Source organism: Ipomoea nil, unplaced genomic scaffold (genome assembly GCF_001879475.1).
Source record: "Ipomoea nil cultivar Tokyo-kokei standard unplaced genomic scaffold, Asagao_1.1 scaffold2279, whole genome shotgun sequence".
Taxonomy (NCBI): domain Eukaryota; kingdom Viridiplantae; phylum Streptophyta; class Magnoliopsida; order Solanales; family Convolvulaceae; genus Ipomoea; species Ipomoea nil.
In genome coordinates this window covers 1,070,001-1,131,101 of record NW_017618707.1, presented here as the reverse complement: position 1 = coordinate 1,131,101, position 61,101 = coordinate 1,070,001, and the positions used below count along the sequence as shown (strand labels likewise).

Sequence of the window (61,101 nt, the reverse complement as noted above, 5' to 3'; positions counted from 1 at the left end):
TAATAACCCTATGGTAAAATAGTTAGCCTATAGGTCAATTTTGACTTATTTGATCACTATTAGATATTTGATTTGGTTAAAAAAAAAAATCAATATAAGTGTTTGGTTAATTAGATTTTTGTAACTTCAAAAATGCTAAAATTCAAAAAACTGGTCAAAGCAACTTATTCAATTAGCTTGTTGAGAAAAAAAATTATACCAAACAGCTATTTGCTAACAACTAATTTACCAAGCACTTTTCTACAATCAGCTAATGTTATCAACTAATTATACTTTCTAATTAACCCAATCAGCTAACAACCATTTACCAAACAGGGCCAATATCACTTTGAGATACACAACATCATTTTGAAAATCCACAAAAGTTTAAATAAAAAATCTTCTTTCTTTTTTGGAGAAAAATGACACTTAGGAGAAAAACAATATCGTTTTGGTGAAAAATAATATCACTTTAAGGTAACAACATCATTTTGGAAAATCCACAAAAGTTTAAATGAAAAAGGGTTTGCATCATTTATGGGGAAATAATATCTTTTCGGTGAAAAAAAAAAAAAAAAAAAAAAAAAAAAACATCACGTTGAAGTAAAACGCTACACTAAAATAGTAAAATATCAATAGGTTTAATATTGAATTAAATAATGACTACAACTTAATTACTTATAGATTCTAGTGTTTTACCTATGGAAATTCGTTGGTAAATTAAATACTTATGAATTTCAATAAAAATGAATTTACATGGTAGACCATGATCTATGATATAATGATTGTATTTGCTTAAATGGATTCCCCTCTAGCCAAGCACAAGCCCACCCTTACTTGCCTAAATGGAATCCTCTTTCCTAAGCATTGTGGTATAGCACTCTGTACTTTACGGCTTACCACACTTTGACCTCCAAACTTTATCCCCTTCTTCACTTTACACTCCATCATAACTTCAGTCTTTGTACTTTGGCCCCCAACTTTATTTCTCGACCCAATTTAGGATCATAAAACAATGCCCCTAATCTGCTCCAATTATTTTCAGATTTAATTAACCATCGAGTCTCCCCTCCCTAACCCTATTGACATTGGACCCATGCCTCATGACTCTATCAATTACAATATCTAAAATAGGAAAAGTAACCAAATTACCTTTACATGCATAATATTAAAATCAGATGTGTTAGTAATGACATATGTATTGTGAATTATCTCATAATTTAATTACCAAAATGAGTTATTATATAACACAATCATGTTCATAGATTAGTTTAGTTATTTTATATATCTTGAACCAAATGTCCCATTAAAACATATGACTAAAATATAAGATTTTTTTTTTTTGAATGCTACTAGCTCTATTACATTGTAGTATCTGTTCATATACTTTCTCAACCTACTGAAACACAGAGAGCTAATAACACCTCCACTGAGGCTCGAACTTACAACCTTCCAAATGCAAGTCTAACCCGGATACCATTAGACCACATAGTCCTGGTGACTAAAATATAAGATTATTTGTTTTATTGTGTTAGAGTTTTTAGAATAGTTTGTCAATAATAATATAATATATTCCATCAGTGTCTATAAAAATGACTTTTTCCTCTTTGTTTGGTATTGTTAAATTGGGAGTTCATCAATTTCAGTGAAAAACATTGGCTTTGACCAGCCGCCGACTTTACATATGAACCATGAGAAAAAATCTGGAAGGAAACATTAATGAGGCTTTGATCAGATCAGTTCGAACTTGGAATCAAATTAGAAATTTGTTTCTAGTATGAATTTGAAATTAAAAAGTGTGATGTTTCAGTCAGATAATAATTAATAGGAAAAATGATCAAATATGTTATTAACCTTTACCCAAAAAAGTCAATTAGTCTTCTAAACTTTTAAAAGTACAATTAGGGGTGTTAACGAACAGAGTTTTTGATAAACTACTCGTGTTCGTGTTCGGTAAGTGTTCGTTTATGTTCGTTTATTAAGATAAACGAACATTAACAAACAAAATTTAGAGCTCGCTTTATAAACAAACAGAGTCTGAACAGTTGTAAGCTCGTTTGCTAAGAGATCGTGAACAAGATCGTTTGTGTTCGTTTAATAATGTTCACGAACAAGCTTGTTTATTGTTCGTTTAATAATGTTCGTGAACAAGCTCGTTTGTGTTTGTTTAATATTTGTTTGTATTCTCTTTGTAATTGTGTTACTTGTTTAGTTATTTTTTATGAACACATATTATTTCTTGTTCACGAACGAATTGTGATCATGAACTTGTTCATATGGTTGGTTATTAAGCATTCACAAACGTGTTTATGGACGTGAACAAACATGTTTGTGAACGTGTTCGCGAACGTTAATAAACACTAACGAACGCTTAACAAACGAACACGAACAGAATTTTTGAAAACCTTAACAAACGAACACAAACATGAACACGAACACAAACACTCCAAAAACCTTAACAAACGAACACGAACAAACTCCGTTCGTTTATGTTTGGTTCGTTAAGAATCCTAAGTACAATTACACTATTTAACATGTTACTTAAATAGTTAAATTTGAGCTAATTTTGCACGTCTTTCCCTACATTTTTGTGTAGTACGGTTTCGTCAAATAAATGTTGATTTCCATTTAAAAGATGTCTCCATTTACTGCATTTAAAAAGCCAAAAAAAAAAAAAAAAAAAAAAAACACGCAAGTCTAAATTGAAACCAAATATTTTAATTACATAAAAATTAAGGCTTTGATTAATAGAGCTTATAGTTTATTTTAAATTAAAAATAAATTATAAATTTTGTTTGATCAAATATGGAGAATTTAATTTTTGCTATAAAAAAAATGAAAAATTTAAAATAATAGTTTATTTTGGAACGCTAATTTAAGTAGCATTTCAAAATAAACTATTGACTTTTAATTTAAGTTCTTTTTTCTTTTTTTTTTTTCTTTATTAATTTATAAAAATGACACCATTTACTTTTCATTAATTAAAGTACTAATATCTCAGTTTGTCATTTTATGTTTTTCTCACTTATCAGTGTATTCAACATCTAAATTTGTCAATTAACTTGTTAGTTATTAGTTTTTTCAACTTTTAGCATTTAACTAGCTTTTCAGCTACGTGTGCCAAATAGAGCCTAACTCTCAAAAACTTTAATTATTGTTCTCTTGGGATGACTTTTATTTTTTTTTTATTTTAAAATTTATCAAAAGTAATTGCAATAGAAGTCTTAAATTTATTTGTAGCTTGTTTTGTGTTTACGTTGTAAACTATGCCAAAAGAAAAAAAAAAAAAAAAAAAAAAAGAGTTTCTGATTTTGATCGATTTTTAAATAAATAACGAGAGTTTAAAAAATTAATTGTGTCAATATTTTTACAAAATTAAAATATATGGACTAAATTGTATAAAATTATATAATATAGGAGTATGGTAGCTAGTCACTTTTAATTAAAAATTAAAGTCTTGTTTTTGTCCTTTCTTGTATGCTCATTTATATATAGGGTGTTGCTATTTACACCCCCTTTGACTAAAATGAGGTATAAAGCACATTGAAAATGTAAAAAGGTAGTAAATTATAATAAATATATGGGTGGTGCAAATAGCCTAATGGGTGGTCAAAATGCTATTTGCACCACCCTATTAAATCTACATTTATGAGGTCAAAATTTAATTATTATTAAAAAAAAAAAAAAAAAAAAAAAAACGAAGCAGCACCATAGCCTTCTCCGGTGAGAAGGCGACGGACTGCCTTCTCACCGGAGAAGACAACCCATTTGCCTTCTCCGGTGAGAAGGCAGTCCATCGCCTTCTCACCGGAGAAGGTGACGGGGTGAAGGTTTTTTTTTTTTTTTTTTTTTTTTTTTTTTTTTTTAATTAAAAAAAAAAAGGAAAAATAAATAATAATTTTTGACCATATTTAATGCTGGCATTTACACCACCTATAAAACTATTTGACCTACTAAGTAGGTGGTGCAAATAGTAAAATAGGTGGTGTAAATAGAATAACCCTATATATATTGTTTTATTTGATTAATGTGCTTGGATTAGCAAATGTGTGCCGCGTGTATATATGGTACCATTTGAATTTATATTGGTTGCATGGTCTTAATTGGTTGGTTGTTAGGTAAAGCGATTTCCATGGCGGACACATACATTTTAGTGTTAGGGGGAAGATTGAGACTTGGTATTAATTAAGGACGACACTTGCATTATATTGATTTGTCAATCTTTTGAATTGAATTGGTTGTTTCATATTGAGCCAATGAACCTGACCCTACATGCAGGTTTTAATGTGATAGAAATTGTGCCCTACAAAGTTCATTTAGCCGGCCATAGATTTCGACATGTTCCTTTTCGATACATATAAGGAGGATCGCGTCAATCACATGCATTGACGTTTTTTTAACCTTTGTTGACAATTTTTTAAAACACGGTGTGAGGTCAATCATGATCTTCTTGGACCAGTCATTGGATCCAGGGGTTCATGCTGGTGATCACGACATAACTGCCAGCGTGACTCCCAGGATCTGCGACCTGGTCTAGCACCTCACGGTGGAGGTCACGGCGTGACTTCCATCGTGAGTGCTAGGCCCAAGTTTGGATCTCCTCATGTTGATGGTCACGACGTAACTATCAGCGTGACTCCAAGAATCAGGGACCTGTACCACGATGTCATGGTGGGACTCATGCCATGAATCCCATCGTGACCACCCCCAGAAAGCTTTAATTTTTGGACTCTGTCTTCGCTTGTTTGATCTCTGTGATGCTCTCCTGTCTCCGTTTTGTGAGCATCCCTTCTCAAAATAAAAGATAATTGGGGTGTTTGGTAAATAACTGTTAGCTGATTGAGTTAGTAGGTTTGACTAGTTGATAACATTAGCTGATTGTAGAAAAGTGTTTAGTAAATTAGCTGTTAGCGGATAGCTGATTACATGTAAAATGACTTTCTCAAAAAGCTTATCGAAAAAGCTGTTTTGAGCAACTTTTTGAATTTTAGCATTTTGGAGCAATAAACTGTTACAAAAACTTAATTAGTCAAATACTCATATTGATTGTTTAACCAAGTCAAACAGTTAATAGTTATCAAATAAGTCAAAATTGACTGATAGATTAACTATGTTACTGGCCTATATAACAACACATGGATTGGTAGAGCAATGCATATAAGTTAACTTCATTGAAGGTGATGAACCAGCATCCAAGACTAAAACCATTTGTATTGCAATGGTTTATATATTGCGGTAAATGTGGAAAGAATGGCACAATTGTGAATTATAAAGTTAGCTAATTAATTAAGAAAAATTACCCTTCTTCAAGGCTTAGCTTTCAAATTCAAGGGTTGCTTTGTCTGTCAGTTTCTATCTCACCAAGAACATCACCAACCTCAATTTGCCGGAGAAAATAAATGAACAAAGGAATTGAAGACATTTCAGGTAGTTGAAAGCTAAGCATCTAAATAAATAGGAGATTGACTAGCCTCCAACTATCTTGCACCAGCCTAATCCCCTTCCTAGCTGCTAAAGTACATTTCCTTTCAACCACATTCAACATATAAAACTACATTTCAACCACTTCTTTAGCATTTCTCATATGCTGTGAGTTAACGTACTAAAGCCAATACAAACAAGTATCCCTAGCTTTTTTATCCTAAAAATACATTATTGTGTATAGATTTGATTTTGAAGGGATAAATGTCTACCAAGAAAATATGGCAGTATAGGGAGGTAGGGGATTAATGGAAAAATATTCACATAAGAAAATAAATCAAAGAAGGATATGGTGGGCATACTGTGACAGTCGCTGGAACTGATAGTGTCGATGTTGCACAATTCCTCACCGTCTTCTTGTTAGATGCTGCCGTTGCTCAAGTCGTCATCATAGACTAGAGGGAGAGGATTGTTAGACTGGTCCTGATGGGTTAGGGGTACAAGTCTAGAGGAGAGGTGAATAGACTTGTAAGATTTTAAAAATCTTTTTTAAAACTCTTAAACTCAAGTGAACTTGAACTTGAACTTAGTTTTAGGTTTGAGTATGCAGCAGAAAATATATGTTACCCCTTTTACTTGTGTTGCACGTATTTGATCTTATTAAAAATTAAGTATGATTGTTTAAATACTGGAATGTAAGTGCGCCAAGTAAAATAGAGAGAATTTTTTTTTTTTTAAAAGTGGTTCAGTTAAAACTCAGCCTACGTTCACTCTTCTCCTAAACTATAGGAGGATTGTACTAAACCCTTAGTACAATGAAGAGCAATTGTGCCTTGATCACAGAGCCGGTCACAATTCTCAAGGTTTTTCACAATTAAACACTTGTTAGTCCGCCCATTTCTACTAATCCTAGTAGAGATAGATCGATTAAATAACAGGTTTGTTCACAATCTCCAACTACAAGACTCGGCTTGATGATTTCTCGTTGATCGTTGTAGTTCTTTGGGCTTGATCTAAAAATTCAGCTTTAGCTCTCTCTTGACTAGTCTACTAGAGGGAATAATACTTGTTCGCTTACAATGAACTTAATCTCTTGTATGCAGAAAATGACTAGCACTTCACTATGACTTGAGTGGAAGAATTTATAGACCCTTTTGAAAATTTATCTGTTGGAAGAAAACAAATTTCAAACGTCTATTAACTTTTGTGTAAAGATCAATGGCTAATGTAGTAGGTTACTTTTGTCAGATTTCTAGTCGTTGGAAGTACCTTTTTGCGTCTACTCCTTGTTTTCTAAGATGTGCAAAATGTTTAGCCATTTTTAGAAAATCTACCGTGGGATGTGTACCTAGGACACCTTATTTCTTGGTAACATTCTTCTTGCAACTTGAGCATTTGAGGATGCATGTTTACTATTCGTTGAGAGAATGTCCGAACAGTAAATGCGAAAAGATAACATTGACTTCTTGTGGTTAACCTTTCAAATTTCTTCCACAATAACCTCACGGATTTAACTTTCCTAAGTTAATCATTTCCAGTAAAGGTTGTTCCTTCCACTTTTCGACTTTAGAAACTTCTAGTCTAGATCTTGAACTTTTCGACTCTTCAATTTGAATCTCAACTCTTCACAGCTTCTTCGGTCTTTAACCTTTTGAGTCTTCAACTCTTTGTCTCATTGACTTCTTTAAGATTACTGTTCTAGATTGACTTCTCAAAGATAACTTATCATGACTTCTCGAAGATTACTTCTCGAATTTATTTACTTCCCAATTAGTAAGGTTCATTCTTAAAGTGACATATCGGAGTTGAAAATATCCTAGGACTACTTTTCAATTCAAATTTGCTTACTTTCTGGTTAGATTAACTTTCCGGTTAGTAAAGTACATTCTCTAAAATACATTTTGACCCTATTTCTAAAAATAAAAATGGGAACTAAAATTCTTTTCGTATTATATCTTAAAATACTTGTTCCTTGTTTCTAGGTGCCGTCGACAACTGTACGTTTTAGTGTGTTAGAAGAATCTAAGTGAGAAATCAAATTGGGGGCATATTTTGTTGTAATCGATTGACAAAGGTTTATTTTTAGTAACACATTCAATGGGCGTCTGTTGCGCAAACAACATACGCCTATTGTAACCAACATTTAAAAAAAAAAAAAAAATATTCGGGCACAAGTCTTGTATGTTTATTTTAGAACATATATAAAAATGCCCGTTGTTTTTAAATTAGACTTTTTACGTCTGTGTTAATACAACATGTGTTGAATGTTATTTACAAAATTATAAGAATGTCATCGAACGTATTTTAGCATCTCATTTTCAAAAAATAAAGGTTAATAGTCGTCTATTTTTATTTTTATTTTTGTCAAATAATATGTACTAGTGAAAGTACATATGTCGTTGGTTTTGTTTTGGTTTTTTTCTTTTTTTCAATTTTTTTTCTTTAATTGTAGTGTGTATATGTATAAAAGAGTTTAGTTTGCATGTTTCATCATTTTGTGTCAATGGTATAAGTTGGTATTGTATTCTTATGTGGTAAGTGTATATTGGAATTTAAAAAAAAAAAATTGAAAAAGGTTAAACGAATCATATGTCTGTAATAACTTTCTTGATAATTTAATCTTAACTATAATAAAATGGGAAGTAATTAATGTTACAATTAGAGAAAAATTACACTTTTGGTCCTATGACTATAGGGGAGGTGGTAATTTCAGTTCGTGACTTTTAAAACTAACAGATTTAGTCCTTTTAGAATGCTTTTTTTTACACATTAAGTCTTTCCGGCTAATTTGCCGGTAGATTTTCGCCGGAATTTCAATTTCAATTCTTTATTAATTTTTTTTGGGGGGGGGGGGGGGGGGGGGGGGGGTGATAAAAGCGTCACATTTGGTTTGAGAAAAAGGGGGAAAAATGGCTTCCCATTTCCCACCTTAATTACTAAACGGAACTTACCCAGAGGCTTCTGGCCAAGAATTCGAGGGAAAACACGTTGAGCTTTCTACAAAACCCAAATAAATTCACTAACTTTGTTTCACACTTTCACATAGATTAATTAGTTAGATATAGGCTGGTGTTTGGTAACAAACTATCCAAGAACAGAACAGAGCATCAATAGTATGTACATCCCCTTTCCAAGCATTGAGATCTGTGTGGCATATTGAAGAGAAAAGGATCTTGATTCGCACCTCTAGCTTCTGAGGCGGATCCACCAGCACATCTTCGATGATCAAGGGCTGGCCAGGACTGTACGCCACGGCAGCTTTGCAGGTAATGATCTTGCCAGCAGTATCAGCCGGAATGGAGAAGCCATGAACAGAGTGGTTATCCAGACAGTTTTGAGGATGTTTATTTTTTTTTAATGGATTCCAACGACTATATATGTTTTAAAAGCAGGGAAGACTCTTCTCTGCATGCTGTACGTATAATAAACGTGGCGAAAACATCTCGTGAAACCTTGGACACCATGGCAGCTCCCCTGCTAGATGAAGAAAGAGGAACAACAACAAAAGCATTATATTGGGTTTTCGATCTTCTTCAATTTCTCCATCACAATTGATACTCGTGATGAAGAGCTCTTGGATTTCTCGAGTTTCTTCTTTCCCCCCAGCTTCTGCTTTGAATTCCCAGAAACGCCTTCAAATATCCAGAATCATGGTTGCTTCCTCGTCTCAAATAACCTTAGCCCATAATTCTTCGACTTTTTCTTGTTCTTTTTTAGAGCTTCTTGTATGCTACGCTGCTTCCATGGAGTTTCTTCCCCTCACCCTTCAGGCAGTGAGGTAGTCCGGCGGAGAAGCAGAGTCAGAGTCGCAAACCAATCATCCAAGAGGCTGGTACGCGAGGAAGAAGGAAGCAAATAACTTACCCCTTTTTTAAAAGTTAAATTTACCATTTTGCCCCCACTTATATTTAATTTAAAATGGGTAAAGTTTTTCCGGCGAATTTTCTCCGGTGATTTGGCCGGGAGGACCAAATGTGCTAAAAATTGCATAGCTACAGGACTAAATCTGTTAATTTTAAAAGTCACGAACTGAAATTACCATCTCCCCTATAGTCATAGGACCAAAAGTGTAATTTTCTCGTTACAATTATTATGTTGGTGAGTAATTATTGTTACAATTATTATCTCTATCCTTATTATTATTATAAAATAGCCACAACATCCTTTACTATATATATTAAAAAAAAAAAAAAAGCATAACATTTTGAAAAATAAAATAGCTATTTTTTTCTCCCCCATAACAAAGGATTACATTTATTTTAAATTTACTCATACAAAATTTGAAATTTGCTTTCTAAATGTAATTATCTTAGTTATTGTGAAAATTATAATATAGATGAAATACAATTAAAGACTCCATTGTGTTTTAATTCAAATGATCCTCTAAAACGGTGAGAAGTTTAGTACTATCTACTCTATTACAATATGTAATATGTGTTTTATACCTTTTTTTTATCTGTTACAAATCAGCGAGCTAATATTTGATTATCAGATTTGATCATGTATCCATCCCTCAAAGAGAGTCACATATGTATTTTCTGAGACCACAAGGTGCTTGGCTCAGGGTTATCATATTTAATTTGAGACACTTGATACTTAAATCAAATTAGATTAAAATTAATTAAAGAAATCGATAATTTCTTAAAGAAATTACCGGTGAAACACTAGAATAATGTAATAAGTTACAGAATTCATCACTGGCTTTGCCTTATTAATCAAAATAAAAAGCAATGCAGAACTTATAATTGGTTGATCCAGAATAGCTATATTATTTCCTGCAAACAATGCCATTGCCGCTGCTTGATCTCCCTGAGCAATCCAAGGCGCCGCCGTAGTTTTTCACGGTCGGATATTCATTCAAAACTCCGGCAGCCGGAGAGAAAATGCAGAGTTTACACTCCGGCGACAAAAGCGACGCCGTCCAGTACTTGTCTTCTCCTCCGACAACGGGCATCGCAACGCCCGGTTTGGCCGGGTTTTCAAAATCCGGCCGGTACGTCCGCCCCAGCACGCCGTCCACCGCATCCGACAGCCCGAAGAATCTGAACTGAACTTCCAGATGGGCAAAGCAGTCGTCGGACGGAATCTGGTAGTTGTGCACTCTGTCGTCTTCCTTAGTCACGGGTACAACGTTGACCGAAATCTCGGCGGTTTCCCGGAGCGTGATGAGGGCGCTGTTCTCCGCCGACGTTCTTTCAACCTTAATGCTTCTGTCCGAGGATTCCCACGATGATGGGTAATCTTGGGGGATGGATAGTTCGAAGCCGTGGTGAGAAAAGGTGAGGTGATCGATTTGGTGGTCCCATTTTGTGGCCTTTGTGGCCTCGACGGAGAAGGAGTGGCCGTTAAAGAGGATTCCCAGGGCCTGAATCCATGTGTAGTCTCGCGGCCGGGCGGCGGGTCTTAGGCCGATGAAATGGGCGTTGATTTGGAGGTTATAGTCTGAAACCAAGGTGAAATGTTGGTTTCTCTTGCCGTGGAAGTAGAAGACGATTCCATCGCCGCCGATGAAACGCGGGTCCAAGCATGCTGCTCCCGGGCCATTGCAATTCGGCTTCCTGTCTGCACAATTAAAAATCAAATCAAACCAATGGCTTAAAATCCAGTGTTATACTATAGAATATTGTCCATATTGCATTGTGAATCATGCTCTAAATATATTACAGTTAACATATTATATAGTTTTAACTAATAAATTATATGACTACTATAATTATTAAGTGTCTGTAGTTAATAAATTATATATCAATTATTAACATATTATCTGTTTTAAATTTATTCTAAATGCAAATCTAGAGTGGAGGCAGTTGCCCCCATCCCTCATTCCATCTCTTATATATAGGGCCTCTTGTGTGTGTATATATATATATATATATATATATATATATATATATATATAGAGAGAGAGAGAGAGAGAGAGAGAGTAAATGTTTACATATAACCATGATTGCAGTAGGCGCTAGACGTTAGTCGGGCGTCCGGACAGCGCCTAACGCCTAGGCGGAATCTAGGCGGCGCTAGACGGGCGCCAAAAAAACAGTGATAGACTTGCAATTTGACAATTTTAATGAGGTTATTTTCAACATTTAATCAAATAACACATCCAAAAAAATGAATTAATGATAATTCATAAGTCATAACATCAAAACAATGATTTTCAAAAAAAAAAAAAGACATTAAAACAATATTAAAAATTAAAAATACTCAAATATGAAATACTCAAATACTTCAATCATCAAAAGATTCAAAGCATTAAACTAGTCTATGAGTGAATATATGTCATATTATATATATGTATGCGCGCGCACGCGCGCACACACATATATATATAATAAAAAAATAGGCCGAGCCGATCGGGTTAACTCGACTGAAATGGACGAGTTAACTCGACTAACTTAGATGCTAGGCGGCCAAATCAGCCGAATTAGGCGCTAGGCGAACGCCTAGGCGGCCGGTAACCTAGGCGGGCGCCTAGGAGGGAAATCGCCACGGTCTATAGGCACCTAGCGCCTAGGCGGGTGCCTAGACCGATTTTTACAACCCTGCATATAACTAAGTAATATAGATAGATATGAAAATTTTTGACTCCATCGCTGGTTATAAGTATGCAATATGTTAATGCAAGCAAATAAGGAAAATACTTGGTGTACTCCCATTTTAAACTTTCAACTTGTACTCTCTCTCACATGCTTTTGATGTAGACACTTTTCAGTGGACCCATGATGAAAATAACCAATCCTGATTTGCCACCTCAGGGAGTATAAATGAGGGAATAGAATTTTGAGAGTCTATCTAGTACAACTCAGCAAATAATGACTATCATTTTGAATCATACAGGATCCACATACAGTGCAAGGTGAACTTTGGTCAATTGTATAACTTGCCCATAAATCATTTCAAGGAATCTAACAAAGTATTCATCAAAACTACCTTGGTCGGCTTGAGTGGTCGTACAATCTTATTCCTTAAAAGATGTGGAGAGTTCAAAATCTCCCTCAGTTCGTATGAAAAAACTAATATGACTAACTTACACTTTGCCCCTTAATTGAGCCAGACGAGTGTGAACGAAAATTGATATGAGTATGATCGATACGGCCATATGGGCTTATGACCAGCATTTTGCCCCTTAATTGTATCTACGCAAAACACATCGTAGTCTAACTCAAAAAAAAAAAAAAAAAACATGAGCATAGATAAATGCAAAAAGCCTTACTCCGACACTGAGGTTGGCAGAGGGGAGAATTGCAGTCGAGGTAACAAAGTTTTGATAGAGAGGTAGAGGGTGTTTTGGAAGGGCATTCGGCGGGGCAATAGCGGCGCTTCAGAAAGCAAGGGCTCTTCCGGCTAGGGCAGGTTATAAACTCTCCATTTATGCTACTTACTGCTAAAATTACGACTACCACACTACATACCAACATCCTATTATTGCTTCTTATTCTCATCATCTTCTCTCAGCTTAAATTTCTTTGATGATGGCAATATATACACTGTAACGCACTCCTATATATATACACTTTGTTTGACCAGATCCAAGCTTATGAGTTAAACCAAGACTTTTGTGACAAATTAACCTTACTTGGGAGTTGGGAAGTACATACCTTAAAAAAACATTTTTTAAGTCTTATTGCTCCATTTGACTTGGCTATAAAGCCTTCCGCCTGTAGATTCTCTATCTCTTGTTTCCATGCTATTTTTCAACTCAGATTTGTAGCATTCAATAGTTAGCATCAACTTCAGATCCATTCTTAAATGTTTTTCTTTAAATCACTTTTTTTATCCGAAGGCGGATCTAAAAAATTTTCACATGGGTAGGTTCAATGATTTTTTTTTTTTTTTGAATGCTACCGACTATATTACATTGTAGTATTTCAAATATGCTTTTTCAACCTAATGAAACACAAAAAGTCAACAATACCTCTACTAAGGTTTGATCTCATAACCTAAAATAAAAACTAAATTTAATGACGGGGCTTAATCTCATAACATATTATCAAATTTTAAGAACAATAAAGTAACCTACCTAAACATCTAATATTTTATATATACATTTATTTTTATATAAAAATTACTACTATATATGTATATATGCGCGCGCGCGCACACACACATATATATATAAAAGGGGCGGAGAGGGGTGAAGGAGGCAATTGCCCCCATTTCCCCCCTCCGGATCCGCCTTTCAAATTAGTGCACCGGGTATTAAAATCTAGTCAATCATTATTATTTTTTTAAACTTATTAGGTGATTCCTACCTGTTCAGTGGAGGTAAATCGCGAGTCGCGCAATCAGCTAACAATCCAATTACTACTCTTCATATGCGTGCATCCTTGGGTTATTTTTCCCATACACGTTTTTAGTGGGACGCCACACTGCCACATTCTATTATGACCTTTAAGTCAGACGACGAACCAACTACTATACGTTAAGCGTCGAGGGATTGATGTTATATTAGGTTGTAAATTTAATATCTTATCTAATATGTGTCCAATTTCATTTGGAAGTAAGATTTTATGAGCATATAATTGAAAGATATGTTCTATCTCAACTAAAACACTAAGTCACAGTGAAAACTCTAGATATACTTAAAAAAACTAAAACCCTAAGTTGATAATTGAATTATACATTTATTATTTATATGTATGATACTCCGCACACATTTTTGTAACTTTGGAACTCTTCTCTATTTTTTTTTTCTCTATTTTCTATTTTCTATCACTGCAACCCAAAATCCTAATTTGATATATCAGAATAATACCAAAAGCAACCATACATTAAATGTGTTTAGAAAGTTAAAAAATATTAAAAATTAGGGTTCTTAAACCAAACTGAATACTGAATCAAATTAATACCGAATCGAAATCAAATTATTTCAAACCAAACTAAAACTAAAATTAAACTGAATCAAATCTCGAAACTCAAATCTCTACTTTGAACGTCTACCTATAACTATGGAATTTTACTTTGCTCAACTTGTTTATTAAAAGTGACACATACAACTGATGTGGTTGGAATATAATGCGATGAACCGACAATAAGTCACAAATATCGATATGACAAGCGAGAACTTAACAATGCGATGGAATTCCAAGATGAAACATATATGATTATAGTCTCCACTACGTAACAGGATTCTTGCCTATGTTTCCGGCCCAAACGTATCACATTGTCGTTTAACAATAGCATGTGATTCAATTGATTAACGATCACTGCACGACCTGGAATTCATTAATAATGCTCATTAACTCCTTCTCTCTCTTTTTTCTTGAGAAAAACTTATAGTAAGTGTGACTGCATGGAGGTAAACTAGCTTAGATTATATATAGTTGATCGACTTAAATCAAATTAAGAAGGCTAATAGACCACTCTTGTTGAGAATCAAATTTATAACATTGTGGTTGTGAAGTCAACAGTTTGATCAACGTTTGCTCCTTTAATTAAATTTCTGTTGTTAGATACGATTAAATTAATTAATGAAATTATGACTTTTAATTAAACATCCTTTGTTAGATACGATTAAATTAATTAATGAAATTATGACTTTCCTATTCCATCTACAATTTCCGTGACTAATGAATACAAATCGAAATGTTTTTTTTTTTTTTTTTTTTTTTTTTTTTTAATGTCAAGTGAGGAACTCTTGCGAATAAAGATGGAAGGCACCTCCGATCTCTTATAATTTTGTTTTAAAATGAAAAACAATTAAAAGGATAATATTTTCGTGATACATTGATCAAGTCATCAAACTCGATCACTAGGGTCTAGGATACTCAAAAAAAAAAAAAAAAAAAATAGTGCAAAAGCTTAAAAGTGTTTATATATTAGTGGTTGAAACAGACAGATAGGAAGGAGCATTAAGACAAAAATATCCCTATACTATTTTTATCCTCCAACACCCCCGTAAGCTGAGCGTGTAGATCCTACATGCCCAGCTTAGACTTCTACTGCAGCTCTACACTCATTCTGTTGCTCAATTTTACAGAACTGATGTCTACCCTGCAAGTCAAGTAAACATTCTCATTGAGTTCACCAAGGATGGTGGACCTTTCTGAACCATCTTTCATAACTCTTTTGAGGATCGGAACCGGCAATATCTGCTGAGCAGTAGAGACAAGAGTTTCCAGGAAAATAATGACCTCAATTTGCTTAGGCATCTGTGGATGACTCATGTCTTTGTCAACAACAATGCCATAAATCAGCTCTGTGTCCTCTAGCTTTCCACCAACTTTTCCCTCTACTTTGATTAAGTCCAGGTTAACATCCTTCCTCTCTAAATCTGCAACAGCGAGAACTGCTTTGACAGAAATCTCAGCTAAGTTACGCTTGCATCTATTCACAATCTTAGATGACAAGGTAGTCATGCAAGTTTGAACCAAAGGCTCAATGTCATTCACACCAAATTCAAATTTATGTGCAATGCGCTCCAGATGTCCAACTGCAATCCTGGATGCCATTTCATATCCCTCAGCAATTCGAATTGGATGAATACCACGTTCTAACAACTTTTCAGCTTGTTCAACAAGTGCTCCAGCCAGGACAACAACTCCAGTTGTTCCATCACCAATCTCATAATCCTGACTTCGGGACAATTCTACCATAAGCTTTGCAATTTGATTGTCAACATCCATCTGCTCCAAGATGGTTGCACCATCATTTGTGATGGTGACGTCGCCATCAGGGCTCTGAAGCATCTTGTCCATGCCTTTGGGGGCGAGAGAGGTGCGGAGCGAACATGCGGCCACCGCGGCACATATTCCCGAAAGCACCTTGCCCTGCTCGGTGCGTACCACCTCCCGGCACACGAGGGATACGAGAAACAGCGCGACTGCCTTTCCCGCAGAAATGTTAGACTTCTGAGCATCGAGGCCTCTGAGCCTCATCTTTTGCTCCTGCTCCTTGATTATTATGAACGACTTTCCGAACTCATCGAAAGCCAAGGCCATTGCTACTCGATCTCGATCGGATTCACAACTTCTCTTCAAGTTTTGCCATAAAAGCTTCTGAACCAGTTCCTCTTCTCTTTGCCTTGCTGCGGAGGCTTGTCCGATGGCTATCTGGACTAAATTCCGACTAACACCTTGGATCTCAACAAGCCAATCCCCAATCAACGGGATCCGCTTCTCCAGCATTCTGCGGAGCGTAGATGACGGTGTTTGATCCAGAAACTCTCGCTCAATTGAGTCCACGTGCTTCAAAACCATGGCTCTCTGAACGTATTTCAGATGGAGATATACAACCGCTGCGGCTGATTGCTCCAAACTCGGAATCCTCTGCGGATTGATCGGAATCGACGAAGCTCCTCCCTTCCGCTGCGGAACGGCTACGGAATTTTGCTTCTCCGAACTCAGATTCCTCTGTGGAATCGTTGCTATTGCTGATCGGATTGGAGATCCAGCCACGGCATTGTTGTTACTCTGCGTAACAACGATCCTTTGCGGATTGCTAGGCGATGCGCGAATACGGTTGATCGAGTTCCTCTGCGGAACTAACTCTGGAACAACACCAGTAAGGAATCGCATGAATAGAGATTGTGCGGCTGGAGATTGTGCGATCGGAGTGGTAGCCAGCGTCTCCTGCTTCACGCCGGCGACGGTAGAGACGGCGGCGGCGGTGGTATAGGAACGCGGCTCTGATACCATGTTGGAATAGGGACTACATGATGAAGCTATGAAGAGGAAGAGGAAGCAGATTGAAGAAGAAGAAGAAGATTGTTATTATGATGAAGTCTACAATTACAGAGAAGACAATAAGAGTTTATATAAGAAGCCGGTTGAAACAGACAGATAGGAAGGAGCATTAAGACAAAAATATCCCTATGCTATTTTTATCCTCCAACATGGTATCAGAGCTTCACCGGAGCTACGCCGCAGCAGTTGTGATGGAGCCGGCCGGTGATAGAAACCACAACCAGACAGAACAGGCAGGAGCTTCTGCAAGCCAAATTCCATCGAACCAGCACAATGATGAATTTGAAGATCCCCTCTACTTACACGCTACTGAGAACCCTAATCTCAGTCTTGTGTCACCTCCCCTAACCGAGATCAATTACAACTCCTGGAGTAGATCGATGCGCATCGCACTGGAGGTGAAGAACAAATTCGGTTTTGTCAGTGGAACCGTTCCAGTTCCAGAAGCCAATGATCCGAGATTGACGACTTGGAGAAGATGCAACCGCATTGTATGTTCTTGGATTTTGAGGTCTGTTAATCCAAGCATAGCAGAGAGCGTTATGTACTATGACAAGGCCATAGACATCTGGAATGCCCTACAGAAGAGGTATTCTCAATCTGATCCTCATAGAATTTCTGAAATTCAGACTGAAATCTTTAGGAATGTGCAAGGACAAATGACTGTGAATGAATATTTCACAAAAAGTAATGCCCTATGGCAACAGATGAGTGCATTGAGGCCTCTACTCCTATGCGAGTGTGTGCCAAGATGTTCATGCACTCTATTGAATAGAATGCAGAAACAGAGGGAAGAGGACCAAGTGATCCGATTCTTGGAAGGGTTAAATGATGAATATGAAGCAATTAAATCTGGGGTGCTTGTTATGGACCCTATTCCAGAAATGGAGAAAGTGTTGAATATGACTTTGAAGGTTGAAAGAAAGCTTAAAGGTTCAAACACCCAAAGATGCAGTGATTATGCTCAATCCAATGCTGTTCATGAAAGTCAAATCCAAATTGGGGAAGAACAGTCTATGGTAGCAGCTGCAACCTACAACAATAACAGAAAGAAATTTTCAAATAATGGGGGTAAGAATGTGCCCAAGTGCACTTATTGTAACATGCTTGGTCATACTGTTGATAAATGTTACAAGAAACATGGATTTCCACCTGGGTGGGTAGCAGGATACAAATCCAAGAATAAACAATCACAAGAAATGCAACAACCCTCAAGTTCAGCAGTTAGTCAGTTGAATGACACAGGCCTTTCAGTTGATCAATTCCAGAAACTGGTATCTCTCCTTCAGAATCAAAATCATGGTGGTCAAGTGTTGAGTAATGCAGCTGTGACAGTGAACACTTCTGGAATCAAATCTGATTTCAAGAATTCTCTGGAGGGACAAAATGAAGGTAATTCTGTACCTAGAATTCATGTTAATGCTGTCCTTAATACACATTTAATATGGATATTGGACTCAGGAGCCACAGACCACATTGTGTGCTCATTACAATTTCTTGATAAATATCACAAGATTGAGGGATTATCTGTGAAGTTGCCTAATGGTGATATGGTCAGTGTTACTCACTTAGGAGAAATCAAGCTTGATGAAAACATTTTGCTGACAAATGTGCTGTATATCCCCTCTTTTGCCTTTAACATCATATCTGCTAGTAAATTAACTAAGCAATCTGGATGCAAGATTGTGATAGATGCTGGTTCTTGTACTGTCCAGGGTCCACTTGGAACCAAGGTTGGTTTTGCTAGAGAAAAGGATGGCCTATATCTGATCAACAGTCCCCCTATTAAGAAGAATGTTCAACAAGTTGTTATAGATAACCCTCAATGTAATAGTGTAGCAATGGGATTGTGGCATAATAGATTGGGACACTATCCTATTAATAAGATTTCCCTCTTGAATGGAATAAAAGTTACTCCCTTACAACAGCAATGTGAATTTGTATGTGATGCTTGCAATTTTGCTAAACATAAGAAGTCTATTTTTCCAGTCAGCAATTCTAAAACTGAAAACTGCTTTGATCTCATACACATGGATGTGTGGGGACCCTTCTCTGTGGCTTCTCTCAAAGGTGAACACTATTTTTTAACCATAGTTGAAGATTGTAGCAGATTTACTTGGTTACATATGATGAAAAGTAAATCTGAAGTCAAAAGCATATTTCAAAATTTCTGCAATTATGTGTTCACTCAGTTCTCTGCTAAGATTAAGGTGATAAGAACAGATAATGGGACAGAATTCTTGATGAATGATTTCTATGCTGAGAGAGGCATAGTCCATCAGAAAACATGTGTGTATACCCCCCAGCAAAATGGAGTTGTAGAAAGGAAGCATCAACACATTTTAAATGTTGCTAGATCCTTGAGGTTTCAATCTGGATTACCATTAGAATTTTGGGGACACTGTGTGTTACATGCCTCTTATATCATCAACAGGTTACCTACTCATGTTCTTGGTGGAAACACTCCTCTTAAACTGTTAACAGGAAAAGATACTGGCTATGAACATTTTAAAAGCTTTGGATGCCTTTGCTTTGGGGCCACTATTTCCCAGGGGAGAAACAAAATGCAACCAAGAGCAAGGAAGTGTGTTTTTCTGGGGTATCCAGCAAATGTGAAAGGTTATATACTCTATGATCTTATTGACAAAGTAACTTTCATTTCCAGAGATGTCAGGTTTTATGAGCTCACATATCCATTCAGAAAAACAGAAGATCAAAGCTCAGATGAATGTGATGTTGATAGTCCCTCACTTCCTCTAATTCCCATTTCAACTGAAATTCCACTCCCAGAGGCTTCATCTGATTCAGGAGTTCTAGAACTTGATGAAAGGACTCCCACTTATAGAGCCATCTCAGAACTTGGTAATGGAAACAGTCCCAGAGATATAAGCCATCACAGCAGCAGTTCTAATGACAGTACTGCCAATGTTGATATGAGCACTGAGAGGTCTAGTGCAACAAATGATCACAGTACACAGCCTAGAAGATCAACTAGATTAAGGGTGGCTCCTCATAAGCTAAATGATTACTACTGCCACTCTATGTCTACTATAGGATCTTCTCCTCATCCTATACAGAAATTCTGTGTATCCTCTATAACCACACCTATGGAACCACATTCATACCAAGAGGCTGTAAAACATGATGAGTGGAGAAGGGCCATGGAGACTGAGATTGATGCATTAGTTCAGACCAACACATGGATTTTGACGGACTTACCCACAGGAAAACTTCCCATTGGATGTAGGTGGGTATACAAAATCAAACATAAGTCTGATGGTACCATAGAAAGATTTAAAGCAAGGTTGGTGGCTAAGGGATACACTCAACAAATGGGAGTGGACTACACAGAGACATTCTCTCCTGTTGCAAGGATGACCACTATCAAAACCTTCTTGGCAGTGGCAATTGCAAATAATTGGGATATTCAGCAACTTGACATAAATAATGCCTTTCTACATGGTGACCTAGATGAAGAAGTATACATGGTCTTACCTCCAGGTTTCAAGAGTGACAAGCCCAACCAAGTCTGCAAATTGCTTAGATCTCTATATGGGTTGAAACAAGCTAGCAGACAATGGAATGCCAAGCTAACAAAGTCATTATTAGCTTATGGCTTCCAGCAATCATCATCAGATCCTTCTTTGTTCACTACGTCATCAAATAACTCTTTCCTTGCCTTACTTGTGTATGTAGATGACATACTTGTTGCAGGAACAAACTCTTATCAGATCAAACAGCTGAAGCATATGCTAGATTCAGCTTTTAGAATCAAGGATCTTGGGCAGCTTAACTATTTCCTAGGCCTGGAAGCAGTCAGAACAAGTACAGGATTGAACCTTTGTCAAAAGAAGTATGCATTGGAAATCCTAGATGAAAATGGATTTTTAAATGCCAAGCCTGCCAAGACACCTTGCACTCCAGGAACTAGGCTTAACAACACTGAAGGCATACTTCTTGACAATCCTGAAATGTTCAGAAGATTGGTTGGCAAACTACTCTATTTAACCAACACTAGGCCTGACATCTCATATTCTGTGCAGCAATTAAGTCAATTTGTTGATAAACCAAGAAGCACACATTTGGTTGCAGCTCATAGGGTACTAAGATACATCAAGGCCTCACCTGGAAAAGGACTTTTCTATGCTTCCAACTCTGAACTTAAGCTACAAGCCTTTTCAGATTCAGACTGGGCTACATGCACAGAAACCAGAAAGTCTATAACAGGTTTTTGCATCTATCTTGGGAAGTCTCTCATCTCTTGGAAGACCAAGAAACAAGCTACCATCAGTAGATCATCATCTGAAGCTGAATACAGAGCTTTAGCTTCTACAGTGTGTGAAATCCAGTGGCTTTTATATCTTCTGGCAGATCTACAAGCAAACAGCTGCACAGCCAGCCCCATTTCCTTGTTTTGTGATAACAAGTCTGCTATAGCCATAAGTGAGAACCATGTTTTTCATGAACGCACCAAACACATAGAGATTGACTGTCATGTGGTCAGACAAAAGGTGCAAGAAGGAATAATCAGGCTGATGAGCATTCCATCCCACAAACAGATAGCAGATGGATTCACCAAGGCATTGCCTATTCCCTTGTTTGATTCTTTTCATACTAAGCTGGGACTTCAAGACCTTCATTCTCCAGCTTAAGGGGGGGTGATGAAGATAATGCAGCTAGATGATGAAGCCATGAAGCCATCAGTAGATCATAGCAGATAACAGCAAGCTCAGCTCTATTCCTTTTATAAGCCAAGGGCTCTTTTGTCTTTTCCTAGAGTTAGTTTTGTTAGTTGAGTTAGTTTTGTTAGTTATAACTACTATAGGGCTTAAGTAGCCGAATAATGCTTCTTCCTTCTAAAAACTTTCACTCTGTACAATTCCCAGCTCTTATGAGCTCTCTTTGATTGTAATGAATACACACCTTTTTTCCTGAATCCAAGTTCTCCAACAGTTAAATAAAAATTAGTTATATTTAATTTATACCAATACTGTTTATTAAAAAAAATAATGAAAATACATGTAAAATATTTTATGTTAACTTTTAGCTAGGATGTAAATACTTTTAGTGAGGGTAATGTGGAATTAGGTTTGGCTAATAAAATGTTAATTTGTCTCTCTGGGTCTTAGCAAAGTATAAGCATAGAAGGAAGGGGTTGAATATACCTTTAATACTTTTTAACTTAAAGAATATTATTAAAGTTCATGCAAGGGAGGCTTGAACTTGTTAAGTTTTGTTTTGTAGCTTACTTTAATGCTTGTATGATCATGCATGTGCGGTTTGAATCGATTAAGGATAGAGGAAATGAGAAAGAGATTTTTATAGTTATTTGGAAAATTCTCTATTCCATTCTTCTTATTAAATCCCTAATGAAGATTCGTTATGTTATGGATACAAGTGTATTGAATTACAGTCCTTCACACAATTTGAACGCGAAACTGTTGTGCTAGCTACTTGCTATTTCCTTGGATAATCCTATCCTTCAAACTAGCTTGACCACCAGTAGCAGGATCTTCCACAAAGTTGCCTTGGGTGGTTCTAACATTTGTTCCACAAAGAAGTGTTTGTTTTTAAAAAGATAGTTGTCAGTCTTTCGGGATAACATTTGTCAGTATGCATGAATGATCTCTAACAATGTTGAACTCCTATTGACACCTTTTTTTGACTTGTTAGTCTGCTTATTTTAATGCAGCCAATACAAGTCAAGAAACCAGTAACGTCTAAAGTTCAAAGTATCACATCCTTAACTAATCTCTTAATTTATTCAAGAGAAATATGTCATAATCTCTTATGCCACAACATTGAAGAATTAACACTTATATCATTTAGTGTCAGCTTGAACATGTAAGGAATTGTATATTGCATTATTTTGTAAATTAAGATGACACAAACCGTTAGACAGTGTACCATTTAACACAAGTAGAATTATAAAACAATTGAAAATACTTGTCTGAAAATTTAAATTAGAATCCGAACAGTATAAGTCTTGAATCTGAAACCAAATTTTACGAAAAACTAGGTACATAAACTGTCTTTTCCAACTTCAACACAAAATGACTTTCTAAAACTAAAGTGCAAGTCTCTACAGCTTCAATTGTTCCGAAATAAGATGATCCGCTCACTTGTTATTGGTTGTCTCGTTTCTTGCATATCACGCAAAGAATTTGCAATGTAGATATTTGAACAAGAATCAATCCACCAAGTGTTAGTATTAACATCTAACATATTAAATTCAAAACGAACAAAGGAGGAGATCAGACATCCGGCCACCTTTTAAACTTAGCATAGTCTTTCTTCATGTGCCCTTTCTTTTTACCGAAGAAGCATTTTTTAGCCTTCTTGATGTCAGCTTGACAGCTTGTGGGGTTAGTTTCCCTTTCCCCTTAGTTGCACGGGATCCCTTTCCAAATTTGCAATTAAGCCTTGTTGTAGGTAGCATAGCACGCACACTCCCTTCAGTCCCTTGCTCCATATAATAATAAGTCGTTATTACTTTTGCACTAAACACTCTCTCAACAAGCCTTGTTGTTGCTAGCATAACACACTCCCTTGTGTGTGTTATAGGAAACCTTAAAAGAGTTATATTATTGAGAGAGAGTGTTTAGCGCAAAGTGCACGACAAATGAATTTGGAAGTGTTATCCCCAACTTAAGAAGTCAAGTCGAAATGTCCCTTAACTGCATGATATGTTGGCGCACACCTTTGCCGGTGAAAATTGCATAATCAAAGTGTTTGTCAAAGCTTTGTTTGAACTGGCGAATTAATCATTAATGACTTTAATGTAGTCTTGGACTTTGACAATGTGATCAATCGTACCATGAATGTCACTAGGAAGCCAAGACTTAATGAACAATAATATGCCAAGGTGATCATTATTAGATTTCTCCACACTCATTATCACAATCTACAACTAAGAGATTAAAAACAACCATAAGAGATTAAAATTCAAAACAAACCACACTCATTATCACAATCTACAACTAATGAGAGCTCGAAGGAGAATGCATGGTTCCTAGTAAACAAAATGCTAAACTGTCTTATGCCATTCAACGGGATAGTCTAAGCAAGTTATGCAATAGCAATGAGGTTTTATATCTCATCATGCAAACCTGTGACTCTAGGTAGAAGATTGGATTTTCCAACGAAACTGTTGATTTGGATGGAAAGTATTGATATGATCAACGTGACTACTGAATTTGTCATCCAATTTTATTTCCTTTGCTTTGAAAAACTGTACTAGCCGTTATTGGACCATTGAACTCTATATAAGCATGATTTTCACCAGAAGTCCAGAACCTGTATATATATATATAATAATGCCATTCTCAAACCTTTCAAGCTTCATTTTTAACACTTTTTAAAAAGAAACAATGATCTTCATCTTTACTCATCTAACAAAGATTTTCTTTTTCAATACTTGAAGTTATGTTTTTTGTATCCTTCAAAAGCTTCTTGTATTTACACTTATAAGTTTAGATTAAGATTCTTAATTGAGTTCCAAATGTAATATTCATATTCTCAATCTTATAGATTTCAAAATGTATACACAATTTGTCTTTTTAGAGACATTGAGATAGTGTAGGTAAAATATTACCATCTTTTAAATTGTGTAAACATTTGAGTGAGAAAGAGGTGAGTTTTATCAATACCAAGTGTGACTATGGTTTAAAGGGACAACTTTGACAAAAAAAAAAAAAAAAAAAAAGGCCGAATTTGTTATACTCTATGCTATGAGTGGGTAAAGGTCATATAAAGTGTATGGGAAGATGATGCACAAGAGGAAACAATTTGTCTTGTTCGACTCGATACTACAAAGGGTTGAGAACTTGATATTAGTGAAAATGATATCATCAAGGTGAAGAGTGCAAACTGGCTTATGATGGGTGTTTGTCGAGGACAATTATATTGTAATATCTATCAAGGTTTTAAAGTAGTCTGAATGGTGGAGTTACAAACCCTAAAGGATCGAATGTGCCCTTAAATAAGAGGTTCAACATGCATCTAGAATTTTAGATCAAAAGTTTCAATGACAGTATAGTACAGACAATTGGGGTGTTTGGTAAATAGCTATTGGCTGAGCTCTTAGCTGATTGGGTTAATGAATTTCATTAGTTGGTAGTATTAACCGATTGTAGAAAGATGTTTAGTAAATTAGTTGTCAGCTGATAGGTGATTATATGCAAAATGAATTTCTCAAAAAACTAATTGAAAAAGTTGGTTTGAACAACTTTTTGAATTTTAGCATTTTGAATCAATAAACTGTTATAAAAAGCTAATTAATCAAACACTGATTATTTAACTAAGTCAAACAACTAATAATTGACAAACAAGTCAAAATTAGTTGATAGGCTAACTATTTTACAATGATTATATGGTAAGATACAAACTTATACATAAAACACATATGCAGAGATAGAATTTGAATTACCAAAACTTGGCGGCAGACGTTATTGATAACCTAGAGCTTCGCTTCATTTGCAGACGGCAGACCTTACTCACCTTAGGGTGTTCATCGTTCTCAGACGGCAGATCTCTGCCCACAAACCTGATACTCATGGAGCTGCAAAACACCATAATTCAAAACCCTAATTTCATCAACCAAATATATAAATTTTACTCAATTTCTGCTAAATCGGAGTACGTACTGTGTAAACTACCAACCATGATGTCTTTCTCTCTGTCGATCGCCAGAGTGTGCTGTGTAAGGTTGTGGAGAGACGTCTAGAAGAGGGTAAGGGTTTATGTATGGGGAGGCAGGTAAAACCCTAGTTAAATTGGGCGGATTAAATTTATCGACCCGACCCGAAAAGAGCCGCCCCGAGAGCGAGGATAAGTTCCAAATTTGAATCGATACATTGAATCGGTTCAGTTCCCACTAAAACCACTTTCGTAATGAAATGATAATTCCCTCCAATAAAATGGTTTCTAATTCGCCGAGTTAACTCACCGTGCCGTACCGACAAGCCGCTTTGGAGTGATCATCAATCCAGAAAAATAAAGCCCTAAAAGCCACAACAGTTTCTCCAAAATCCAAGTCCGGCACCGAGTTTAAACCCAACGGTACGTAACCCACTTCTCAAGTTCTTTCGAAACCTTGTTCGAGTTAAAATTTTGCCCCGTTTTGATCTCTGTATAGAGTTGAATTATCGAAAACTTACTGGAAAATCACTTCAATTTGTACGTTTCATGTTTTATCGTTACTGAAATAAACCCTTTTTGAGCCCAGGTTGATAAATTCCGTGAAATTAAACTTGGGTTTGGACTTTTCTGCCGAAGACTTGGGTGCTTAGTAGTGGTGTACATTGGAAACGGTTAAGAGAAGCGAAGATTTATTTGGTTCTTTTGGGTTTCATTTGGTTATAACGTTTTTGAAGAAGATATAGATTTTGAATTTTGTTAAGTCTGAATAGAATTTGGAAGTAGCTTTTTCGGGTCCTGAATTTGAATTAACAAGTGTGAAGAATGGAGACCCCGGTTTCAGTTTCAGATGGAAAGGTTTCAAGGAGGTCAATGAGAAGGAACGTGAATACAAAGAATTACAGTGAGAATTTGATGGATGAACTGATAGAGGGGCATTTGGGTAGTTCCAAGAAGAAGAGGATTAGAACAAGGGAGCAATTGGAGAGAGAGACTGAAAAAGAGGCCATGATAGCACTTTCTTTGGGCTTCCCCATTGATGCTTTGCTTGAGGAGGAAATTAAAGCTGGGGTTGTAACAGAATTGGATGGCAAAGAGCAAAATGATTATATTGTTGTGAGGAACCACATACTTACTAGGTGGAGGCATAATGTTCGGACATGGATTTCCAAAGGGCAGATAAGGGAAACTGTGAGCAATGAGTATGAGCATATAATGTCTGCTGCATATGACTTCCTTTTGTACCATGGATATATAAACTTTGGGGTTTCTCCTTCTATAGTGTCTCAGATTCCTGAGGAGGCCACGGAAGGGTCTGTCATTATTGTTGGTGCTGGACTTGCTGGATTAGCAGCAGCAAGGCAGCTGATGTCATTTGGTTTCAAGGTGGTGGTCCTTGAAGGTCGGAGCCGACCTGGGGGCAGAGTTTATACACAGAAAATGGGGCAAAATGGTAACTATGCTGCAGTTGATCTTGGTGGCAGTGTAATAACTGGTATAGATGCCAATCCTCTGGGGGTTTTGGCAAGACAACTTTCCATTCCTCTTCACAAAGTTAGAGATAGGTGCCCTTTGTACCAGCCTGATGGAGCACCTGTCGACGAGACTGTTGATTCTAAAGTTGAACTTATTTTTAACAAGCTGCTTGACAAAGTCACAGAGTTGAGAAAAATAATGGGAGGATTTGCTAATGATATTTCTCTAGGTTCAGTCCTGGAAACACTTAGACAACTATATGCTGTGGCTAGAACTGCAGAGGAGAGACAACTTCTTGACTGGCATTTTGCAAACTTGGAATATGCAAATGCTGGATGCCTTTCAAACCTTTCAGCTTCTCACTGGGATCAAGATGATCCTTATGAAATGGGTGGAGACCATTGCTTGCTTGCTGGTGGAAATTGGAGACTAATCAAAGCATTATGCAAAGGAGTTCCAATTTTTTATGGTAAAACTGTTCAGACAATAAGGTACGGAAATGGAGTTGAAGTCATAGCTGCTGGTGGTCAAGTTTTTCAAGCAGACATGATACTTTGTACTGTTCCTCTTGGGGTTTTAAAGAGAAAATCAATAAGATTTGAACCAGAGCTACCTGATAAGAAGCTTGCAGCAATAGAAAGACTGGGATTTGGATTGTTGAACAAGGTTGCAATGGTATTCCCTTTTGTTTTTTGGGGAGAAGATCTGGATACATTTGGCCGTCTCAACCAGTATAGCCATAGGCGTGGAGAATTCTTTTTATTTTACAGCTACCATACTGTTTCTGGAGGTCCAGTACTTGTTGCTCTTGTTGCTGGTGATGCTGCACAATTTTTTGAATCTACAGAGCCATCAACCTTGGTCCATCATGTTATGAGTATTCTTAAAGGTATTATTATAAATCTTTGATTAGCAGATTATATTGTTACACAACGATTTCTTAAGTTTGGTAAGAATCATTGGATTTCCATTTTTCTTAATTTCTTTTTGTTTGTTCAATTGGGGTAAACTATAACTTGGCCATTGTTAATAATGTATGCTTTTCAAACGTTATCTGTATTGTGAATGTGTGATGCCTTTTTGCCACTTGTAATTCCACATAATATAGGTAGGGAGGGCAAAGTGAATCATCCCCTTCCCCATACTCAGATTGTTAAAGCTTCTACAACCATTATAAGATTAAATATACAAAGGAATATTTCCTCCTTAGTAATGTTTCTATTTCTTCTTCCCCTCTGGAAAAGTCATATTAGCTAGACAATAACCAGAAAGCTATGCAAAAAGTGATGAGAAATACTCCAGATCTTTTACTTCTTATGAATGATATTGTAAGAGAAGAGATCTTTATGTATTTCTTTTTAAACATATGTATAGCGAGTCCTATATTTATACACAAAAGACACAAGTTGGGCTAGGCCCATCTCTACAACCCTAGGGTTTATTTGGTTTATTCAACACTCCCCCTCAAACAAGAGCATATAGATTATATGCACTAAGATTGTTACAAATATAGCATATTCTAGGACATCTAAGATACTTAGTAAGAATATTTGATGATCAATCAGTAGAATTGACAAAACTTGTCATAATACATCCATATATGATTTTCTCCTTGATGAAATGGTAGTAAACCTCTATACACTTGGTCCACTTATGCCACTAAAGTGAAAAGCCTCAATTTCAATCATCATAGCCTATCACCACTTTGGATTTGAAAGAGCCTCTTGGGTGATTTTAAGAAACGACACAAAGGATAAATGTGATATAAAGACAAATAAAGTGAGGAGACAGAATAGTAGCTTAGAAAAGAGTATATAAGATGAGGATTACGAGTGGAATATACCTTTGTGAAGAGCAATTGGTGCCTCAATAGGAGTAGTCTTTGATGGCGATGAAGATTATGGATTCGAGGAAAGGGAAGAAGATGGTGAGTTTACAAGAGCCTCAATAGTCTTTATAAGGGGACGGCATTTATAAACCTAGGGGGACTAATTCAAGTGAAAGGCCTCCATCTCAATTATCATAGCCTATCACCACCGCTGCACCTTGAATTTGAAAGAGCCTCTCGAGTGGTTTTAGGAATAGACATTGAGGATAAATGTGATATGAAGACATAATAAGATGAGGAGACATGATAGCAACTTAGAAAAGAGTATATACAATGAAGATTGCGGGTGGAATATATACCCTTGTGAAAGTAATCGGGTGTCTTAATAGGTAATTGATGGTGGTGAAGATTGTGGATCCGGGGCAAGGGAAGAAGATGGTGAGTCAACAAGAGCCTCAATAGTCTTTATAAGGGGATGATATTGATAAACCTAGGGAGATTTGTTTGTATATGTAAACTTGGTAGAAACTAAACCTAGGGAGATTCTTCAAAAAAATTTCCTAAAACTCTACCCACATAAATAAGTTGAAATTGTTTTTAAATAATTAAATACTTATTGTTCTTACTTCTTAGGCCATTTTAATAAGACTTGATGCTACACATTGTTGTAATTTATAATAAAAGGTAAGTCCAAACAATTAACCTTGTTCTTTCTTTTTCCCTCCATTTTCTTCCTCAAGTACATAAACATTGTACTTTATAACACAAATCATGTACTAGATATTGAATTAATTATGAAAGATATTTAAAGATAATATTAAATATGAGAGAGAGAGAGAGGAATATCTTACTCTTATGTATTATTTTATTTGACTATAGTTGTTACCAAAATCTCATATGGAGCACAAGAAGATTTTCTAATCGAACGTTTCATCTTAGAAATGATTGTAGATGAAGTATTATAGTTAATTCCCGGTTTAGTTATCGACTATAATTTGATCACATTTTGTCCCTGACTTTGATTACAGATCTAGATTTAGTCATCTATTAACAATTCTATCTAATCTCCGTAAAATCTTAGGGCTAAAAAGTAATTTGAGTGTCGAGTGTTGTGCTTGAATTTGGTTGCTAAAGCAAAATTGAGCATTGGTAGGAGTTCATTGTTGACAAGATAATAATTTACCTTTTAACCGCATCTTCATAAAATCTGAAAGTGTCATAAAAATCAAGGGCAAAATGAAGTCAAATTATCAATCGATGAGTAAATCCAAAACACCATGATTGAGGCATAAATTAGGAATGAAATCTAAAGTATTATTATGGGGATTAAACAACTTTTGAAGGGTAGCCTAGTTAGCAAAGCTTTCTTTTGCCTTTACCATAAGGTGTTTCTCTACAAGATTACAACTCAAATCCATGACCTTCAAGTGATAGGTCTATTATTCTACCGCTACTATGAGCTTCCCCTTTATTTAAACAACTTTCCAATTGTCTCATCAAAGATCAATATAATTTTGGAGTTATTACATGAAATATTTTGTTCACTTAATACTTATATGAGTTGCATTTCTTTCTAAATAAATGTTTTAAAAAAAAAGGTCTAAATGTCGGTACTTATAGAGAAGTCGTTGATGTTCAACAAACTTCAACTTAAACATTAAGGGATTTGATAATGTGTGGAAATAATTACAACATCATACAACTTGGTATCATAGTTGAATATAGTAAGGGTGTTTAGGCTACTAGTTCTCTTTTTTGGTAATACACCAAATCACCAATAAGAAATTTTTAATAATATGTCCTATTTTTTTGGATTTGAAGTGCCATTTTTATTACGGTTCATCCTATTTCCTTAAAGGTGCATTGTGGTAGACAAAGCCTTCTTTTGCCTTTTACTTTAAGTGTATCTATATCTCAAACCCTTGACCTTCAAGTGACGTGGCAACTACTCTACCATCATGCCATGGCTCCCTTTTAGTTAAACAGCGTTCCAATTAGTTCATCATTATATTGATGGAGCTAGATGGATTCATGGAGCGAGGTGACGTGGCAACTACTCTACCATCATGCCATGGCTCCCTTTTAGTTAAACAGCGTTCCAATTAGTTCATCATTATATTGATGGAGCTAGATGGATTCATGGAGCGAGAGGCTAATGTTAGTGAAATATCGATTCTCCCACACGTTAGCACTTAGCAAGCAAAAGTTTTCCTTTAGAGGGTGCTAAATTATAGCTTACCAACTATTATGTTCCTTGTTAGAAGAAGAATTGTTGTCGGCACAAGTTGCCCACACTTCTGCATGGAGGATGAAACCTTTGTTCACGCATTAAGGGATTGTCCAAATTCAAAAATGATGTGCTGTTTGCCTGGTGTGAGTCATTTGAATTTTGACTTTTTCAACAAGAGATGAAATATCCTGGATAGAGATTAATCTGAAAATATCCTATGTGGATTATGATATTCCATGGAACCTTGTTTTTGCAATTGGTTGCTTGTTTGCTTGGAAGTAGAGAAATAAATCACAGCATGCTGTGAATTTTATTTGGCCTGTTGATCCATGCCCATGTTAGAAAAACTAAGGAAATGCTGGCAGTTTTGGGTAATTGGAGGTTAAGGCTTAAATATTGTTGAGCATAATATATATAAAATAATAAATGTACAGTCTCACTATCAGTTTAAACTTTTAGTTAAGATTAAACACATCCTTTAAGTTGGTCACGTGTTGTTTGGTCCATATAAAAATATTCGGCCTGCACACATGAGGGGCCTAATAATAATAATAATAATATAATAAATATTATTATTATATTATTATCATTATTATAATAAATGTGTTGACTCGCTATTAGTTTAAACTTTTAGTTGAAACTTGAAATGGAACACATCTTTCAATTAATATGAGCAATTTGTGGGATGGAAGAAACCGACATTGACCTTTATAAGGTCAATGTTGATGGTAGTATGAGGTGTCAACTTGGTGTAGCTGTAGTGGGGGTACTTTGCAAGATGAATGAGGACCGTCGGGGATTTTACCTACAAAATAGGGATCACCTTTAGTTTGATAGTGCACACACGGGGGAGGGGGTTATCATGGTTTTATGTCTTTGTTAGGAAATTTCAGTGATTGGAGGAGGGTTGAAAGCAACTCATTAATGATTGTTAAGAAAAGATGTCGTGCAAGACTTTGCACCTTATAGAGGATTCTTTATATTCAACAAATTTTAACATAAACGTTGAGGCACTTTTTAATAATAGATGGGAATCTCAAACACATTCTAGTGTGGTGCCATAGTCCCAAAATAGTAAGCATGTCCAAGTTACTTGTTCAACTAGGGGTCTAGGGCAAAGGCCCAATTTCCTAATTTGATGTTATTTGCGTACTTTACCCCAATCATCACACTGCTCAACATTGTAGATTTTTTGAGAATATTCCCTAATTCTTTTGGAATTGAATGCCCTTATGTAGTTCTTCAGGAATACATAGTTCTTATGTAGAATAAAATTGCTTGCTTGATATGGAATGTTCAATAGCCCATTGTGTACTTTTACCTTTCTTAATTTGTATTCATCCTTTAAGGAGAGCCCTGGAATCCATTTGCGCCTCTCTTAAAGTATTTTCTTTCTAAAATACATATTTATATATCTACGCTGCTATTTTTGTAGGTATATATGGTCCAAAGGGGATCAACGTACCTGATCCCGTGCAATCCATCTGCACAAGATGGGGAAATGATCCCTTCTCTTTTGGTTCATATTCACATGTTAGAGTGCGATCATCTGGAAGTGACTATGATGCATTGGCAGAAAGTGTTGATGGGCGGTTGTTCTTTGCTGGTGAAGCAACTATTCGGCAACATCCTGCCACCATGCACGGTGCCTATCTGAGTGGCCTAAGGGAAGCTTCGCACATTCGCCAAGCTATGAAAGAGCTGCAAAACAATCCGGGGAAAACAAAGAATGCCGGGCAAAGCAAAGAAGTTTTGACCGAATTGTTCAAGAACCCTGACCTAGCGTTTGGGCAGTTCTCATGTGTATTTGACCCCTCGACAGATGATCCAAAATCTTTGGGACTCATGGAAGTAACTTTTTCAAATAGCTCTAAGGAATTTATCGAAGTAGAGAACATACATCAACAGCCATCTGAACAACCTTTGCAGCTTTTTTCAGTTTTGTCTCGTGAGCAAGCACATGAAGTGCAACTGGTGGCCGGGGGAGACGATTGTAAATTGTTGTATTTGTTCAAGAACCTTGGGTTGAAGCTACTGGGAGCTGACAGTTTAGGAGCTTTCGGCAATATTGCTACTAACATTGCCAATGCTCGAAAAGGCAAAGGTCGATACCGCAAGCCTGGAAGACCAAGAAAATCAGGCTGCACTAATTTTCATTTAGCATCAGTATAAGCATTAGAAATCCAGCCAGGTATATCAAGTTTTTGTTATTTTTATACAGGACAGTGAAAATTGGGCATGCCTTGGATCGTTATCCGCCCTTGTTTGCACCATAATCAGTCTCTGTATTGCTGTGTACCAATTGTAATTGATCCATTCTGTTACACCAAATAGCATAGATTTGTAAGGATTTTAGATGACATATTTTGTTTGGTTATAGACCACCTGCTGACACAATTGATTTCAGCTGGTGATGTAAGAATTTTGTGCATAATGGCTTCCTGTTTGGTGTAATATGTTGGTAGGTCTGTTCTGTGCTTATTTTGATTCAAGGAAACCTTTTGTACTTTACCTTTTTTTCTTTTCTTTTTTGCTTTTAGGGATGTTTTTTTTTTTTTTTTTTTTTTTTTTTTTTGTAATTACAGATTGGTCAAATTTTTTCAGTCATGATACCCAGAAATAGGGTGTAACTCATCATATACACCTCAAACTACAACCATTGTATTAGTATAGTAATATAGTATGATAACTTTGGACATTTTGATAATATGGTTCAGCAAATGAGAATTAGAGTAAAATATATAATTAATGTTAGAAATAGTATAGAGTTGTGAAGTTGTTATAAATGGCCCGTGAAGGAAGGATTTGGATCACAGTTCATGTACCAATCATAAAAGTTGCACTCAATTCAATGGAACTACTATTATCTGCAAATTATATTTTGTAGTTACGGAGTAGATGTTTTGAAATTTTTTTAGAGTTCAACACTTTGTAAATAGGTTAATAGTAAATATGTGATTTTTGGTACAACTTTTGATCTATTGAGCATTACTTTTATGAAGAGATTATACAATATCAATGTCAAATACTAAAAATACTAAAAAGGGATATATTTTGTAATTTGACAAAATTAAATAAATAAATGAATTCAATAAGGCATCTAATCTCTTATTATTTTTAATACTCAGCATTATTCTGATTTGGTCATTTGAAAGCGACTCCTTAGCTTATGTTATACAAAAATCTGTACAACAAATTTCAAATATGTAACACTTTTTATTGAAAATATAATACTTATTTTAGGTCAATACGCATTACATAAAATGTAAGTAGGAAAAAAGTAATTTTAGTACTTGGGTGCTAGACCCAAAATAGTGCGTATAATTCTCAAAATAATAGTCCAAAAAATAAATAAATAATAAATATTATAAAGCTATTAATAATAAGCTATTGTAAGGGCTAGACAACTTAGACAAGTGATGTCTAAAGGAGAGACATGAATGCCTATTTATAGTGTAAAGACTCCTCTTTAATGCTTGAGTAGTGTATGACATTGGTTTGCCTTCCATCTACACCATCCGTGTGTCTTATCTTCACCCACACTACTTTGCTGTCAGCGCCCTTCGATTGAATAAATATAGGTTGCCACGCTTTTACACACAAGGACTAAGTAACTTGGCCGGTAAGTGCTTGTATTGTTATCCCATAAGTTGCAGGTTTGAACTTGATTTATTGCATTCCCTTGATATTTTGCTCACTTACCTTCTTCCCTCCTTTAAGCCCAACAATACCGCTTCTTCACTTTCGTTGGACCAAGACCTTGCCAATAAAATAGGTCCCCCATATATGGCCCCATGAAAATATTACTTGTTTCTTGAAAAATATTAGTGAAAATATAATATTTTACGAGTTAATTCTAAGAATGATCCATTGACTTTTGACATTTACCATTATCCTTGACTTTTATTTGATCATAATCGGTTCATTCACTATTGATTTTGTTCCAAATTTGATCATTCAGTTAAATATCCTTTAATAGGCATTGAATTTAAGTATAATCATGTAAAAAATAGCTAGCAGAATCGCCTCTTCAAATTTTCATATTTAAGGATGTTGGAACAAAAGATATGATCGCCTCAAATTGAGGGTAGAGACTTATTAGTAGTCTGGTCGAAATTAGTTTATGCCCGCATCAACTTATTCTTCAATTTGTCCATTTTGGTAACACGCAAAATTTTTACATTCATACTTTTAAATTTAACGATTACTAAATTGATCTTTAACTGGAGAACCAAATTTAAAACAAAATCAATAATTAAGAGACCACTTATGGTTAAATTAAAAGTTAATGATAAAAATTGATAAATGTCAATAGTCAATAGACTATTTTTTAAATTAACTCTAATTTTTAATATATCTTGTGGACTACTGATATAAGAATATATTGAAAGTACATTTTTTTTTTTGGAAAATAAAAGTATATTTTTATTACACTAAATGTGTATTTTTAGACATTATTTGAGTACTGAATGTTCATTATTTGATATACTACAAAATATCCACAAATAGTATATCAATATACCTTCAATATATTAGAAATAAACATTTATTCATGGTCAATATTGCAATATAAATCATGGTCCATAGTATAATATTATAGTTTGCCAATTTCTTGTTGGGGCGGGGGTGTGACAACCAGGAGCGATGGGCTGTCAGTAGTAAAATTAGGAGTGTGTAACATGATTCAATTAAAAAGTACCATATTTAATTTTAAAATGTTTTATTTTTGTTCTTCCTGAACATTTTAATTAATTTAAACTCATTGTATTTTTCATACTATATCTTGAGCCAATCCCTCATCACGGGGAGCGTTATGCCATGGAACCGTGTTCACCATTCATGGTGAACACAGTTCCAACGGTGTTAGTACACCGTTATCTTTTTTTTTTTTTCTTAATTAATTGCGTTACTTTTCTTCTTCATTTTCACATTTTGCGGTTTCACTTTAATTTGAGGTGAACAATGATTTCGGACATTCATAAATTATGAATTCATGCCTGCACATTCACTTTGGAACCATGCCTACACATTCCCGTCCGAAATCACGGACATTCATAAATTATGAATCCATGCCTGCACATTCACTTTGGAAACATGCCTACACATTCACTTTGGAACCATGAGATTATGAATTTTCTGTTATAAGATTATGAATTTTCAGTTATGAGATTATGAATTTTCTGTTATGCGATTATGAATTTTCTGTTATGCGATTATGAATTTTTTGCGGTTTCACTTTAATTTGAGGTGAACAATGATTTCGGACATTCATAAATTATGAATTCATGCCTGCACATTCACTTTGGAATCATGCCTACACATTCCCGTCCAAAATCACGGACATTCATAAATTATGAAAATCCATGCCTGCACATTCACTTTGGAACCATGCCTACACATTCACTTTGGAACCATAAGATTATGAATTTTCAGTTATGAGATTATGAATTTTCTGTTTTGAGATTATGAATTTTCTGTTATGCGATTATGAATTTTCTGTTATGAGATTATGAATTTTATGAAAGAAAATTCATAATTTGATCAACGCGCGCCGTTAACTCCACATCCGCGAATTTTTTTATTTTTTTTTGCCTAAAACGACGTCATTTGGTCTTGTGTTCACCATGCACGGTGAACACGTTTCCAGGGCATAATTTGCCTCATCACGGACACGATAATAGTTGAACTGTGAATGTAATTCTCGGTTAACTTGATGCCACGACAGAAGTTGACAGTATACGAATTTAAATTTTGTTAAAAATATAATTGAGAAAAAAGTTTAAGATGATGGAAGGTGTCAATTATATCACTTGTGCATGCATGAAAACTAGGGTTGGACTAGTAAGTTTTTTTTTTTTTTTTTTTTTTTTTTTTTTTTGTGCAACTTAAGATTTTCACCGTCAAACACAATGACTAATCTTCTCGCACTTCTATTAGGTTGGATAATTTATTTGAAGATTTAAGATTTTGCTCCATATTTGTTCCTATTTGTGGCTGAGGGGTTGAGTGCTATGATTGAGAGAAGCATGTCTGCGGGCCGTTTGCATGGGGTTTCGGTGGTTAGGGGAGCACCTTCCATCTCTCATCTCCTTTTTGCAGATGACTCCTTCCTCTTTTTACGGGCTAATGAGGAGGAAAGCATTCAAATGAGGTATGTGCTTGACACTTATGTCAGGGCTTCTGGTCAGCATATAAATTATGATAAATCTGCTGCATGTTTTAGTGTAAATGTCCCACAGAATAGAAGAAATGAGATTGTTGATATACTGGGAGTGGATGAGGGTGAAACGAGTGGGAAGTACTTGGGTTTGCCATCCCTAGTGAGGAGGAGGAAGAAGGTTATTCTGGGGTTCCTGAAGGATCGTATACTCACCAGGGTCCGTTCTTGGAATGCCAAGTTCTTGTCTAGAGCTGGGAGAGATGTACTATTGAAGAATATTCTGCAGGCAATGCCAGCATATGCTATGATGGTGTTTTTGCTCCCCTTGGGCCTATGTCGGGAAGTAGAGGTAATTTTGAATCAATACTGGTGGACTGGCAGTGTGGGAAATGGCCGTGGGATCATATGGCGTTCATGGGAGGGTCTGTCAAGGCCTAAAACATGTGGTGGAATGGGCTTTCGTCGTCTACATGAGATGAATAAGGCTTTACTAGGAAAGCAGGCGTGGAGGTTAGTTTCCAATCCCACAAGCCTAGTGGCCCGTGTGTTTAAAGCTCGGTATTACCCTGACTGTGACTTTTTTTATGCCAGGGAGGGTAGCAACCCATCCTACATTTGGCGGGGTATGCTGGAGGTAAAAGGCTGTTTGAAGGAGGACTGTAGAAGGGTCATAGGCGATGGCAAAGAAACTATTATTGGCAGGGATCCTTGGCTACCAGTGGATGGTAATCCGTTTGTGGAAACGGAGTTGCATCAGACAGTTTATGAGGCATCGGTGGCCTCCCTGATAGATTTGCATGGTAAAGGTTGGGATGTGGATTGTGTAAAGGATATTTTTAATGCCCATGATGCTAATATAATTTTGAATATTCCTGTCAGTATCCGGAGGCCTCATGATCAGTGGTTTTGGCAATGGGAGCAGAAGGATGCGTATTCGGCCAAATCATGTTATAAGCAGCTTACAAGGTTGGCTGCAAGTGACCGCTCATGGGCAAGTATTTGGAACCTGCAGGTCCCGCCTAAGGTGAAGAATTTTTGTTGGCAGTTAGCGTTCCTCTATCTTCCCACACGTGATATTTTGTTAACTAAGAATGTTGCATGCTTGGTGGATTGCCATATGTGCAGGCAGGTACAGGAGTCGGCCATGCATCTTTTTGTTCAGTGTGGGGAGGCAGTTCGGTTTTGGAACATGTTGGGGATGCCGCATGTGTGCAGCTTTGATGGTAATCATCTAGGTGACTGGTTCTTTTGGGCTTTGGGCACATTAGATTTAATTGCTAAGCCTAGTTTTGTGATGGCTTGTTGGGGTGTGTGGTGCAGTAGGAATGAGAGTGTGTGGAAGGGTACTGGTTTTGATTTATCTACTATGGTGCGTAGGACTATGGCGTTTCTGGAATGTTGGAGATATGCTAATGAAAAACTACCAGTTGGTGCTGGCCACATAGACACACATGCCGTGACTTCTTGGGTAAGACCAGTGCATGGGAGGCTCAAACTTAATACTGATGCTACGTTAAGGGAGGAGGATAATCCTATGGGGTTCGGATGGGTCTTGCGGGATGATGGTGGTAATTTCCTTGCTGCAAAGAATGTCAGAGTACCCGGGTTGTATACGGTTAGGGGAGCAGATGTGCTCTCTATTCGGGAGGCGTTGAGTTGGCTAAAGGGCACTGGTTTGGGTGCTGTAGATGTGGAAACAGATTGTAAGATTGTTTTTAATGCTATTACTTCGGATTCTTTTATTTCTGTTTTTGGCTATTTAGTAGATGATGTAAAGAGCTTGGCATCTGAGATTGAGGATGTGCAGTTCTGTCATGTTAAGCGATTTGCGAATTGTGCTGCCCACACTGTTGCTAGGGAGGCCTTTTCTGTGTCAGGTTACGGTGAGTGGTTAGATGAACCACCTGCCTTTCTTGTTGACATTCTTGATTCCGATTTAATGAATTAATCTTTCTCTTTCAAAAAGATTGCTCCATACCAAAGTCAAAGATTATTGACTCCTTAACTTTTGGTTAATGATAAATAAGGATTGGTGAGCTTATTATGCTACTTGTGATTAGTAGGGACGAGGTTATGTGAATTAATTCCGCAAAATTGAGAATTTGATCATTAACCAAAAAATTAAATAAAACCGAAAGGGACGACCGTGTAGGCGTGTACAGCTTGTCCCACATATTTTATTACACGAGTCAGATACGTACACTCTCTTTAGAGATTTATTTATATCGTCACCGGTCTTTCTCCGCGTGTATCGATCATAGCTACCAACCCCCCTTCCTTCATTCCTTCAGTAAGTGTCCTCTCTGCTCTCCCTCACTCCCATTGCTTCATTTTCTGCTATCTTGATTGATTGTGTTAATAAATAACTATATTGATTGTGAAAATCATGTTAGAAATTGATTAATTTGTTTTCTCCGATAACACAAATAGTACTAGTTATCAACCTCCTTTCTGGGTAGGTAAAGAGTTGGACTTCTTTTTCTTTTTTGTGGATCGTTGTGCTTCAAGATAATACAGTATATTTTTTTGATAATTGGCATTTAAGATAATAGATTTGCTTGGGTAAGGATTTGAACCTTTTATGAATTATTGCGATGAAAATTTGAGCTCAAACCTGACTAGTTGTTAGTATGCAGATTCCCCCAGCTTGTTTTGTTTTTTTGCAGTTTTATCTAGGGATCTTATGAATGAACAATCACTTGGATAGTGTGCAGTGATTGTGTAAAATAATTTTGTGCTAATAACGATGATAGTATATTAGTTGTTATACTTTAGAAAGGAATTGGGAGAGTTTAGATGAGAGGACAAAGGAGGCTTAGGGATAATCAACCATTCAACCCAATCATCTGACATAGAAATGAATTTGGAAAATTTTAGGAAGCCATTCTAGGACACACGCAAATGATGAAGTCCAAAAAGAAACAAAAATTAGGAAAAAAGAGTGACTTGCGCTTTGTTGATTACTACTCCACTTTAGATGTACCGACTTAAATCTCTGTGTTTGATCTATTTGCTTGTTCAGTACAGAAAAACCGAAGAGAATGGCGGGTGTGAACCTGACAATGACGGCTTGCACTGTGTGCCTGATGCTAACCTTGCATTTCACGATACGCCTTGTATCACAACATCTTTCAGCATGGAAGAAACCAAAGGAGCAAAAAGCAATACTTATCATCATATTTATGGCTCCCTTGTATGCTGTTGTTTCCTATGTTGGTTTAGTGGATTTTCTCGGGAGCAACACTTTTTTCACATTTCTGGAGTCTGTCAAAGAATGTTATGAAGCTCTTGTAAGTCTTTGTAGCTAACATATTTACATTTTAAATGCCTATGATGTGTTCGATCATTTCACTGTTTCTTCTTGAAAGTGGAATTTGTGACTCCATACTTGTTAGTGACTATTGTTTTATGAAATGCAGGTTATGGCTAAGTTTTTAGGCTTGATGTACACATACCTAAATATATCCTTAAGCAAAAACATAGTACCAGATGAGATTAAAGGAAGAGAGATTCACCACTCGTTTCCGATGACTCTCTTTCAGGTAGAGTGTTTCCTTCAAAATCTGCATTGTCTATCATTGTCTTATCAAGCAGGACAGTTGCCATTTTTTTTACGTGGAAGGTAAAATAATCAATCTTTATTGTTTGGCAGTCATGGTCAAACTAAGAACTGAAGAAGCATGCCATTTGTTATACTACGCTAAATATATTATTTATATGTGCGATACTATGTTTGATACTATAAAGTACTACGTATTTGACAATAGATGAATCTTCATGCACTTCAGTCACTACTCAACCTTAGTGAAGTTTTGGAACCTGCATCTCATGGTTCATAGCTGAATTGAAGCATGTACAACATCTCAACTAAAAGCCTAAGTTATAGTTGGACTGCACATTTATGTTTATATATTATATGCTCAATACGCCCCCTCACTTGTGTGAGACGATTATTTTGATGGGCTTCAAGCAACACGTGGACCATAGTGGGGTTGACTCTAATACTAAATTGAAGCATGTGTTTCATCTCAACTAAAAGTTTAAGTTGATAGTTGAACGGCACATTTATGTTTATATATTATATGCTCAAGAAGGTGTATACCTTACATACTGTCTTCATGATCTGCAGCCTCACACTGCCCGTTTAAACCACCACACATTGAAGCTTCTCAAGGACTGGACATGGCAATTTGTTTTGATCCGCCCTGTATGCTCTGTGTTAATGATAGCTCTACAACTTCTTGGAATGTATCCCACTTGGGTTAGCTGGACATTCACCATTATCCTAAACATTTCGGTTTCGCTAGCTTTATACTCACTTGTAGTATTCTACCATGTGTTTGCAAAAGAGTTGGCACCACACAAGCCACTTGCCAAGTTTTTGTGTGTGAAAGGAATTGTCTTCTTCTGTTTCTGGCAGGTAATTAATTCTCTCTCTCTCTCTTTCCCATCTAGAGTTGTGCACTGTTTCTAATCATCTTTCAAGAAGTAAAATCTCCACATCAGAGTAGACTGCACTTTCTTTTCACAAGAGTAAGCCTAGAGTGGCCATCTTTCCCAACTAGTTTGATAGAATTTCCCGGCTGATTTCAAGTGCCATGAATTTCACGACTGATATCCATTGCACGTGTTCTTATTTTTGGGGGTAACCGCAACCAAGATGGCTAAGGATACAAACTTGTAATCACAAGGTCACAAGTTTGAATCCCAGCATTCTTAGTTTGAGTTGGTCAGCTATGGAAAATCTAGATTGGTTTATGTCCTCGTGATCCTTTTCCAACTAGGGTCACAAGACAGTTTATATCAGTACAAGCAATTCATGCTCTCTGGATCTGTTAATGCCACAAACTGCTACTTGAATCTCGATATTTATCATTGACATACTGCGTTTTCAATATTGTTCTCGTTTTTCCAGGGAATTGCGCTCGAGATTCTTGTTGCCCTCGGGATAATAAAATCCCATCATGTCTGGTTCGATGTGGAGCACATTCAAGAAGCTCTTCAGAATATGTTAGTGATGGTGGAGATGGTCTTCTTCGCCATCGTTCAGCAGCATGCGTACACTGCAGAGCCTTACCGCAAAGAGAACAAGAAGGACTAATTCCAAAGTTGGCGTGTATTTGTAATTTGTATTATCATATAAGAGTTGCTTGTCTAGTATTAGCCCCTGCAGATTCTGCTCTGGTTATTGTATTAGATAATTTATGATCATGAGTATAGATTTTGAATTCATGTTATGGAATGTGACTTAACGTAGTCTATTTATTTTGTGGTAGATTATAAATTGGTAAACCAGCTCATAATTGCCACACCCCTATAGCATAGACAAATTGGATTTGAAGAGAAGCTTTTATTTGATAATCAAAGTGTTTGCATTGTACTAATTCTAGAAGAAAAGCAGAACAAAACATGTCTGCCCATTCAAGAGTAAATGTACAAATTTAAGAACCAAAAAGAGCAAGGTGGAAAGGAAGATAGGTGAGAGGAGATAACAGATGAACAAATTGTCTTGAAGCTTTGACCAGAGCTTGACATCATTTTTCTTATCACATCAAGAAAAGGAACTACCATAAAGTGTAGTGAAATTTATTCCAGATCGACTTGAACTAACCCGAACTCAATGAGATCCTTCACTCACTGACTTTCTGCAATGCGATGAGGAAGCAAATTAGCACCCAGAACCAAAAATTAATGCAGTATATCAGAGTGCTATACTGCTATTGCACATTGATGAGGTGAAAATGCTTTTCTTTTTCAAATTTATTTAGAATCAAATAAAAAGACAAGTTTCCTTTCAAAAAAAAATAAAAAGACAAGGATTTGTGGAAAAAGCCCCCTATTAAGCAGAAAGATGCTAGCAGGTGATGCATGAGCAACTTATAAGATGATCAAAACTATGCTGGAACAATTAGGAATTATAAACTTTAACTACATGCTCTAGATTCACAGCTAAGTCATGGTCATAGACTTATTTTAACAAATATAATTTCTATTTGTCTTAGTTGACACCAAGAATCATGTACCTCTTCCTTCTTGTCTTTCTTGCCTCCTGTGAATAACTTATATCCTCCGTAGAAGACCAACCCCCAACCAGAAAGGGAAATGAGCACAAACTACAAGAGAACAAAATACAAATCAACCTTACAGGTTATGATTTACAACTGCTGCAGGCATGCATTTATTCAAAACTCAAATTCTCAAGTTAGCAAATTGATATAATGATAATAGGAACCAAATGCACAGTATGATATAATTAACCAAGCCATGAAAAGAATGAACTACTAGCAACCTATAAGCAGCTCAAATTGTATCTGAAGTCAGAAACACTCACATGCTCTTCTTTCCATATTGAAGGGCTCATTGGGTCCTCCCAGAAGTTCACCTTTGGTGGTCCATGATGGTCTGCATAAAAAAGTAACAGGAATTAGATGAAGATTTTGTTTCTTCACTTTAGCTAAAACCTCTAGCATACAGTAAAATCTCTTGGAATCAAATTCTTCTCAGTCAACCGCATAGTGTGAAAAGGTAAGAGTACACACCTAATCAGTTACATTGTTTGATCAGAGTTTAATATTAAATTAGTCAATCACAAGAGTATCAGTTCCTTCAGAAAATCGTTATAATAAAGAACAAATGATTCCCAGGTAGATTATAAATTCGACAAGTTTTCTGCAACAATAGATCCCCAGGTAGATCAAAACTTCGACAAATTTTCTGCAACAATTGACCCTCAGGTAGGTTAAAACTTTGACAAATTTTTGTCAAAAATTTACACAATTTGTACATAGTTTTAGCTTTCATAACACAATAATAACAGATGATGCAATGTAGAAACTATACTTGTAGTTCCAGTATAACCTATAAGAAAACTATTTTCAAATTTCTACCTTCAAAAATGGTTTCAATAAAGAGCAGCTTATTTTCTTGAACTTCAAATTGAAAAGGCAAAAACTCCTATGAAACTGTCTCATGGATCCTTATCCGTGAGACGGATCAGGTTTTCCATAAGTATTACGCTTTCCCTCATAAGTATTATAGTTCCCTCATAAGTAACTCTCTTCAACTCCTAAATATTACGGAGTACATTTTTCCTCAAAAGTATTACATTTTTCCTAAATAAGTATTACACCTTCCCTTATAAGTAATAATCACTTTACCCATTATTAGGATTACACTTTTCCTTAAAAGTATTACGTGTTCCCTCAAAAGTAATAATCAATTCATTTATCCATTTACACTTTTTCAGTTTTTCTCAATATTAATGTTTGATTTAAAATTATTACATTTTTCCCTCAAAAGTATCACACTTTCCCTCATAAATAACAATCAATTTATGATAAAAATATTACAATTTCCTTCATAACTTCATAGGTATTACATTTCTATCTAAACCTAGTCGTCTCACAGAAAATGATCCATGAGACGGTCTCACAGGAGACTCACCCAATTGAAAAACATACAAACATTTCAGTGACAAAATTAAACAATGGGAAAATTGGTATTTATGTTTCCTAAGTAACACATAAGACATAGGTTCTCCTGCAACTACTAAAGTGCAGGATTTTAGAACATGTACCATGAAAAATGATACATTGATGTATTTATATAAAAGAGATGAAAGAAAATAATATAGTTCCCTACAGAGACATTTGCATACATAAATGTACACGAGCCTAAAATATGCATAGATGTATACAAACATATATATAATTGCATAACGCAGAAAAACATAAATCAGAATTCATTCCAATCGTAATTGTGCATGCACAAATGACAAATATACATAGACTCTAACCAAATTTCATATATTCGGAAGTAGTTACAGGCAGTTAGGTCATTAAATCGGAAATCAGGTTAAATATTCGCATGGAGAAAGGCTAAAAGAGATAGGATATAAGAAAATTACCGCCGCCGCCGGCGAGACCGCGCCGCTGGATGAAGTTGGCGGCTTGGTTCGCAGTAGGGACTGATTTGGGAGCGGAGAATCGAGAGATATTCGCGGCTTGCCGTGCCGCAGCTGTCCACGCCGCCATATGAGTATTTTCAAAGGCCTCTTCCGGTCGTCGGAGAAAAAAAAGAGCAAAGTTAAAGAAATACGAGAGTGAAGAGTTGGAAATGAGTCGGCGAAAATGGTACAAGGGGAGAGAAGAGAATCGGTCGAAAAGACCGTAACGTCCTTCCCGCTTGTTGGGGATCTTCTTGGGCTGGCTCAGTTTGGCAACTAAGGCCTGGCCCAAGTATATGAATAGGGCAAATATTTTGTAGACCTCGTCCAAATATACACAATTTATATACTAAATGTTCACAATTTATCTTTTAAAAATTTACAATTTGTGATGATCATGTATTGTATTCACAAATTCTTAAAATTTAAAAACAATTTATATTCTAAAAGTTCACAATTCCAATACTAAAATTACACAATTTAAGACCAGGATCGACTAGGGATGACAATTTGCCCCGTCCCCGACGGGATCCCGCCCTGAAGGGGACGAGGATGGAAAAAAATTTCGAAAAACGGGGACAGAAATGGAGAATGTATGTAATTCTCCGAATAATTATTATAATTAAAAAAATTATATATGATGAAGATATTAGAAACGACTCAATAATAAGGATCCAGGGTCTGGAAATGCATAATCCGAGCAGCCCAAGAAGAGTTTCAAACCCAGAGACTATCTCCGAGCCCAGAATATTGGGTTTTGAGTCTTTTGACTTAGTCTCGTGACCCACCACGAGTTTAGCCTGAGGGGTTGAGATTTTCTTTGTATAAATTAGTTATATACAATTATTGGAGGATCATGTCTTATTCCTTTGCAAGACATCGCTTACCAAATTCAATATCATTTACACATTCATGTTCCTTTCCTACACTACATTCTTTGTAATCTTCTTTCATCAATCAAGGAAATATTAATTCAATTATATTATCCTTAATATTTTCATTCATTATTATATTTTATGCGAACTTATTGATCCATATGATTTCATACACCGGATTAATTTTCTCCATTAATATATACTCCGTATATAAGTAATGCCAATGTACTGTATTACTGTGACAGTACAGTGGCATTACTTAATATAAATTAAAACCTTAGTTTTTAAAATTAAAAAATACACTAATTTAAGATTTTGACTAGGGTCCGTTTGGAAAGCAAGAAAGTGACTTCTGAAAAATGACTCATTTTCATAAGTCATTTACCTTTTCGATGTTTAACTGCACAATGGAAAACTATCTTTTGGTGTTTGACTCATTTTCTGGAAATGATGTAGAATTGTATAATTACACATTTTATATAAGTAATTATTTTGTTTAAAATATATAAAATTTATAATAATATTATAAATAATAATATTTATTTTTAAAATCAAATAATATTATTTATAAAAAAAACTTTAAAAAAAAAACAAAAAAAAAATGACGGAAACCAGAGAGTTCAAACTCTCTGGTTTCCGTCGTTCTCTCTGGTTTTCAGTAGCCGGAAACCAGAGAGCACTACTTACTCTCTGGTTAGGCCTGCCGGAAACCAGAGAGTCAATTTCTGGTTCTGCCGACTTGGATTTCCAAGTCGGAAACCAAATTGGTTTCCGACTTGGAAATCCAGAATTTGTGTTTCCCTTTGATTTTCCGATGACGAGAAGCGATGTCCAGAAGCGAAGAGACGAAGAAGTGATGTCGAGAAGGAAGAAGCGAAGAAGAAGGTTGAAGCGGAAAATGACTTCCCCAAAAAAAAGGGGAAGTCATTTTCCATAAAAATGACTCTATTTTCCATTGACCCAACATCATTTTTCATTGACTTTAGTGTTTTCCTACTTACCAAACACTCAAAACTCGGAAAATGATTTTCATTTTTCGGGTTTCCGAACACACCCTAAGAGTTAATCGGAGGCGGGAAATTCCCGTCCCCGCCTAATTCCCTGCGAGAACGGGGATGAAGACTGTTTTCAATTTTTCATCAGAGATGGGAACGGGAACAAGAACGAGGTCGGAGTTTCAAGGATGAGAATGGGAAGTATACTTCTCACCCCCACCCATTGCCATTCTAGGATCTACCTTGCAAGGTGGATCCTGATCCATGGTATAACAACTTGCGTTTGGGTGCATCTTGATTAAAAAGTGGTAGTGAATGCCATATGAGGAAGTGATGGAGCTAAGCAAATAGAGAAGACACCTTTATTCTCTGACTAAAAAAACAGGTGAGAATATTTTTTTTTTGGTTGCCCAAAGATATCTCTCCCGCCGATTGCTTAGAAGACTAATCTCACGTCCTTATTGTCAGCACACTAAGTGGTAGGGGACTGGCCAGATAATAGACAAGTGAGAATATTGGTTTTGTAGTTTTCATAATTTGACGTTTGATTCACAAAATGAATTTTGAATAAATAGAAATTTCATTTTATACGAAATAAGAATAGACTTCAAGAATTATGTTCAAATATTCGAGTAGATTAAGTAATAAAAAATAAAATAGGCATCTAAAAAACAAAAGTATCGTCCACACTCCACACACATGACTATATAATACTCCGTAACAATGATTTACTAAACATCGAAATATGTGAATTCTCAAGAATGTTATTCTATTTTAGACTTATTTCACAAACCAAACATGTTGTAATATGTAGAGTGAAGATAATAAGTGTGACACATGACAAATTTGGTTAAGAAGAGTTCTTGAAATAGTGTGGTCCTTAATCAACCTTAGAAAAATATCATAGTCTCCTAAGTTTAACTGCCATTAAGACAAAGTCTCATAGGGTTAAAAACAAATGTAGTAATGGTTTAATTCACATTAACCATTGTTATACCATTTCCATATATATACACCAAAAAACAATTACTTTCCAGAAAATAAAATGGAATCCATAGTGAGTTGGGTTGGGCAACAACACCACAAGTATAGCAACATCATTCAAAACATAACTGCAATACAAAAACAGTGCAAACTTTCAGATACCAGTTTGAGCACATCCAGCAGAAACTACCATCACGGTTAACAACATCACTTTCATATAGTGACGCTCAAGCTCGGTGATGGGTGAGAATTTGATGTTGGCGAACCAATTCAACCATATATTACTCATCTTTCAATGCAGTAAGGCACTCTTCTCAACTTGCGTTTGAGGTTCGATATTCTGCAAGGAATTTAACTCGAATGTTAGAAGACATTATTGAAATGAACAATCATTTAAGAACACATCATCTAGCACAGAGATATAGAGTTTACCACTAGAAAGGCAATAACGGACTAAAAGAAGGCAAGCAAGCGACAGAGAAATGACCAGTATTTGCAAGAAAGAAAGGTAGAACAAGAAGAAAAAATTGCAAGCATTATCATTTTGATATTCACAAAGTTAAGAGACTAGGAAAAGTTATATTCAGCTTTCATGATGCCCAACAATCAAATTTGCGGGACCATTTATGTTGCAGTTATAATCCGGAGCATGGCCTATTCTGCATCCTTGGCCTTGCCCTCAGGCTATGTTAATGGGATATGAAAATGACGCTCAGAACAAGATGATGAATGGTGGTTTTGGACTCATTATGCACATTCTCAATGTCCTAAAATTTATAGGCTACGGATTTAACCATCCACTCTGCTAAGAATAAAGAATTAGGTCCTTAAGTACACTTCAAAGTTCAAAGAACAACTATCTGATAATGAAGGTAATCCCTTCACCACATGGCTAAAACTAATTCAAAATTACCTATGCACAATAAAAGCAAATAGATCCAAATTAATGGTGTAGAGAGGTGGCTTCATGATAATTTAGCATCAGACATAACCAACTATCTAAATGGACCAATCATCAAACAGAGTGCCCCGATACATAAAAGGTGCCCAAAATATCCCTCCTCTCAAACACTTAAGTTAAGAGCAGCTAATAAGATTACTCAATTCATCAAAATACTAGACTCCAAGGGTTTACAATCGTACAAGTGTTCATATATTTCTACCTACATAAAACAAGTAATTTGCCATTTATCCAACATTTGTACTCTACAAAACGTCTTTCAAAACAAAAATAGATGATAAAGTTCAGTTGGCACTTCGGCATGAGTTAAGTCATGTGAAGATATGAGAGGCATTAATCAAATATGTACCCCTTTTAGTAAAAATGGACTTAGAATCTGTGCCAATACTAAATCAATTTGACCATATCAAGTTGAAAGATAAGATGAAAATCTATCTGAGATGGCTAAACATTCAATGAAATAATACCTCTTAAGTTACTAAGACAAAGCCAAAGTGGAAAAAAGAAGATACAAGCACACCCTCGATTGACTAGCAAACCTATTAAATGACTGGAAAAAAAAAAAAAACTGAGGAAAACCACAATTACTTCTTCTGATCACCCAAGAGAGAGCCCAGCAAACAGCAACTCCAACTCCTCGTCCTGTGATGTGGTTCTCTGCAATAGAATTAAGCCAAGTTAACAAACTATCATATTAGATTCCTTATAGACCATAGGATAAGCAAACACGCATACAAATGTTCAGACTCTGTTCGTTTAATAAACGAGCTCTAAAATTTGTTCAATTATGTTCGTTTACATTAATAAACGAAGGTAAACAAACGCGAGCATAAGCACGAGTAGTTTACAGAAAACTCTGTTCACTAACGCCCTTAATAATAGCTAATAAACCACAAAGCAAGACTCTTGGTGATGTGTGTCTCCTCACCAAAGGGATACAAGTATAACCCAGTTTTAAAAAAGAATAGTACCCAGAACAAGTACAGCCCTGTTTGGTAAAACATTGGCCTATAGGGCAATTTTGGCTTATTTGACCACTATTAATTATTTAATTTAATTAAAATATCAATATAAGTGTTGGTTAATTAGCTTTTTGCAACTCCAAAATGCTAAATTCAAAAAGCTACTCTAAGCAACTTTTTCAATTAGCTTTTTGAGAAAAGAAATTATACCAAACAGCTATAAGCTAACAGCTAATTTACCAAACACTTTCTACAACAGCTAATGTTATACCCTCTAATTAACACAATCAGCTAACAACCATTTACCAAACGTTTACCACAATACCTGAATAGACAAAAGTTGGAGGATTTTATTCAAAACCCGCGTTCGATGAGATACATATACGCTCTTCTGAGGGAGTCTGCTCAATCTCGTCATTTCCTCATGAACTGCTGCTTTCTTCTCATCAGCCCCCACTTTCTTGTAATCATCTCTGCCAGCATGGAAGCTAGAAAGACCCTCTTTGGGACGATTAAGGGAATTTCCACCCTCAATTAGCTCAAAATTTTCCATTTTTACACTACACTAAACAATATAGCAGAATAACAAAGAAAAAGATGCAAATTAGTACACAAGAAACACATAATAACGAACAAAAACTACAACAGATGAACAAAATACTGATAATTTTTGCTTAATGATAAAAGCACGACCTATTTTCCAACAATTATAAAGCCTAAAGACTTGTCACTTGTAAAGATATAGGAGGGAACAACTTACAATTGTGAGAGAAAATAGATGGATTTATAAAGAAGAGTTGCAGTCTTGCATAAAAGAGGTGTAATGGAGAATGGGGATGCTCTGAAAGATTGCCTTGGTGTTACGCTAATCGTAAATTGCAACTTGGGATATCTAGAGTTTTGAATTGAAAAATTTGCCCCAAGCTATTGTTAATTCTATTCCGCGCATCGTTATTCTTTGTTTGTGCAAATTTCATTGAAAAATCTAGGGAAAATGGTCAAATAAACCCTCAAACTTTACATATAAAGTCAATTAAGTCCCTAAACATTAGAAATTGTAATTAGACCTATAAACATATCATTTTGATGTATTGAAACCCACCAACCAGTTAATGACCTGTTATTGCAGGTCACAAAAGTTCCGACTACATTTTGATTAATTTCGGCGACATTCCAATCAACTCCGTCTAAAATTTGAAGAAAAAAAAATGAGCAAAAATCACATGCCGGAAAAGGCAACGATTTTGGTGCCTTCTTCGGCGGTTCTCACTGGAGAAGCCGGCGACCCAGGGGTTGCCTTCTCACCATAAGGCGACACGTGAGAACCGCCAGAGAAGGCACCAAAATGGTTGCCTTCTCCGACATGTGATCTTTTGGTCACCTTCTCTACTTCTCCAGTGAGAATTGTCATGGTTACCTTCTCCGGCATGTGACCTTTCGGTCACTTTTTACTTAAAAGGTTGTTGTCTATTTTAATTACCAAATTAGTATTCAATAGACAATAATTGATGATTTAATTTGTCAAACTTGATAATCGAGTACTAATTTGGTAATTAAAATATAGTCAAGAGATCAAAATAGTCATTAATTCTTAAATAAATTATACCGAAAAAGTATTGGTAAGAATGAATTTGTAATTTTCGTGTACAAGAATTATGTTACATTGACTTGATTATCATTTTCGAAGCATATAATAACTATTTTCTATAGTATATATGGGCAGATACTACATTGTAATAGATTCAATATTATTCACAAAAAAATTGATTTGATTAATTAAAAATTTAGGGATTTCGATTTAGTTGGTTGTACAATTTAGAGGTGGTTTGGTTTAATGAATATTAGTTTATCTAAAGAATATTTTGTAATGGTTTTCAAAAAAAGAGAATATTTTGTAATTGAGGAAATACATACCATCATTACCATGTTTATATGGTTCAACCCTAAACTGATCCTCCTAAATTATAATCATAGAAAAAAGTGATCAACAATTATAAATAAAAGTCAACGTTTTAAACTCATTCTCATAATAAACAATCTAAATCATCTAAAAATATCAATTAAGGTATAAATCTATCCAAATTAAATTTTAAACTTCCATCGAAATAGGCAAGACAATGACAAAATCAGGCTGTTGGTGCGATATAATGTTGAATAATCTGGGTAAAAATTTGATTATTTTGTTAATATCTAATTCTTTTATTAATTTAGCAAGGCAAACACATAGAATAAAGGAAAGCAAAAAGGGTGTTGTGCTATGCTCTAAGCGATCTGTGCACTATAGAATACCGTCAGAATCATGAGCACACTTCTATATTGCACTGTGCACACTGATACATTACACTGTGCACACTCTAATATTGCATTATGCACATATTCACATTGAAACACACACATACTGACATACACATAATGCACCACCAGCAACAAGAAAAACAAAGATAAAAAAATTCCAATTGATTCACATACTTGACTAGTACACAAACTAACTCATATGTACTATAGTGTACGCTCACCAAATTTACAATGCACACACACATCACATGAACACAGAACGCACATCATGCCACGACGAGGTGCACACATACAACAAAAATCCAATCACGAACAAAAAAATTACAATTATAAAAGAATCTAAATTTACCATACATTAAACTCCTAAAATCAAGCATAACATCAACGTACGACCATTTCATCATTCAAACATATAACAAAATTACCACAACACCCCTTTGTAAATAAAAATGAAAACAAAATTGAAAAAATCACAGTCGTACACATTGATGTGCATTGTGGCTCCACTGGTGTGCATTTAAGTCCACGGCTGAAAATAATGGGGAAAAAAAAATCAGGGGAAGGGAGCATTAACAATGAAAAAAAAAAATTCATAGTTAAGCAACATAGGTAGAAAATCTACTATTACTAATTTACTGATGAACAAAAAGTGAAATAAACTTTAACCTATTTTTCAAAAATCTATTTATGGTGTTTGACTTAGATTTTTTTAGAGTTAATACTCAAAATTATCCTCGACTATAGTGGTTTTTCTCAATTTCGTCCTAAACAACTTTGGTGACCTAATATAGTCCCAGACTTTTGTGTTTTGCTCAATTTTGTCCCCCGTTTGTTATTCCGTCAAATTGGTGTTAAATAAAGGGACAATTCAATAATATCAATATTGACCTCTCTTTACTTTCAACCTGCAAAGTGAGAAATCCCTCTTTCTTGTACGAATTACACCCATAATTACTTTCAGGCCTACGAATCAAATTTTATATTCGCAGGTTTAGGAGTGATTCTGGGAGTAATTCGTAAAAAAAGAGAGATTTCGCACTTCACATGTCTATGAGTAAAGAGATGCCAATATTAAAATTATTGAATTGTCTATTTATTTATCAACAAATGGACGGAATAACAAATGAGAGACTAAATTGTGCAAAAACACAAAAGTCTTGGACTAAATTGAGTAAAAACACAAAACTCTAGGACTACATTAAATCACCAAAGTTGTTTAGGACAAAATTAAGAAAAACCACTATAGTCGAGGACAATTTTGAGTATTAACTCAATTTTTTTATTTTATTTTTTCACTTTGACCTTATAACTTAAAATGTTCCATTATAGAAAAAATTTCACCAGAGAATAAAAAACCACTAAAACAAAAACAAGTGTTATGGTAGAAAATTTAACTTTAATTTAAAAAGAGAAAATTTCAATTTTGGTCATATGACTATAGGAACTTTGTTAATTTCAGCACTTGACTTTCAAAAGTGTCAATTTAGTACCTTAAATATGTAATTTTTATCAATTTTGATCACTCCGATCAAATTGCTGGCCAAATTTTGTCGGAAAATTTTAACAGTTAAAATAATGAGGGTATTTTAGTCATTTCACATCTCTTCCTTCTTCCCCGGCAAATTCATTTTTTTCGGCGAATCCGTCGCAGCAACACACCTTCCAAAGCATACTTAAACTCATTCGTCCAAGCCGTCGCCGCCGATTTATTAGGGTTCAGATGACCAAAATTCCGGTTGAAAACATTTGGCCGTTTGTGTAAGGGGAGCTTGAGATATCGACGGACCTAGAAATCTCCGAACTGCACTTCTCTTTGTGCTCGTCCATCGCAGCTCCTGCCAAAATTCCGGTTGAAAGCTTTTCCGGCAAAAAAAAAGGCTTGCTCGAAGAAGAAAACGAAATGCTAAAACTAATGTTGGTGCCTATTTATTCTAAAACTTCTCTACATCAATATTATGCTAAAATTGATGTTGAATAAATACTTCTCTTTTTGGATAATGTTGAATAAATACTTCTCTTTTTGGATAATGTTGAAAGCATCGCAGCGCACCTCATCCTCGGATTCGCCGGAAAAGATAAATTCGCCGGAGAAGAAGAAAAGAGATGTGAAATGACTAAAATATCCTCATTATTTTAACTGTTAAAATTTTCCGGCGAAATTTGGCCGGAAAGTTGACTGGAGTGACCAAAATTGATAAAGTTTGCATAGTCAATGTACTAAATTGACACTTTTAAAAGTCAGAAATTAACAAAGCTCCTATAGTCATATGATCAAAATTTGAAATTTTCTCATTTAAAAATGAAAAGTGTCATGTTCTCTTAAATTATATATAAATTGTATTTTTTGAAAGCATAGAAAAGGCTATATTAAATTACTGCAAAAGTGCTAAAACAAAGTCAGGAGGAACAGAGTTTTAGTACAGCGCTGTACTAACCTGAGCAAAGGCTTTTGATGCTAAAGTATGATCAACTAAATTTAACTGTCTAGATACTTATAAAAATAAAGAACACGAAATAAGTAAAGCCATTGCATGCATTAGAACACTCCTCTATCACAACTCCAACATACGATCTAGGCCTGTCAACTGAGCTTGATAAATAGCGATGAAGAACCGAGCAGTCCATGTGCAAAGCTACAGATGCAACTCCACAGTCTCTTAACCACGAAAGAGCCTCATTGCAAGCTAAAGCTTCCGCCGTAAGAGCATTTGCACAGTAGGCCATCCTCCCATTCATTGCTACCATGAAAACACCCTCTGCCGATAGTAGCACAGCTCCGAACGTCGCCGTGCCCGCCGTAAGGGAGTATCCTCATCGAAGTAGCAATGCGGGATTCCCGTAGCTGGCTGCTGCTGATGTCGCTGGTATATAGAAATTGTATATAATAAAGTTTTCTAAAATTTGAAATATATGAGTTTATATTATTTCCTTAATTCATTATTATACTTTTTTAAAAACATATTCTTATTCTTTATAACTTATTTTTCAAATTTATGATAATATAATTGTTTTCTTGCATTACACAGGTAAAACAATAATATATTAATTTTTTTTAACATAAGGATAATTTTGCTTAAGAAGAAATGAAAATATTATATTATTAATGTATTGTACAACTCTACAAATAAGTACAAATATTATTGATACGTATTAATTTAAATTCGATTTTATAAGATTTTTGTTATAATATTACAATTTCACATTATTATTTTAGGATAAAAATGACACACTAATATGTGACTCACAACCTACAATGAGATATGTGGCCTTAGATCAAAGAGGTGCTAACAATAATAATAATCAGAGAACAAAAATGAGAGAGAGAAAAGAGTAAATATCCATAATTAGTCAAAGGTTCAAACCGCGACGACAAGTGCAATTCTTTCATCTTCCAGCTTGCACTTCTCGGCGGGTCATCCAATCCGACGGTCCAAGAGAGGGGACAAAGATCGGACGGTCGGTTCTTTTTCGTTGCGTTTCTTCCTCATCAACCCGCGCAATTCAGAAGTTTGCACTTTTCATTTTCCAATCCACCATGAATCAGAAGGCTAATGTTTCCAAGGAGCTCAATGATAAGCACAGAAAGGTTTCATTTAACGTTCACATTTTGTTTGCTTATGATCAATGCCGTATTTGATGCAAATATATGATTCATATCAATTTCGTGTGGGTTTGCGTTTATCTGAATGCAGAAGAGTTGGTTTCTTTTGACGCTTCATCACCAGAAATGTTGTTAGATTATTCAGTTTTACAACGAAAATTACGAGACATGTTATAAGATCGGATTGAAGCAATGCCAGAATTATGAGAGATTTTATGAACAAATAATTTTCTGCGGTTTCGGATTATTAGGCATTGAAAATTTTTTAAATTAAACGTCAGATTTAAGGAATGTATCAAGCATATCTTCTCGTCTTTGGAGAATTGAAAGATGCATTGATGTCCTGCATGCTGCTATTTGACATTTTGATCATATTCTCAAATATTTATCATCTCTGACTTGTACTACCTGCATTGGATTGAAAATGGTTCCATTAGTGTACTCTATTAGTCAAATACCAGTTATTGAACTTTAGAACTATATTCATGTTGATTGCATGAAATTGAACTAGCTTGTGATCGGAGACTTGATTTTCATGCCTACATTTGCTTATTTGTTGTTTCTTTTAACTCTTTTTTTCCTCTCAAAATACGTGCTGTTGTTTGTTGGCAGATTCTGGAGGGACTGCTTAAATTGCCAGAAAACAGACAATGTGCAGATTGCAAAGCCAAGTGTGTATTTGGAAGATTATTATTATTTTTTTTAACACAATATATTGGCATAACTATCGTGGGAGATTTATATATTAAGGCATCCAAACGCACAAAAATAGAAAAGAGGATTTTGAAATTGAACATGTATTTTATTTTGCTCTATTTCTTATAAAGAGCAAAAGCCTAAGTTCTATGATCAATATTTCTAGAGGTGACAATAACTATAGTCTTTTTGGGTTTAATGCAATAACTGTATGTTTCATGTGTTTTTATTGTTAAATCAGAGGTCCTCGATGGGCAAGTGTGAATCTGGGAATCTTTATATGCATGCAGTGCTCTGGTATCCACAGAAGTCTTGGGGTGCACATAACAAAGGTGATGAACTGATTTGTTAAAAATATGCATATGCAGGTTTGATGTCAAAAGACCTTAAAGGATATTTTTGCCATCCTATTATATTGTAAAGTTTGATCGTCTGATTCTTTTTCCCAAAATTTATCAGGTTAGATCAGCTACACTAGACACATGGCTTCCTGAACAAGTAGCATTTATTCAATGTAAGTTTCAGTGATTGACAAACTGAAACCTTTAGCTTGACATGATACATGAGAGTGCCTATTAATATGATCCAACGTGTTGTTTATATAGCGATGGGAAATGAGAAGGCAAATAGTTACTGGGAAGCAACGCTGCCACCGAACTATGACAGAGTTGGTACTGAGACTTTCATTCGTGCAAAGTATGTTCTTGTTCTTTTCAGACACCATAAAAACCCCTTCAAATGGAATATGTGATCTGATAATCTTGTGTTTTTTTATTGTTACATGAGACATTCTCTTCTATTTATTGTAAAGGTATGAAGATAAGAGGTGGGCTTGTAAGGACAGAAAACCAGAATCACCTTCCAAGATGCGAGAAGTGAAGGCTCCACTATCCAGTGATAGAAGTGGGCATGGATATGCAAGCAACTCTAGGCTTTCATCTTATGAAAGGAAAAATGTTCAAGCTCCCAACAAAAGGCATGATGGCCCTGCTACTATAGTTCGTCTACCCATGCCGCCTAAAGAGCATGTGTGTAAATTTATTTTGCCCCACTGATTGTTTCATGCTCCATATTCGTTATTTCCTGTTTCTATAATGTTGCTTTTCCTTTAAAGTGTAGTATGCATCACTTGCTCTGTGTCTGAAGTGCTTTCCATGTTGGAATTTTCTATTGAACCTTTTGCAGTTACTGTCTCTTAGATGTCACAAACGTCAATGCTTTTGTAGGGTTGTAGTACAGGAAAATGGATTTTAGTGCCTCCTATTAGTTTGCAGTCAGTGTGAACTGTCAAAGACTTTATCTACACATTTCAAATATTTATCAATTTCTAAATTCCAAATGTCTAACAGTTGAATGAATCTTGTATCTATGTTGTTGCCATTTCCTTTGGCAATTATAGTTGGTCATTTCTTCTAAAGCATCCTTTTTCTATCTCTACCCATTCAAACCTATTTAGAATACGACTATGGACCTTACATGCCTTTTTGCAGGTTGCTCCTGTTCAATTGGCACCACAAACAAGCCAGAATGCAGAGCCACTGGCAACCTCGGTATCTGCAAAGCAAGTTGTACAACCTGCCAGTGCTCCTGATTTTTTTGATATGTTTTCTATGGATGGTCCGGGTGAAAATAGCTTAGTGACAGCTACTGTGAATGATGATGGATGGGCAAAGTTTCCATGTAAACTTCAGAACCACTTAAATTCATCTTTATTTTCTATATATACATATATCTGGTTCTGTTTCTTTTCTTTGATTTCTGCTATGTTTCATTTTATATTCTTTTTTGTGTGCATGTTTGTGTGGTAACTTTTTTCCCTTCTCTTTATTGGTGGTGTTGGGGAGGGCTGTTTATTAAAAAAAAAATGAGGTTGTTATTGGGTGATATTGATTGGGAGATTTTATTTCTCTGACTTTCATACTCGACCAAAATTTTTAGCTGCTGGAGAAGCGACACCAACAGAAAAAACTATGATAATAGGATCTGATAATATCAAGCGAAAATCCACTTCTGGATGTGAAGATTTATTCAAGGATTGTACGCCAGTTGCACCCGATTCCTTGGTAGAGAAAACAACTGGGGCAGTGATATCTGATAATATTAAGCCATCACAATCCATTTCTGGCATTGAAGATTTATTCAAGGATTTTACACCTGTTACAAATGGTTCCTTGTCAGAGAAACCCCCGAAAAATGTCAAGAGCGACATTTTGAGCCTTTTTGACCAGGTATAGTGTAGAAAGATGGAGGGGTTTTCTTCCCCTAGTTAAAAGTCCATATTATTGAACTTGTTTGTTTTTTTTGTGAATTGCAGTCGAATATGGTGTCACCATTTCCTATGCATCAACAGTCTGTTCTAATTCCTGGCGGTGCGCAACAAGTGCCAAACAACGCCAATTTACCAAACCAAAGTTCACAGACTTTTTATTCCCCGTTCCCTGGAAATGTGATGCCTGCTGCTACAAAGAACGAGCAAGACAAATATATGCAGGAGGTAAAATGTTTGTCGAGATTTGCACTTGGCTAGGAACTCCATTCATTGGCTAATAATAACATTTTTGCTGTCTTTGCTTTCAACTAGATGGGTAATACAGGGGCAAGAAATTCTGTTGAGAACCATAGTGCTTCTTCAACATCTAGGTATGGCGCATCATCTGCCTTTTCTTGGGTCGAATATACGTTTCTTGAACTGTATCCAGGAGCCCCCCCCTGTATTTCCTCAAAGTATGCATTATTAACAATTTTATATTTTCGATTCGTTTTGTGGTTGCAGTGGCCAAGCTGCGGGGCAAAATTCTTGCACTAACAGTGCAGTGCATTGTGGATCAAGCAAGCAGGAGGCATTCCCACCATCTTCCACTTCTGCAGATTCTGCTAAAGATTATGATCACTTTTCCTTTCTGACACAAAGCATTCTTTCGAAACAACGCTGAAAAGCTCAAAGAAATGTTCTCCATGGTAGTCTACAGATGAATAGCTTTAGAAGGTTCACTCTCCAGGCTTTTAAGGTTTTTCCTGTGAGATTGTGAACTCATTTGTGTCTCATCTCTGTGGACCAATAAGTATTTTAGATCAGATTTCACTTTTTTTTTTCTCCACTTGGATGTTGATTATGAAGATGCCATATTAAGGTAATTGATCAACAGTACATATTATTATATATTTAATATTTAATACTCATAAATGTGTAAATTATACCAAGAGTCTTGTTTTTTTTTTTTGTTTTTTTTTGTTTTTTTTTGTTTGTTTGTTTGTTTTTTTTTTTTTTTTTTGAATATTATCAACTCTATTACAATGTAGTATGTATTCAATATACTTTTTCCATCTTTATTCAATCTTGTGAAATTCCCTCAAAGAGAGCCAGAGAGGTACCAAACCATTTATTGGGTTTGAAGTAATGGAGTATCGTTATATTGATGTCTGCTCTAAATAATCATTAGATCTCATAGTACAATACTTAGTTTGATTAACCGTTCATCCGAATTATCCAAAACCAAATTAACCGAATTAGTATTTTTACCCGTGCGATGTACGGAATGGATTTGTTATAATATATTGAAAATATTTGAATCGATATATAATTATTTAAATTATAACATTAAATACTCCCGTATTATATAGTGCAATTGAAGACATGGTTTGGATCATTTATGTTTGTTGATGTTATCATTGCTTGAATTCGAGCAAGTAATTGCTCTATTAATAGTTAATGTGTAGATGTACGCATGCAGTGTTGTAACTTTAGAGATTTTTATATATCATTGTTTAGGATTTTTATAAATTGGGCAAATGTGCTCGTTGTTATAGTAATCAATTGTTATCCTAAATTCTTAATTCATTTGTATAAATGATATATTTTTGTTTAGATATATAACAATTTTATCATTTTGAAAAAAAAAAAATATAATATCATCGATTGTATTTACACATTATTGAAAACCTCTTTGTAAACAACATTGGTAGTCGCAACACAATCTTGTCCATCCTTGTCTAGAGCTAACACCTTCAGGCTATCAGGATGGGCGACTCGGGAGAAAGCCACATACAATTATCCATGATAAAAGATCATTTTTTTTAGCAATAACCCAATGTGAGTTAGTGTTTGACCTTGACTTTTGTTGATAGTTATGGCATATGCAAGCATCAACTGGAATTGTTTACGCTGGAACTTGAATGGCAATCTCGTATTAAAAGGAGTGAGAGACATTCGGGGGATAAGAACTTTAGTTCCTTCAAGTGTCCCATTAACTATTCTTGCTTCGACAATGTGATCTACCAATCTCGTGATGATGAGTCACGTCCCGTTACAAAGACCAAGAAAGTGATCTATGTTCCGCAATAATATAACATGTGCACCGACCTTTAATGTCAA

General features: G+C 35.6%; 6 protein-coding genes and 1 long non-coding RNA gene across 13 annotated transcripts; 3 read left to right on the top strand and 4 right to left on the bottom strand.

Annotated features, from left to right (window-relative positions):
- Positions 1-10,034: 10,034 nt before the first annotated feature.
- On the bottom strand, positions 10,035-12,850 carry LOC109150539. The gene is made up of 2 exons (XM_019298471.1): positions 12,614-12,850; positions 10,035-10,962 (listed from the first exon to the last, which is right to left on the bottom strand). The coding sequence occupies exons 1-2, from the start codon at positions 12,843-12,845 to the stop codon at positions 10,169-10,171; spliced, it is 1,026 nt and encodes a 341-aa protein (XP_019154016.1). The 5' UTR covers positions 12,846-12,850; the 3' UTR covers positions 10,035-10,168.
- Positions 12,851-24,022: 11,172 nt separating this feature from the next.
- On the bottom strand, positions 24,023-25,851 carry LOC109150543. Its single transcript, XR_002049174.1, has 3 exons — positions 25,730-25,851; positions 25,513-25,629; positions 24,023-24,380 (listed from the first exon to the last, which is right to left on the bottom strand). It is a non-coding gene; the product is annotated as an uncharacterized LOC109150543 (long non-coding RNA).
- A 55-nt stretch (positions 25,852-25,906) lies between these two features.
- Positions 25,907-33,766, top strand: LOC109150537 (lysine-specific histone demethylase 1 homolog 2). Of its 2 annotated transcripts, none has more exons than XM_019298469.1 (3): positions 25,907-26,144; positions 26,538-28,086; positions 32,691-33,766. In XM_019298469.1, exons 2-3 carry the CDS (start codon positions 26,547-26,549, stop codon positions 33,425-33,427), a joined length of 2,277 nt encoding a protein of 758 aa, XP_019154014.1. In that variant the 5' UTR covers positions 25,907-26,144; positions 26,538-26,546; the 3' UTR covers positions 33,428-33,766. The 2 variants fall into 2 exon arrangements, with proteins under 2 accessions (XP_019154014.1, XP_019154013.1); XM_019298468.1 differs by having other exon boundaries at positions 26,311-28,086.
- Positions 33,767-39,669: 5,903 nt separating this feature from the next.
- Positions 39,670-42,676, top strand: LOC109150540 (transmembrane protein 184C-like). The gene is made up of 5 exons (XM_019298472.1): positions 39,670-39,705; positions 40,443-40,705; positions 40,835-40,957; positions 41,545-41,835; positions 42,331-42,676. The coding sequence occupies exons 2-5, from the start codon at positions 40,457-40,459 to the stop codon at positions 42,514-42,516; spliced, it is 849 nt and encodes a 282-aa protein (XP_019154017.1). The 5' UTR covers positions 39,670-39,705; positions 40,443-40,456; the 3' UTR covers positions 42,517-42,676.
- A 69-nt stretch (positions 42,677-42,745) lies between these two features.
- Positions 42,746-45,570, bottom strand: LOC109150541. The gene is made up of 4 exons (XM_019298473.1): positions 45,322-45,570; positions 43,747-43,817; positions 43,439-43,528; positions 42,746-43,060 (listed from the first exon to the last, which is right to left on the bottom strand). Exons 1-4 carry the CDS (start codon positions 45,446-45,448, stop codon positions 43,046-43,048), a joined length of 303 nt encoding a protein of 100 aa, XP_019154018.1. The 5' UTR covers positions 45,449-45,570; the 3' UTR covers positions 42,746-43,045.
- A 2,603-nt stretch (positions 45,571-48,173) lies between these two features.
- On the bottom strand, positions 48,174-51,003 carry LOC109150542. 6 transcript variants are annotated; one of them, XR_002049169.1, is made up of 4 exons: positions 50,898-51,003; positions 50,463-50,702; positions 49,715-49,832; positions 48,174-48,554 (listed from the first exon to the last, which is right to left on the bottom strand). XR_002049169.1 is itself a non-coding variant. In XM_019298474.1 (3 exons), the coding sequence occupies exons 2-3, from the start codon at positions 50,688-50,690 to the stop codon at positions 49,773-49,775; spliced, it is 288 nt and encodes a 95-aa protein (XP_019154019.1). In that variant the 5' UTR covers positions 50,691-50,702; positions 50,898-51,002; the 3' UTR covers positions 49,553-49,772. The 6 variants fall into 6 exon arrangements, 1 of the variants encoding a protein (XP_019154019.1); XR_002049172.1 differs by having other exon boundaries at positions 49,764-49,832; positions 50,898-51,002; XR_002049171.1 differs by having other exon boundaries at positions 50,463-50,697; positions 50,898-50,998.
- Positions 51,004-55,811: 4,808 nt separating this feature from the next.
- Positions 55,812-59,950, top strand: LOC109150538 (probable ADP-ribosylation factor GTPase-activating protein AGD5). The gene is made up of 11 exons (XM_019298470.1): positions 55,812-56,018; positions 56,646-56,704; positions 56,971-57,061; positions 57,189-57,243; positions 57,335-57,425; positions 57,541-57,757; positions 58,220-58,409; positions 58,668-58,957; positions 59,044-59,223; positions 59,311-59,369; positions 59,503-59,950. Exons 1-11 carry the CDS (start codon positions 55,968-55,970, stop codon positions 59,660-59,662), a joined length of 1,443 nt encoding a protein of 480 aa, XP_019154015.1. The 5' UTR covers positions 55,812-55,967; the 3' UTR covers positions 59,663-59,950.
- The last annotated feature ends 1,151 nt before the right edge of the window (positions 59,951-61,101 follow it).

What these genes read in the sequence shown, in the direction of transcription:
- LOC109150539 (XM_019298471.1), bottom strand. Translation starts at nt 12,845, where the DNA reads ATGATGAGAATAAGAAGCAATAATAGGATGTTGGTATGTAGTGTGGTA. An exon ending in CTGCCAACCTCAGTGTCGGA is followed by an intron (nt 10,963 to 12,613) that starts GTAAGGCTTTTT and finishes TTAATTGTGCAG; the next exon opens with ACAGGAAGCCGAATTGCAAT.
- LOC109150537 (XM_019298469.1), top strand. Translation starts at nt 26,547, where the DNA reads ATGGAGACCCCGGTTTCAGTTTCAGATGGAAAGGTTTCAAGGAGGTCA. An exon ending in TGTTATGAGTATTCTTAAAG is followed by an intron (nt 28,087 to 32,690) that starts GTATTATTATAA and finishes CTATTTTTGTAG; the next exon opens with GTATATATGGTCCAAAGGGG.
- LOC109150540 (XM_019298472.1), top strand. Translation starts at nt 40,457, where the DNA reads ATGGCGGGTGTGAACCTGACAATGACGGCTTGCACTGTGTGCCTGATG. An exon ending in TTCCGATGACTCTCTTTCAG is followed by an intron (nt 40,958 to 41,544) that starts GTAGAGTGTTTC and finishes CATGATCTGCAG; the next exon opens with CCTCACACTGCCCGTTTAAA. An exon ending in TCTTCTTCTGTTTCTGGCAG is followed by an intron (nt 41,836 to 42,330) that starts GTAATTAATTCT and finishes TCGTTTTTCCAG; the next exon opens with GGAATTGCGCTCGAGATTCT.
- LOC109150541 (XM_019298473.1), bottom strand. Translation starts at nt 45,448, where the DNA reads ATGGCGGCGTGGACAGCTGCGGCACGGCAAGCCGCGAATATCTCTCGA. An exon ending in CGGTCTCGCCGGCGGCGGCG is followed by an intron (nt 43,818 to 45,321) that starts GTAATTTTCTTA and finishes TTTTTTATGCAG; the next exon opens with ACCATCATGGACCACCAAAG. An exon ending in CAATATGGAAAGAAGAGCAT is followed by an intron (nt 43,529 to 43,746) that starts GTGAGTGTTTCT and finishes GTTCTCTTGTAG; the next exon opens with TTTGTGCTCATTTCCCTTTC.
- LOC109150542 (XM_019298474.1), bottom strand. Translation starts at nt 50,690, where the DNA reads ATGGAAAATTTTGAGCTAATTGAGGGTGGAAATTCCCTTAATCGTCCC. An exon ending in TCCAACTTTTGTCTATTCAG is followed by an intron (nt 49,833 to 50,462) that starts GTATTGTGGTAA and finishes ATTCTATTGCAG; the next exon opens with AGAACCACATCACAGGACGA.
- LOC109150538 (XM_019298470.1), top strand. Translation starts at nt 55,968, where the DNA reads ATGAATCAGAAGGCTAATGTTTCCAAGGAGCTCAATGATAAGCACAGA. An exon ending in TCAATGATAAGCACAGAAAG is followed by an intron (nt 56,019 to 56,645) that starts GTTTCATTTAAC and finishes GTTTGTTGGCAG; the next exon opens with ATTCTGGAGGGACTGCTTAA. An exon ending in TTTTGAGCCTTTTTGACCAG is followed by an intron (nt 58,958 to 59,043) that starts GTATAGTGTAGA and finishes TGTGAATTGCAG; the next exon opens with TCGAATATGGTGTCACCATT.